The sequence below is a fragment of the Chenopodium quinoa genome, unplaced genomic scaffold (genome assembly GCF_001683475.1).
Source record: "Chenopodium quinoa cultivar QQ74 unplaced genomic scaffold, ASM168347v1, whole genome shotgun sequence".
In the NCBI taxonomy this organism is placed as follows: domain Eukaryota; kingdom Viridiplantae; phylum Streptophyta; class Magnoliopsida; order Caryophyllales; family Amaranthaceae; genus Chenopodium; species Chenopodium quinoa.
The window spans coordinates 1,394,135-1,466,223 of NW_018743389.1; the positions used below are offsets into that span (position 1 = coordinate 1,394,135).

General features: G+C 35.0%; 3 protein-coding genes and 1 long non-coding RNA gene across 4 annotated transcripts; 3 read left to right on the forward strand and 1 right to left on the reverse strand.

Moving 5' to 3' along the window:
- Positions 1-16,321: 16,321 nt before the first annotated feature.
- Positions 16,322-20,273, reverse strand: LOC110738408 (thioredoxin-like protein CITRX, chloroplastic). Its single transcript, XM_021918798.1, has 4 exons — positions 19,895-20,273; positions 19,611-19,733; positions 18,833-18,913; positions 16,322-16,718 (listed from the first exon to the last, which is right to left on the reverse strand). The coding sequence occupies exons 1-4, from the start codon at positions 20,123-20,125 to the stop codon at positions 16,602-16,604; spliced, it is 552 nt and encodes a 183-aa protein (XP_021774490.1). The 5' UTR covers positions 20,126-20,273; the 3' UTR covers positions 16,322-16,601.
- A 10,618-nt stretch (positions 20,274-30,891) lies between these two features.
- LOC110738286 lies at positions 30,892-31,539 on the forward strand. Its single transcript, XM_021918656.1, has 2 exons — positions 30,892-31,409; positions 31,502-31,539. Exon 1 carries the CDS (start codon positions 30,949-30,951, stop codon positions 31,381-31,383), a length of 435 nt encoding a protein of 144 aa, XP_021774348.1. The 5' UTR covers positions 30,892-30,948; the 3' UTR covers positions 31,384-31,409; positions 31,502-31,539.
- Positions 31,540-31,583: 44 nt separating this feature from the next.
- Positions 31,584-32,898, forward strand: LOC110738287. Its single transcript, XM_021918657.1, has 4 exons — positions 31,584-31,762; positions 31,853-32,125; positions 32,223-32,600; positions 32,695-32,898. Exons 2-4 carry the CDS (start codon positions 32,111-32,113, stop codon positions 32,896-32,898), a joined length of 597 nt encoding a protein of 198 aa, XP_021774349.1. The 5' UTR covers positions 31,584-31,762; positions 31,853-32,110.
- A 27,202-nt stretch (positions 32,899-60,100) lies between these two features.
- Positions 60,101-62,229, forward strand: LOC110738288. The gene is made up of 3 exons (XR_002514597.1): positions 60,101-60,160; positions 60,261-60,362; positions 62,210-62,229. It is a non-coding gene; the product is annotated as an uncharacterized LOC110738288 (long non-coding RNA).
- Positions 62,230-72,089: the final 9,860 nt, after the last annotated feature.

Consider the following 72,089-nt stretch of genomic DNA (forward strand, 5'->3'; position numbering starts at 1 on the left):
TTGAATTGGTCTAACTTGATGCATGAAATTATACAAGCACCTCATCAACCTAAAAGGACATAAGACCATAAATAAGAGCCACACACCTCTAAAGATGAGGAAACCTTGATGCAACCCACGCACCCTTATGATAAGAGTCCTAACTCCCGAGTCACGAATCATCAACTTGAAATGGAGGCTATATGGTACATGTTAGACGCATCCAAAAGACTATCCTAAAATTGGGTCAGTTCAATGTAGATTATACACTTTGAACCAACCCAATTTTAGGGTGATGAGTTTCATGTAGTACGTACATTGTACAATGTGTGTGATCAAATCTATAAATAATACTATGATAGTATATGTTGACATAATCCTATCTTAAAATTAGACACTTATTATGTTGTCATTAAAAATTTTCTCTCCAAAAGTATATATGATATCATTATTTTTTTTTTATTTATTAAAATTCTGGTCAACTATGTTAATATTTGTATGATTGTATCAATTTCCAAAACCATTCATTCTCTTTAACAATTACGAAGTATAATTTAATTTTCTTCCTCACGTACCTCTTTAACAATTATAAGCTCTAAATTTTTGTTTTTAAATTTTATATTAAAAAATAAACAAAGTTAGAAAATTTAATAGATTCAAATCGTACTCGCATGAGATTAATCTAGTAAAGTAAATAAAAAAAAGAAAAAGAAAAAGGCCGGCATAATATAAGTTGTGTCATGTCAAGTCAATTCGTGCAAAACAAGACTAAGAGAAAGATACTCATATGTCACAACATGCAAATTGCGTATGTGTTCATAATGCATTACGTTACACATTAAGAATATCACATACCCATTTTAGCAAATCAAAAATTGATTATTATCAATACATGAGTATTAATTAAGAATCATGTGATGTTATATTGTTAACCAGTAACCAGCACTAGAAAAATAGGGAGAAAATATTCATACTCAGGACCAATATTATATGTTTATATTTATTATTTCAAAATATCCTTAAACAAAGGGATTAATCAACTCTAGTGAGCCAAACCTCCATATATACTTAGGTAGTCACAAAACCAGACAATATGCATGAAGTTAATTAGAAAATCAATATAGTTTCCATAACATACCCTAAAGTCATAGGTAATGTTAGGAAAACGAGGCTAATAAAACGGTAAATAAAGCGAATAAAGAGAAAGAAAAGAATTCAAATACATTGCATGTAAACATTGAAAATCTCTTGACCCAAGTTGCAAAGTAACAGTACAAAGATACTGTCCACCCTATAACCACGAGTCCACGAATACAAGATAAGAAGCATCCAAATTAAAAGACCATACCATACCATATCATCGTAATCCTTCTTGGTTTTGCTTATTATCACTTTTTTTTTTTTTAATAATTTATATATCATATGATATGATATGATCATATCATATAATTCATTGTGATTGAATTTATGTACTTTGAACCAAGTCATTTTTCTTGTTTCTTTATTCGATCTCTTTAGTTCTTTATTCCCATATTTTTGAGTTTGAGGCTTATATAGGTCCAATAAGCAAGGCATGCAATCCGTGGTTTCTGACCCCTTGATTTTCCAGCATTCTTGAATTGGTTTCTATAATATCTTTTGGCTTATGGTCTCTAAAATTATCTTCTGCCTAGGATGTTCATTATCGGGTCCCCTCGCTTATGTATGATGATACCAATTGAGCATTAATAATGATTGAATATCAATTATAAGAAATATGCCTTGAATTGGTGACGGAGTAGGTACACGATCATGTAGTTCACTGTACGCGATCGTGTAGTCGGTGTTACTATGTACTCTTCAATATACACCACCATGTGGTTCATGATACATGGTCGTGTAGTTCCGCTACTACAAAACATGTCACACGGTCGTGTGGTTCAAGGTACATGACCGTGTGATTATCATTTGGGCTTTGACTCAATTTCAGTCTCTCTTTTGGAGAGTCCTATGTATACCCTTTAGGGTTACTCCTAGCCGAATCAGTTGAGTGATTATTCAGAAATTTGAGAATCTTTTATGTATTTCTCATCTGTGAGATGAGAATCAATCTGTTTTCTGTGATTGGTCTCAAATCTATTCTGAATATGTAATCTGATTTCCTCAAAATTAATAAAATTATTACTCTCGTCTGCCCATGGACGTAGCCAACGTTGGAAAAATACCTGCTGATTCCATGAAAAACATTAGCCAAATTAAGAACTTCCCTGAACAAATTTGCCATACTTGAAACCAAATACCTGTCCTCCTTCAATTGTGTCGTGGTTTGAAACCCACTGCCTTAGAAGCGAAATACGCCAACACCGGTACAAATATCCCAGTGACGCATGCCCCCAAGTTTTACACAAAAACCCTCGTAACCTGTGTACCCGAACTCGAAGGTTGGAATTGCTCAAGAACTGTTCAGATCTCAAACGATAGGTTTGTACTATGTTTTTGTATTTAGGTTTTATACCAGGTCTCTCCTCAACAATAATGAGAAGATTAGTATTTATATGGATGGAAAACAAAAGCTCAAAACACACAAATAGTTGCCTCGTAACCCTAGTGGGCCTACACATAAAAACATGTGCTTGACGGGCTACGCGCACACCAAAAGCTGCGGGCACTGCAGATTCAAAACTTAACGAAAGCCACGTATAGCTGTGGGCGCAGTGCGGGCACACTCGTCTTTGGTTCGAATTGCATTACACCCAACAAGTATACATACCAAAAAGCATATTAATCCGCCCGATTGGGCGCAACTCGCCCGATCAGGCACGAGTGAGGATCGTAACGGTAACCAATCTATCATTCAATTGCATTATCATTTCCAACCACTAATGCATTGTTAGTGAACCACGTAAATCTCTTTGTGTTTTTTCTTGTTCATTTTACATTCAATATTTGTTCTTTCTTACATCCATTATAACACCAATAAAGTTCATTTTGACTAGAGATGTGTATTTTGTAGAAGATTCTTTTCCTTTTAAGGATATGAATGAAGATCAGGGATCTCAGATTTCACATAAGGATTTGGTGAATCATGTTCTGGACATAAATCCAGTAGTCCAAGATATTGCTTTTATTGATCACTCTCCTCCACATACTCCCCCTTCTATTTCATCTCAATCTTCTATTCCTTCTCTCTCCTATTTCACATGGTATTCCCATTTATTCTTCTTCTAAACAAAGTTCTAGTGATAATTCATCTTCACATTTTATTAATTCTCATACACCTGTTCCCAGAGTTTCTCACAGAATTAGAAATATTCCTAAAAAATTTGACAATTTTGAAGTTAACATTCCTTGTATTCATCATACACAAGATGTATGCTAGTCAGATCTCAGTTCATCTTTCAATATTTTTGCTACTCCTCCTTATATTTATGTCTTGGATCATAATTTGCAAATCAGTCTTGCAAATGTTCTGACTGCTTTTGAGCCTAGTACCTATAATCAGGGTAAAGATCATGAAGAATGGGTTGAAGCTATGGATAAAGAGCTTGAAGCCATGGAAAGGACAAACACTTGGGAGGTTACTGACTTACCACCTCGAAAGAAAGCAATTGGTTCCAAATGGGTTTATAAGACCAAATTTAACCCAGATGGAACTGTTGAGAGATAATGTAAAGCTAGGATAGTAGCTAGAGGAGACAAGCAGGTTAAAGGCAAGGATTACAAACATACCTTCATCCCTGTAGCAAAATTTTCTACTGTCAGGATTATTATAGCTCTGGCAGCTACTCATAATTGGGATATACAACAGGTTGATATTAATAATGCTTTCCTTCATTGCTATCTTGATGAGGAAGTATATATGACACCTCCTTAAGGCTACAAAAAGGCTATGTCTGGTCAAGTTTATTTGCAAGCTTAAGAGATCGATTTATTGTCTAAAACAGGCTTCTAGGTGCTGGAATAAGGAGTTAAGTGAGTTCTAAATTGACTTTGGATTTACAAAGTCAAAGCAGGATTATTCTATGTCTGTCAGGCAGCAAGACAGTCCTTTACTGTAGTAGTTGCTTATGTTGATGATTTTCTAATTACTAGGAATGATGGTGTCGTTACTGATTCTTTGAAGACAACTTTGCATAAAGCTTTTACTATCAAAGACTTAGGGCAACTCAAGTATTTTCGGGGAATTGAAGTGACAAGATCAGATTCTGGTATTCTTTTGAATCAGAGGAAGTATATTCTGGATATGCTCAGAGATGCTCATATGGAGTCTTGTTCTCCTGCTCAGTTTCCTTTTCTTAAAGGATTAAAATTGAGTAATTTTGAAGGAGAAGCTTTAGCAGATCCTGAGATGTTTAGAAAGATAACTGGGAAGTTGCTCTATCTTAATCTTACAAGACCTGACATTAGCAATGTTGTTCAACAGCTAAGTCAGTTCTTGCATCAACCAAGATAACCTCATATGTCTACTGTTAATCATGTTCTGAAGTACTTGAAGGGTACACTGAATATGGGATTGTTCTATCCTGCAGCCAATGATTTGACTCTTACTGCATACTGTGATGCAGATTATGATTCTGGAAGATCATTATTAGGATATTGTGTTTTCTTGGGTAAATCCTTGATTTCATGGAAAACAAAGAAGCAAAAAGTAGTGTCTAAAAGATCCACAGAAGCAGAATATAGAAGTATGAGCTACATTGCAAATGAGGTGATTTGGTTGGAAGGACTGTTGGATGATTTGAGAGTGCATGTTCCTACTCCTATCACTTTGTTTTGTGATAATGTTTCTGCCATGCACATTGCAGAAAACCCAGTTTCCATGAGAAAACTAAGCATCTAAGAAGCAAACATCAGAAGTTGGATGTGCATTTTGTTCGAGAGAATGTTCAATCTGCCTTCATAAACACTGTTCATGTAAAATCAGCTATGCAACTAGCTGACATCATGACAAAACCACTTGGTGCAGATCAACATAGGTTCTTGAGCTGCAAAATTGGGTTGATTTCTCAAATACCTTTTCAAGAATGGCCCTAATCTTCTCAGACAGTTCCATCTTGAGGGGGGGGGGTGTAAAGTTGATATAAGGTTATTACATCAAATATCTACTTTAGATATTTGATTAGTGGTTTCACTAGTAGAAAAACATAAATGGGCACCGAGAAATAAGCACCGGTTATTAAAAACCGGTGCAAAAAAAAACAAGGCGGGAGTTAATTAAAGAGTAATCACATTGGTTCAAACCGAACTGGTGCGAACTTGAGTTAATCGCACCGGTTCGGCCGATGCGAATGTAAAAAAAAAACCTGCCCCTCTATTTTCTTTCTCTTTCCCCTCTTCTTTCTTTCTCTTTCCTCGATCTCTCGTTCTCTTCTCTCTCTTTCCTCTCTCCACCGTACCGCCGTCCATTCCACCCCGCCGGCGCACTCTCCTCCCAGCTCTCTATCTTTTATCCATTCCACCTCGCATTCACTCTCCTCTCAGCTCTCTATCTTTTTATCTCTTTCATTTACCCTCGCACTAACCATCGCGACGGCGATGGTGACGGGTCTATTTCTTCACCGGCGCCAGATCTTTGCAGTGGTGGTTGATCTCTTCACGAAGGTATGTGCTCTTCGATTTGAAATCTAGGGTTTCTGATTTGTAAACACTTTTTATGTGATTAATGATAAACAATTGAAATTTTGATTGAATTTAATGGTGATATGATAGGGTTTTTGATTTTTGATTTTTATTTTTTTGTGATTATGGTGACGGTGATCGATGCTTGGATTTCTCCTCTTCTTCACTGCGTCCCGCCGCCTCATCGCCAGGCGTCTCCAAATCCCCTCTTTCTCGTGATGAACATGAGTCCAGATCTACCCCTTGTTTGATTTGAAGAGATTAATTTTTTTATTTGGTTGAGATTTGGTTGTTTTGATTTGAAATTAGGGTACTGTTTGATTGTGGTTATAGTGATGAAGATGCGATTTTTTATTGTTTTGGTTGTATTGATGATTTTGCTGCTCGGATTAGTCGTGGTTATGACGTGATTAGCTCGATGAATGTGGTGAACATGTTGTTAATTGATTGATTCTTTTTTTTTGCTTAATTTTATTAACTCCCAATATTTTAACATCCGCTACTACCATATATGGAGTCTCAACCAGTATTTGATGGTTGATCAGCTTGTGTGTATGGTTGCAGAGTGTATGAATGTTATATGTTCTCTGATAAATAGTTAGTCATGTCAAAACGATGCTACTAAAACATTGACTTATGAAGGAAGATAATAGTCTTTTCAACATTTCTTAGGTTGCTCTAGCTGAGGCGGGGCCGGGGGCTTAGGGAGAGCTTTGGAGGAGATCTCTGTAAAGCATATAAGCTGAATTATCTATAGTTTTCTCTTGTTTCATCCTTTGATTTGTATCTAGTATAACCCACATAATTTGGAAGTTTTGTTTGAGATGGTTTCCTTGATTGTAAATATGTACCTAAGCTCAAACACCCCCACTCCATGGATCCTGGTCAGTATCTCTCTTTTGATATAGCATGTATGTAAAAAACTATTATACTATATATAGAATAGCTGTAAATTTAAAATATGTGTCATCATGGTTAAATTGTAACTTTAGTGAAGTGGCAGTGGCACTACCACAAGGGATGAAAGTGCCCTGTTTTGATGCTGATGCTATCTTTGAAATGGGTGTAGCCTTTACTGAAATTACTTGTTTTATGTTTGGCCTGTCTAATAATATTTCTTGGATTATGATAGTTCAAAAAAAGAAAACTAATTTTGTAACAACAACACATTAAATTTGAAACCATCGAACATACCATACTCATAAGAGTTTGATATCAAAGATAGCCCAACTAATCTGTCAAGTTAGTTAAGCCAATGTTAGCTCTCTGTTTGTGTTAAACTAATTTCATACATGGTGAAATTAATTTGATTATATAGAGTTGGTGGATTGATTGGTATAATAATTGATTGCTCTTTGTTCTTGGTGTGTTAATTGAGGTTATGTGTATTATTTTTAGAGTTGCTCTTTGTTTCCTTTGCTTTAGTTCCTATTTTAGTCTTCTTTATATAGAGTTGGTTTTATTGTGAATTTGATTATTGTTTATGCTATTTATATGATTAGAATGTGAATGATTAGAAGGGGCAATGGGTAATTAATCACTTCCTAAATTGTCCCATTAGAATGTGAATGATTAAAAGGGACAATGAGTAATTAATCACTTCCTATTTTAATCTTCACAGACTTGTCATATGTATCTCAGAATAAATGGTTGAAACTTTGGTACAATTGTCTATACCTTTATCCTTATGAATTAGTTAGTTTGTGTGATACTTTAGGGGTGGATTGATTTTAATAAATAAATAAATAAATAAACAGCACAAGCATGTCTAGCTTTGGGGTTTTTGGCTCAACTAATTCTTGATCCTTATTGTCATTGTTTCATTTCAGATTATACTGATTATTGTCTTTGCATTGGGTTTTTAAGCTTAGTAAATTGTGAAATTTGTGTGGATTTCATATCAGCAAGAATCTAGTTTCGTCAAGGAAAGTACTGACTTGTTAGTGTTGGAATAAAGTGTAGGGATTTCTACAATAATCTTCGAGATATTTCAAAGATTTTCTTGATTTTGTTTGGTTTAGATTAATCAACTAACTAGTTCATTGTTTTCTTTGTATAGGTATTTGTTCTGCTCTACAGCTACTGCTGCTCTGCTGTTGGGCTGCTGTTGTTCTGCTATTTTGGTCATTCTAAATTTGTAATTTTTCATTTTTTTTTTGGATGAAAAGTGTAAAACTACAAGTTATTAATAAAAAGATATGTGTTTTAGGTATGATATGATTATATACAACCGTGTGTTGTCATATAGGTGAAAAAATGCAAAAAACAAAACTTTTTTTTTTTTTTTTAATTTTTTTGGGCATTATTCGCACCGGTTAACCGGTGCGAATAACTTTATTTAAAAAAATTGTAGGCATTATACGCACCGGTTAACCGGTGCTAATAACTATTATTCCCACCGGTTCTGAACCGGTGCACATTTTTCTTTTTCTACTAGTGTTTATTAGTGCTTTCTCGATATTAGGACAAAGTTTGTTTTGGGTTTGTTACCCACTTTTGTCTTATGCTATGTATATATACTCCCATACTAAGATTAATGAATTAGAATTTCATTTGCACAAATATTTCTTCCTCTTAATTGCTTTCTTCTCTCTCTTTCTCTCTCTACTTTCTCTCCCTAAACCCGGGTTTGTTCAGTTGGCCTATTGATAACGAAAGAACTTGGTCGAGATTCAATAATCTCCATTAAAGACACTTTGAGGGTGGAGATCTTATTACCCTTTTTCCATTCTCATAGTGACTAGTGCATTGACGTAGACCAGATTGACCTGTCACATGTTAGTGGTTTTGGCGAGTAGGATTGTTCTTCTTACCCCTAAAAAAACAATGAGTTGAATGGCTATGCTTTATGTGCCAAATTCCCACTACACGTACATGTATAATGTATTGGCTAACTGTATTTAATTTCGAGGTCGATGGATTATTAGATTTCTTAATAATGGTAGTTGAGATTTTTATGATAAAAACATAAAGGGAATTTGATACATCTATTAAATGTTTAAATTAATATGATATTACTCCATATTTCTTAATAATAGCCTTTAGGGTGACATTTAATTGTTTTTGTTGTTTTCTCACTTTATATTCACTTATTTTAGTAAAATTAAATTTAAGTTTTAACATTTGTAGAGGTGATTCTCATAGGTTAGATAAAATAGATACCTAAGCTATAGAAAAATATACTCATCATAAAGGCTACCTTAATTCTATTCACAACTACAATAAATTCTTACACTACCATACATTATGTGTAACAATTGAATTTTTATAAGTTAAGATAATTTTTTAAAGTAATTTTTATTTTTATTAACCACTAGCTACTGGAGTAACTTTTTATTATTTTAAAATAACTTAGAGCCTAATGTACAATATTTATTATACACTCGATTGTGAAGAGGATAATCTTCATCATTTTACTAATTTTAGAATACGCGAAAGTTTGCATGATGAGGTATCATATTCCATGAAATTAAAGTTATGTTACGTGGTACATGTTACGTCCTCCTAACTGAGTTTAGTCGACCTGTTTGCAAAACACAAGTAGATGAATGAACTCTATAGTATACATTAATTATACATTATAATATTAGGGAAAATAAAATAATAATGAAGTCCAAGTATATAATATAAGAAAAAAAATGCCAGAACATAATATGGGTCCAAAAGGTGAATGTTTAGGGATTTGATCTCCATGATTCTGTCTGATTCGATACACCACACGAAGCCCAAACCCGATTCCCTTAAGTATCAATTACGGTAATTAAACAAATATTTTGTTGTGATTACAAATTATTATGGCATCCTTTTTGAAACTAGCACAACTTTTTTAAATTCGTGACTTATTTAAATATTATATCATGATTTTGCCACCTACTACTACTCACACTTCTGTTTGACCTTTAAAGGTCTAATTTGAAATTACGTTTACAACTTGTAATATACAGTACAAGTTACAACTGCTAAAAAAGATCTGTCAATTGACCTGGTAGAATTCATTGCATTTATTTTTACCAAACAAACTTTTTAACAGATTTCTTTTTACATTTTACAGGGTGTATAAAATTACATTCTCTTACATAATTACATTCTATCTTAATTTAATAAAGACCCGTAAAACATATGAGAGGGTGTAAGATTAAATATGTACATTGAATTATTTTAAGAAAACTAAAATAAAATCCATGCAATGCAAATATTAAAATATGAATAAAGGAAGATAGTTAATTAACTTTGAAGTTTTTATTTATTTATTTATATATTTTTTTTTGATAAAATAGTTTTTGAATATTTTTTAAGGGAAAATTAATTATAGTTTACACGAGTAAGAACTAATGAGAGTGAGTTTGTATGGGAATGAAAGGAAATTTTTATATCATGTTCTTGGTAAATTTCAAAGAATTTTTTTTTTTTTTTAAACTATTTTCATACTTGTCAAATTTGCATCATTTTCCATTTGTTGAGAGTCAAAAGAATATAATTAAACAAGAGACGAAAAAGTTTATATCATCTATTCTACTTTTCTATATAACTCATTTTTGTTTTTATTATTAAAAACGAAATGTTTCACACTAAGTGAATAGAAATTAAAAATTAAACACAATTGTTTAATTTTTCAAGCATTAATTAACAATATATCGTAATATATTAGTGCATCATTACTACCTATATTCAAATATATAAAAATAAATAAATACATTTGTCTTAAATTTATTTTTAAGTATAACTTATTTACTGTTAGTCTGTTACTCTTTTTCATCTATATATGTGTAAGTAATTTCATTTGCCTTAAAAGATCCGGATCAATAGAGTATTTGTTTCAATCAAGTTAACCTTGACTAAATACTTAATATTGTTATCGGTTTTCCAAACCATTGACTTCAGAATCGAGTGGATATTTTTTAAAATCGTTTTCAATCAATTTTGTGATTGGTTCCAACAAAGATGACCGGATAACCAATTATGCTCACCTTGATCGAGTCATCTCCCACTATTTTTTTTTCCCATGTGTAATTGTTTGTGCAATTGAAGCAATTGTGCATTATTAGAAAGTGACAAGAATTTTAAATATTGAAAAACATAATATAATAATTTGGGACAGACAACTCACTTTCCAACCTTAAGCTTGTTGAGGCATACCCTATAAATAGAGAGTCCTCAAATCATTGGAGACTTTATTCACCGTTCTTTCCAAAATCCTCAAAAAAATTCCCCAAAAATTCAACAATATTTTCTTTAAAACCAAAATTCTCAACACTTCACACTTGATCACTCTAGTTATATTTACCCAATAACAAAATCATTCTCATCTAAAATCCTCGCCGGCACCGGTGACCGAAATGTTCATATCTCCGGTGAAAAAACACATTTTACTACGCCGGAAAATGTCGACATTGTCTTCACCTCCAAGTGTATTTAACGTCTCTACTTTCGGTTGGATAGTCATTTTAGTCATCTTAACGGCGTCACTATTAGGACTACCATTGATTCTGCCGCCACTTCCACCACCGCCGTTAATTCTCCTCTTCTTTCCCGTCGGCATTATGGCTGCGCTCGTGTGGCTCGCGTTTCCTCCGTGCTCCGCCGTCGCTTATCGGAACGTTGCCGTTTATAGCTCCTCTGTGTAGTGTGTAGTACGGTAGAGTTGAGTTAATTTTTATTTTCTTGATTAAGATTAGCTGTAACAATATTAATACAAAAGTAGTTATTTGTAACTGATTTTTCAATGGATTTAATGAGATTCCCGCGTCAACTTGCTACAAAATTTTACTCTTTTGTCAGTACCCAAGTTTATTTAGTTTTGTTTCGATGTAATAATAATCACTACGGAATATAATACTCTCTCCGTCTCTAAATATAGTTTTTATTTAATTTAATTCGGTCAAATTTTGAAAACTTTAACCATAAATTCCCGCTAATTAGTAAGAAATTATATATTCATGTGGAATTTTGTTGGTTTCATCATACTGTACACTTTATTAATATTAAGATAATTTTTACGCATATGTAAATAGAGATATAGACGTTTTATGACACGTCTTGAAGATCGTAAGTTTAATGGGAACTATATTTAGAGACGGAGGGAGTATAATGTAAACGAGATTTGATCCAACACGACTATAAAACTGTAAGTAAGACGATTATATACGAGATAATGAGTATAAACAATATGCTAGTGGTTGAGTTGGGTAGATTTGGATAATTAATTACGAAAATAAGTTAAGAGATTATGAGTTGTCAATACAATAATGTAGAGGAATTATGTTAGTTGAACTTTGTGATCTGCAATATCTTTATTTGCAGAAATGCAGCACGGACGGATACGTTATGGATTTGGTAAAATCTAAAATGTTTATCTCAAAATTAATGGATTTTTCACCGTATATCACTAAGTTTTAACTTAATTCACCGTAAATCATCAAAAACTTTTTAATTCACCATGTACCACTGAGTTTAACATAAATGTCACAACATGTCATTTTCTGTTAGTTTTGTTAGTTATTAACGTTAACTGTGACATGTGACAGCATTTAGTGGTTCTTAGTTAAATTAATTAATTAATTAATTAAAAAAATGATTAATTAAAAAAAATATTTAAAAAAAACTAAAAAAAAAAGAAAATCCCACCACCCCAAGCCCAGCCAGTCAGCCATCCTCCCCCCCCCCCACACCGCCCCTAGCTTGCCTTCCACCCTGTTGTCGGCGCCCAAACTCCCCTTCCCTTGTGCCGGCGCCGCCCCTCACCCTAGCCACGACCTTTGAAAACCAACACCACTCCCGAAAATCCATCCACAACCCCCACCACAACAATTAAAAACCACCCACAACCTCTAAAACCAACCACCACTCTCGAAAATCTACCTACAACCCCCGAAACCCTTTCAACCACACCAAAACCCACCCACGAGAAGAATCGACCAGGTTGGAGGAGTGAAAAGTACAAAAAAATTGGGTTTTTTTGTTGGAGCTAGGGAGTGATTTCGTGGATTAGGGTTTGACTGGTGGCACGATGGGGGAAGGAAAAGGGCCGAGGTAAGGATTAAAGGTAGGGGTGGGTCGGCCGACGATGGAGGGCTGGTATGGCCGGTCGCTGGGGTGGGGAAGGCGCTGTTGGTAGGTGAGAAGGTGGTTGGGAGGTAAAATGGTGGTGGGGTTGTAGAAATTGGGGAAAGGAGAGGGTTGGGGGCGGGGGTTCGTTGTCACCGGTGGGGGAAGGGTGATGGACGCCGACCACCTAGCTTAGGCGCCGGCCAGGGCTGGGTTGGGGGGCAGCGGTGGCTAGGTTGGTGGTGGTTTATTTATTTATTTAGTTTTTTAAAAAAGTTTTTTAATTCTTTATGTAAGTAATTAATTAAATAATGTTAATAAGAGCCAATAAGTGACAGCCACGTGACACAATTAATCGTAATTACTAACGAAGTTAACGGTGTTAGTCATTAAGGGCATGTTGTGACATTTATGTTAAACTCAGTGATACATGGTGTATTATAAAGTTTTTGGTGGTATATGGTGAATTAAGTTAAAACTCAGTGGTATATGGTGAAAAAAATCCACAAAATTTATGTTCTTATTTTTATAATCAAGAATACCATGTCACCGTATCTTCGACAGCTACCAATAATAATTTGATGCTTTAACACCACTTTCCTTTAATTTGGCTGATTTTAGTTCCTACCTCTGTTTTAAATTAAATTATGTGCAACAATTGAATTTTATATCTCATACTGTATTTTTAATTGTTGCACATAATTTAAAACAGAGGTAGTATATTAGAAAAAGGATATTTAAAAAAAAAAAAAATCTATGATACATTCTCTTGAACACAATTGTGTTAGAATCAATGTAAAACACAATTGTGTTAGAATCAAGTGATACTAATCAAGCCTACTACAATTTGTACTTTATACATTCTCTTGAACAAAATGAGCAATACACATTGTATTGAGACACCACCTAGCAATCTAGAATCTTTGTATTGCTTAGCTTAGCAACTCAGGAAGTAGTCTTTGTATTGTTTTTTTTCCCCTTTCTACTTCCAATGCCTTACTTAATTCCACCAATTAATTTCCATGCTATCTCACAACCACATTCGTCTCTTGTATTTAAAAAATAGAAAATGATCCACCTTTTTACTCTATTTACTCTTTATCGTAAGGACAATGATATAAATGAGATTCAACCCAAATCTTAGATATCACCCAAATACCTTTTATTTTATATTGAAAATAGAGTGCTTACGAAGTAATGGAGCACTTATTTTGGATTCACCACTAAAATAAGACTATAACAAGAAGAAGCATAATGAATGAATGGATGCCACTTGTGGTAATAATACCAAGTTGATTCACTTCACCGGAAATTATATGTACCAGTTGTTCAATGGTCAGATCAATGTATATATGCATGTATTATTATTACGCATGAAATTAACACCTTTTTTTTATGACCTGAAAAATAATTTAAAAAATTATAACAGGATGCTGAGAACTTGGCTAGGTAGAATCTTTGGAGAAAAGATCTAGTGAGCTGTGAAATTGTGAATGTAGCTTACTACTATTGCTTTCAGTCTGTCACATTCTCAAGCCATGTCATTTTTTCTTTTGAAATCTTCACTCTTAATTCAATTATTCTTTTTAATTTATCTCAACAATTTTAACATATTTTTTTTTATCTATTTTTATTTAGTTTTGTAGATTTCTGTTTTTCATGTTTGTCATCCAATGGAAACTAGTCACTTTAGCTTTCTCATAATTATTTTAAAAAAAGGAAAAGACAATCCTCTAATTTAACAAATAAAAATTAAAAAAAAATAGCATTTTGAAAATATGTTTTAAAATGACTTTAATAAAATCCCACTCGATTATGATTTTTTACTAATAGTTTTAATTATTTGTCAATCAATGGTTCATGGAGGCGGATGTACCATGCGCACAGTACATCCGTTAAAAAAAAAAAAAAAAAAAAAAAAAAGTGGAAAGAACATTGTATAGAAATGTAATGAACATTTAGTTAAAGTGAAAAGAACATGGTATAGAATTGTAAGAGTGTAAAGAACATATCTAAAGTGAAAAGAACATATTGTTAAAATGTAACAAACGTGATAAAAGAACATAAGAGATATTAAAAAAGAACATAAAACTATTAATAACAATTAACGTGACACTATTTTATAAAGAACACACTGTTAAAAAATATTCTTTATCTCCGTGTTATTTGATTGTCAGTGTAATGTATTTTTATTTGTGACATAATATTCATTGTTTACTGTGAAATGTTCTTTAAATTTTGTCTTTAGATTACGGTGGGATAATATAAATAATGTTCATTACAAAATATTATCATATTCTTTATTAATATTATGCATGTTCTTTAGATACAAAAAGAACATAAAGCTGAATGTTCTTTGTATAACAACCATATGTTCTTTACAAAACAGGTATATGTTCTTTACAAAACAACTATATATTCATTCTGCCTTTTATCAAAAATCTAGATGTACCATGCTTGGTACATCGGCCTCCACAAAGAAAATTTCATTTGTCTGTGGCGAAGCACATGGTATGACCACATTTGTTCATAAGTGTAACCCTAATTTATTATCTAAAAAACTTCATTTATTAACGAGACATTCCTATTTTGTCCATAAGTAGAACCTCAATACATAATACAAGTAAGACCTTGTTCTCTTTATTTATTTTTGATGTTTTGAAGTTTATATTAGTGAACTGAAATTAATTTTATTGATTCTTTATTATATTTCTTTTTTTAAAGTTACCGATTTTTACTAAACTAACCTTTTTTTTTTAACTAAATTGAAATTATTTTTACTGTATTATATTAGTAGGGTGAAGAAAACAAGGGCTAACATCAATTAATTAAAAAAAAAAAACCCAATTGTTCACTCGAGTATCCCTTCTCTTTTGTTGTAACTATTAAAAGCTAGAATAATTCCACTTGCGACCCTATTGAAACTTTAACAAGTACTTATATCACTAAATTTTATCTTATATTCTTATGCATAAAGCATGAACAATAGTCAAACTAGTGTATATAAGTAGTGTATAGGTCAAACTGAAACACTAAAAAAACGAAGGAAGTTCTCATCTTATCTTATTGGACATTATTATAAGGACTTCTTAGACCGTATTGAAACTTATAGACCCTAGTCTTATTAGGGATGGCAATTGGGTGGTGCAAGTGTGAGTACCCCCTCCCCCATACCCGCACCCACCAAAACATTATATACCCACCACCTACTCGCCACCCGTGGTGGGTAAAATTTCAACACCCGCACCGTCTAAGCGGGAAACCTAAACCCACACCCGCTCCACCACCCAAGTGGATATCACCACCCGCATTTTACCCGCCAACTCAACATTCTTTTTTAATAAATTTCCTATATAACTTGTCAATATACACTTTATATTGTTGTGAATGTATAATATAATAGCATAATATTCAATGTAGTAGGCAATATGTGGGTATTTGGGCGGGTATGCGGGTAAGTAGGCAGGTAGACGGGTAATGGGTGGGTCATGCGGTTAATAGGCGGGTATAGCTCAAAATCCACCACCCACCCACCACCCACGGCGGGTACGACTTTTGTATCCATACCCGCCAAGCTTGTACCCAACTGGAGCGGGTGCGGTGCGGGACCTGCATTTTTATACCCACCTGCCATCCCTATGTCGTATCACAACTGAAGATATCACTTTTAACTTGTCAAACTTGAGAGATGAAAATAAGGTGAGGAGAACAAAACCTAGTCTTTTATATCTTGAATAAAAGCTACTTCATAATTCCATAAATTGATCTCGGGATTTTAACATTACAGCACAACTTGAAATTTTCATCTAGAAAAAATGGCAGTAAGGCATACAAAAAAGATCTCTAAGATAGCATCTCATGTAACTTAATCAAGGGGTGGTAAACCTTGGCTCAGAAACCTAACCTGAAGCTAATAACAAAACTACATGAAATACACAGGAGAGTTCAAAGAAATGGAGAGCTCTTCTGTTCTGTCTCCCTCACATATCTTTTTCAAGAATATCCCTCATCATCTGTATAAGAATGAGGCCTTCTGTTCTAATTGCGTCTTTATTTGGGTCTGGGCTGATGAAATACAATGTCGGAAGACCCCGTACCTGCAATGGATTTACCAGATAAAATTTCACCTTTACAGAGTGAACTTATATGCTATAGAACCACAGATTGAAGTGCAAAAGCGCATGCTTCATGAAATGTTATTGCATGATCTCTCAAAATGTATATCTATATAGATTACACTTGATTATTGATTATTTACTTGTTTTCAGACAACTAATAACAGTATGATAAGTTCACAACGTGTGTTATACCATGGCGCTCTTAACAGTCTTAACTCTTAACAACCTCATTGGATGACAGGATTCAAAGAAAAGCAAAGGGGAGGAGAATGATGGATCAATATCCCTTTCTTTGACTACAGATGGGTTGAAGGCAGGGGAGGATATTCATTGATGTTCAAAGGGACCCGGCCCCTGGTAATTTTTTTTTTTTTTTTTTTACCTATTAGATATTAAGAATTTATTTCCTTAATATAAATAAAAATGTTGTGTCACAATGGTTAGGTATAAGTTTTATTTTACTAGAAGATGAGGGTTTGAATCTAATTAAGAGCCTGATTTCCTTTTCTTTCTAATCAAAAAGCTAAATCCCTCTAAAGTTGGAAAGTTTTAGACTTTTGGAGGGGAAAACATAAATTATGGCTGCATTACCAAACTAATTGGTAATATGCTAATATCCAAAGTTCAAAGAATTAAATTTTCTGAAGGCTCGTTATTCAAGTGCTGAGATCAGCCATATGAGGCAATGAGCTTCTATTTTGATGAACAGATTAATCAGAAGTTATAGGGAACTCCTACTATGTAACCTGGGCTGAAAGTGTGTGGGGTAGATTGAGTATCCCTAAATGCAGGTCTGTAACATTGTTAGATATGGTCCAGAGCCTGCAGCCCAGACAGAAATTGGTAAAACTGAGACTTGAGAATGGGTGGCAGTACTGAATGCATGATCTATTGTTCTGTGGCGCAGCAGTTGAATCTCATCAAAAGCTTTCCTATAACGCATAAATAAAGCACGGAATGTCTGGAGGATATCAAGAGTTGGCTTAGAATAAGTGGCAAGCAAACAGTTTGGCCTGCCTTGATAAACCAGATCAGTAGAATAAGCAGGGCCTCAAAATTTCAGAAGGGGGTGTATCATGCACCTTGGTGCTATGGAAACTGTAGTCTACTTTGTGTGGAGAGACATTTTCTTGAAAATTAAAGGATAAGGACTGTAAAGGATACTCTGAAGGATAGGAGTTAATTTAAGTCTTTGTAAATGTGATAGAACTTCTTCTTCTTTTTTAAAGAGGCTTTACACCTTAGTGTTCTTTTCTTTCCTATGTAAGGGGTCTAATCTAGTTAGTTGGTCATACTTGGAAAGGCTAAGGCTTTGTTCTCGTCAGCTTAAATTTGCTGAACTTATATTTGTTGATAACATACTGATGAATGTAACTTATTGCTGAACTTTTGACTAGGCTCATTTTCTTGCTAAACTTGAATTGTTTTTGCTAAAGTTCCACTTATTTTTGCTGAACTCCATGTCTTTATTGAAACTTGTTTGAATAAGTTGAACAATACAAATTACTCTAATTAAAACTAAATTATTCTTGGTAAAGAATCAATGCAGAAATTTCAATCAGAATCATTGTGATTTGCGCAGCTTAGGGTGCAATATATGACAGATAACTAGGAATCAGGTGATTTGCGCAGCTTAGGATGCAATATATGACAGATAACTAGGCATCATGTGATTTTTCTAGCATTGGTTTGTTCACCTCTTTTCAGCTGTTGCTCCAACTATCCGATTAACCCAGCCTTATTCATACCAAACATGTATCCAACAGACTGACACCCTGATTAGAAATGGATACTTGACTATAATCCATGTAAACAGAAGGAGACCCAGAGAAGCTTGATAGATTCGTGTCTGATACTCGTAAACAGTTCAACAATTTCAAAGAGTTTGAGCAACATAGAATTTTTGTAATTGTTCATAACAATGCATATAATTCAGTCACACCAGGTCAAATGCATATGCACAATGACATCAACATTTACTTTGAGCCTCAATATCAAATTCATTCAACACAGCCATAATCTACGGTCTAATGGATAAGCTTGTGTTAAAGACTAAAAAGCACCAATGTAATGATATAATCTAGTACAATTACCTGCATGTCGCGAGCAAATTCATACTCGTCATCCGTGTCGACCTTTACAATCATTGCTTTACCTTCGTACTCAACAGCTAGCTGAAAACAAAGAAACACCAAACTTACATATAAATTAAAATTAACCATACATAAGTGTGAACTAATGACAAGTATTTCCACAATCAACCCTTTTCTCCCTAGTGAAAAACATAGAAGGTGCATTGTTCTACTGACAAATTGAACAACATATACAGCAAGAAAAAGGTGATACACCAAATTTATTTCTCACAGGACTAATTGATTAATCTTGAAATCATCAGAAACAAGCAAAAATAGCACAACATATAATGAATCTTAAGCAATCCATTAGAAAATCAATTAAGTTACTCAAATTAAAACCATCATATATAATCACAAACTAGTGTAGTGTTACCTAATTTGCTAATCACCCCTCCAACTACGAAATAAAACATACAAATTGGTATAGTGTAACACGTTTAGACAAATTAGGTAGCGAATTACGTTCACGTAACACTATAGGACTAGTATAACAAAATTAGGTAGCGAATTGCATTCATGTAACACTTCAGGACTAATGTAATATAATTAGGTAGCGAATTGCATTCATGTAAAAATTCAGGACTAATGTAATATAATTAGGTAGCGAATTGCATTCATGAACGATTCAGGACTAATGTAATATAATTAGGTAGCGAATTGCGTACACGTACCACAAAACCATGAAAATATGTAAACTAAAAGCACACAAAAACAATAACAATAAACAGAATCTCACCATTTCAAGCTCTTGAGCCATCAATATACAAGGGCCACACCATGTTGCATAAAAATCAATAATTAGGGGCACATCTCTTTCCCCTCTAACAAGCTCTTGAATCTCCTGAGCTGACAACTTTTTCTGCAATTCAATCCCAAAAAAGATTTCAAATTGAACAAAACACAAACATATTCAAACATTTAATGCAAATGGGTATTTTTCAAATGGGATGAAAATTATAAAAAAAAAATTGAAGAATTAATTCTTTTTAAAAAAAAGGGGGTTTGGAAAAATGAAATTACCACAAGATAATCTTCTCGAACATGTTTGCCAAAAGGGGGTTTACAGAGCAATTTTCGAGGGGGTAATAGTGTAGGAGTTGAAAGAGAAGAGGGTAAATTAAGGGAGTTTGGGAAGTTTAAGGTGGTTGTTGTTGTTGGTTTTAAGGAGGAATTAAGGTGAAATGGTGGAGAAAAGAGGAACAAATTTGAAGCAGCTGAGCTGATGCAACGAGGTACTGTCGGAATTTGCATAGCAATTGTCTTTGCAAGTTTGGAACTGATACTAAGTGAGAAGGGGAGTGGATAGCGTTTTATAAGTGCTGTTCTTGCGAAAGGAGAGTTTAACTTCCACCCTTACTTTAAGTACTACTGTACTGAAGACAGCAGTCTTCTTTTGCAACTCTGTTTTTTTTAAGTGTTATATTAGGACAGGTAAAAAAGTTTTTACCTGTTGTTGAATCTAGCTAGAACAATTTAGTACTCGACTATTATTATATATACAATCAATTGGTTATTTGATATACTCCATATTTTTCTTTAATTAAAACACGTTTATAAATATATCCATTCAAATTCCATGTCATAACTCTAAGAAACTTTTGTTATATCATTGTAACTACGCTCAAGCAAAAAACTAAACGAGCTAGGCTCAAAAAAAAAAAAAATGAGCAAAGCTTGAACAAGCAAAATTAAAGCTAGGTTGAGCTTGGCTCAAGCTCATGTGTTTCTTATCAAGCCTACCTCAAACATGCTAGTGCTCGACTCGATTCGGCTCATTTACATCCATAATTGTTGTTATTATGTTATCGAAATTGATTAATTTATTAGAAGTTTGTTGGATTAATGGTTGGAAATGCTAAAGGGGAGAGGATGAGAGGGTTAAAGGGAAAGATAATGATTAATGAGTAGCTCAAAAGTTATTAGTAAATAACATGTATAAATGAAACTACCTTAAGCGCATTTTTTTTAAATCCTAAAGAATGCCCCATGGAAAAACTTATTGAATGATTTAGAGTATAAATGACAAATATTCATATTTTTAATTAAATTGCTTAGGCTAAGGTGTTGCAATTCAATTAAACAAGCAAAAGAGTAATTTGTATCTCGGTTTAGAGAAATAATCCTCTGCCCGGTGGCGCGCCCGGCAGGGCGAGCCACCACCCTGTAGGGTGCGAAGAAAGATTAAACGATGTCACCCGCTTGACAAGACCACCGTTGCTCGACTCGCACCCAGATTTATCTGGGTTGATTGGTTTCTCTCGCCTGGTAGGGCGCAGGGTGTGGTTCTGACGTTTATCTTCGTTTTGTTTGGCTGTTTTTGCTCTTGATGTATATATTACATCTAGGATGCACGGACACTTCGTCCAACAGTCGTGTCCGTGTCCGACACCGACACTCGTTCGACACACGACGGACACACATAAAAATTGCATCCGGTTTTTTTAAATATATTTAGACACTTAGAGACGAATCGTATCCTACTATGATACGATCTGGTTTGCATTTTGATATGTCACCTCATCTTTTTAACTTTTTTAATTAGAAAGTTAAGGTAAAGTATGAGAGGAAAAGGTTAGAGTTAATACGAGCGCCTTCAAAACACATTTCATAGCACATTATTGTATGTGAATTAAGAGAATATTATTTAGCTACGATAAATGACTTGTTTTAAGGTTAATTATTTAGTGTTTTGTTGAATATGTTGTCAAAATCTTGTTTTTTTTATATATTATTTGTCTTGTTATTTGCCGTATCCGTGTCCCCTATTTTATGATTGCCGTTTTGTCGTGTCCGTATCGTACCCGTGTCCGTGTCCATATCGGTGCAACCTAGTATTACATATATGCTGAAGTTAAGGATTGAAGAGATCAGTTTCAATATCCTCTTGATGAAAACTATATTTGCAAATTATTGTTCATCATCCAAAATCACAAAATCTTATTTACATTGTATTGTAATCTATCCTACTTGTGATTATAATTAACCTTCGCTATATCTCCTGAGTAAATTTCTGTGATACCCGGTTGTAATATATAGCCGGAATTATACTTTTGGGAAAGTGATTCCGTTCACGTCTCGAAGTTTATTTTTGATTTTTCATTTCCATTTCTTCTTTGTGACCCTTATATGTTGAGGATTTTACTTGAATACAAGGTAACAAAGATGAAGTTGGAATTGAACAACAGTAAACCTTTGAGGCGTGAACGAGATCACTTTTCCAAAAGTAATATTTTGACCCTTAAACTACACAGTGAGTTTCAAAAAACTCACTTAGAAGATACGAAGAAACAATTATAATTATGTGTATAATTATGATTCAATGTAAACAAGTTTGTGTAATTTTGTAATGATGATAAATATATAAAATCTAATAAGCAAACTAAGAAAGTAAAAGAAAGTCAGGATTTTACTTGAATACAAGGGTAACAACGATAAAATTGGAATTGAACAACAATAAATCTTTTAGGCGTGAACAAGATCACTTTCCCAAAAGTAATATTTTGACCCTTAAATTACACACCGGATTACGCGAAACTCACTTAGAAGATACAACGAAGAAACAATCATATATGTAAACAAGTTTGTGTAATTTTGTAATGATGATAAATATATATAATATCAAATAAAGCAAACTAAGAAAATGAAAAGAAAGTCACGTCAAACTGTTTTTCATTTCTTGTATTTTTAAATATATATAGAGCAAAGCCAATTGTAACCAACCGTCACAATTAATTGAAGCAAAATGAATCGTGTCCGATCGGCTAGGCAACGCTTCAATTTCTTATCTTTGCTCGATCTAATCCTTTAACTCCCTTAATTAACTAACCAATGCTGATTAAGAAAATCAAATCATGATATATATCACCAATACTCTAAATATTTAACTAATGACAGAAGTTAATAAGAAGTTTTAGAAATAGAGGTAATATAATACGTAGTATCCACTATTTTGACAATCTTCCATACATGATCTTATCATATTTTTTTTTTTTTGACAACGGTCCAAAAAGGAAGCTAGCTCCCAATTGACACAAAACTACAAAGCGAAAGTTTAACTCTCTTAAGCAAGCTAATACAAGAACTAAAATGGGGATTGGGGGTACAGACGTCTTGAACTTCTTGACAATGCATATAAGAGGACTGAGGGGATCTATCGCCAGTCATAAGGTGTTCCAAACTTATTCCCTTGCGTTTCTTGATCATATAAAAATAAAAACTAGAGTACCTTTACCTTTCTTGTTCTTTGCCTTTGACCTGATTGGCCTTTCATACTTCCTCGACGCGGTAGAAAACGTGAAGGTATGTAGGGTGTGAAGGGAATGACTGTACCTGTTCAAGTTCAAAAATCATGGGGTCTTCCTCATTAGAACCTACGGATTCCACTTCAGCAATATCGGTGGTAGTTAAATATCTCGTAGGAACCTCATTCCCCTCCTCGATATTTGAACCCTCATTGCTGCTAGAAGCTAGGCCAGCATATATGATCATCTAACTTCTTAACGGCAGCGGTGTTGGGATTAGGAATTCCGACAATATGGTTGACCATGGTGGTGCTCAGAAATCGCTTAGCCTTTTTCTTTTGGCTCTTCTTGACGCGATCTCTCCTTTCCAGCCCCACCATCATAGTGGGCATGAACAAGGTTTCAGAAACTTTAGAGTCCTTAGCCTTGTGAGAATCAGGATGCCCATCTTGGGTGGTCTTTTCCTTCACTCGTACAGTCATCCATGAAGCAACAAAATATTTACAGTAACTCAAGGTTTTCCTTTGACTCAAGTTCGAGTAAGACAAATCTGAAATCTTAAGGGGCTGATCTCTTCTTAATCTGTTGATGAAAATATGGATTTTCCTTGATCCCTTGTCCTTATCATGCCTAGAATCCTGGTTGTTTGGGGAGCTGGTAGCCTCGTCGTCCCCTTTTTCCAAAGGAGGAGTTACAGTTATTATTAGGGTAAGGTTCTCTACCGCCATCTCACTAGTAGCATCCAAGTTGGGTAGCTCCGTAACATCACTCTGAGCATCACTACTAGACAACTTTTTAGATTCTAGGCTAATATCAGACTTGCTGATCTTCCCCTTTTTGTTGAAGATGTCATGTGGCATGTCAAAATCCTTAGTGTCGCCTCTCTTGCCCTTGAGCTTGCTACATTTACTTCTTAGACCCTCCACCTTCTCCATTTCACGGCGGATATCTTGGTTGTTAGGCTCTGCCTTTACTGCTTTCCTAAGGTCTTCAAAAGTCTCTTCAAGTTGGTAAAGCCTGATTTCGGCTCGTTAAATCCTTTCTGTAGAGGGCTTTAGTGTTGTTATCATCAAGCATAATGACTAGCGAGCAGAGCTCCTTAGTTTGTTCGTAATCCCGAACTTTTAAGGCGCAAACTGTGAGGTTTAACTCAGAAAGTGTTTGTTTAGAGGGATAGAAAGAGGAGGATAGAGATAAAAGGAAAGAGATTAAAATATTATCTTTTTTGTTTAGGGGGATAGGGATAACATAGGAGAGGGGGGATAGGGATAAAAATACAAGTTATCCCTCCAAAATAATAACTAGGGGGAGGTGGTATAAGGGTTGGGGACAAAACAAAGGAGGTAAAATACATTTTTACCTTAATGAAAGAAAGAATGAAGAAAGCGGAGATATTTGAGTAAGGGTAATTAAGTAACTTTCTTACTTATCCCAATATAATTCCAAATTCGTACCAAATAAAACCTCTTTTATTATCCTTATCCCACCTATAATCCTCAAAGCTTATCCCACCCTTTTATCCTCTTTATCCCTATCCCTCGTACCAAACACCCCATCAAGGGATATGACAAGATTCCTTAGAAAAACACAACCATCTTCATCTCTTGGCAATACAAAACACTGGAGTTTCAGTCCTCTATCATACTTAGCCCCAGCAAGAACGACTTCACCTTTCTGAAATGAACATTACCCTCCTCTTTCAAAAACTTTGCTTGATTGAGGATAATCTGGGGGCAATTATTCCTGGCAAAGTTGACAATGCTTTCATCATAGTCATCGTTCAAGTGAATACGCATAAGGGCATTAAGTAAATTCCTGCAGTCCATATCGAAACTTCTAAAAACAAAAGTGGAATTGACTAACAAAACATGAAGAAATACGTACAAACATTACCAAGGAAAAACACAACCCCTCAAATGGCTCAAAAACCCTCAAAGGGCATAGCACAGTTGACAGTACAACAAGAGTCAAAAGTTCAAATTAGTAGGCGGCTAGAAAGGGATCAAACAACCAAAACACCGTCGCCGAACCAAACACTAAACGGAGCCACAAAAGGTGAGAAGGATGAGAAATCGGTCAAGCGATGAATGGAGCACCACCACTACAACAAATAGAGAACTGTCGAGAAAAGGGGGCGGGCGGCGACGACACCCACGCGAAGGAATCCGTTAGATTATCACGGCAGATGGCCGATTATCGGATAGCCATGATACTTTATTGACATTAGTGTTTGCCGACTGGGTTGGAGTCTTGACAGGGGGGCGATCGAGGAGCAATCCAACTCACTCTACTCGTCGGCGGCCCAACGATATACTGCTTGAAGGGAAAACTAGTTTTAATTAAAACTATGGGTTGGTTTAATGGTTTTCACGGTTTGGGGTTTTCAAGAAGGAATGAACCGCGTTCCAAAATTTTAACGATATCCAATGACAAACAATTGCTTCATACATATCTTCAGTTCATCAAAGGAAATAGAGAGTCTTTGACAATGGAGTCACTAGTAGAAAAAAAGAAATAGGCAACCCCCCTATGGCAACGGTTCTCTTAAGTGAGCGCCATTTAAAATATCAGAGTTGGCAACGGTTAACCGTTGCCAATTTTTTTTTAAAAAAAAAAAAATATTGATTAACATTGGCAACGGTTAACCGTTGCCAACTGCGTTTTTTTTAAAAAAATAAAAATAAATAAAAGGTTCATGAATGGCAATGGTTAACCATTGCTAATTTTAAAAAAAAATTGCGGGTTTTGTTTCCAGTTGTCACTGTTCATCAACGTCTTCAATTCATTCATTCAATTGCAAAAAAAAAAAAAAGGTTCTGCGTTTTCAATTCCCTCCTTCTGCGTTTTCCCTCCTCCTTCCTCATTCAACTTGCTCCCCTCTTTCTCCATTGAAGTGGCCTGGTGCGAGGTACGAACCTCCATTGAAGAGCTAGCTGTGCGAACTTGCTCCCCTCCTTCTGCGTTTTCCCTCCTCCTTCCTCATTCCTTCAATTCTTGGTGTCTTCAACTCCCACGCAATCCCTCTTCTCTTCTCCCTCCATCTCCATTGAAGGGTTGTGCGAGCTTTCTCACCTCCATTGAAGGGTTGTGTGAGCTTTCTCACCTCCATTGAAGCAGCTTCAAGGTAAGTAGCTAGCAAATTAGGTTTTTGTGTGTATTTTATTTGGGTTTCTTGTTTTTTGAATTACTATGCTGATTTGAGCTTGTGATATTCAATAATGTTTTGGGTTATTCTTTGTTGGCTTTTGCATAGATTGTTACCACCAAGGTTGAATTTACAATTAATTAAGTTCAAGTAAGTTTAGGTTAGTTTAGATAACTGAAGAATTATAGGTTAGTTTAGATAAGTGAAGAATTATAGTTTAGTTTAGGCTAATTTACAATTAATTATAGTCCCTTATTAGTTCAATTAATGGATGTATACATACTTACTAACTTTTAATGTGTTTTTTGTCTTTGCGTTTTTATAGGTTCATATGTGAATTAAAGTTCAAGCTAGTTAAGTTTGAAGACTACACATTAATTAAGCTCAAGTGGGAAGTTAGAAAGAATACATCCATTGTGTTGGTATGAATTATAAACTTCTCTAAGCTATAAATATTTCTTTCTCTCTATTATTGTTTTAATAAAAGTTTTTTCATGCTAGATATTAGATTTGTGTATTATATAATGACAAACTAAATACAACAATAAATATATGAAATGTTTGCATTGCATCATCATATGCCTAGATACCCGTTCAAGGCTTTTTCATTAGGAGAAAGTCTTGAATAGTCCCCGGTTGGGACTGTTCTTGAACGTTTACTCTCACTTAGGCGATGAATGTATGTCTCTTTTTCGATTTTAAGGAACATCTTGGCTTACCATTTCCTCGATCACCATGTTCTCTGGGTACATATGTGGGTAAGTAATTACCTACGTCGTGTACTTGGAGAATTGGGGGGAAATGCTGTCGGATTTTCCTTAAAATTGGAAAGTTGACATACATTCACTAGTGAGAGTAAACGTTCAAGGATGGGTTAGGTTGGAGTGATAAGGACCCTTTGGAAGCATATATTCATTTGTGTATGTATATGAAAGTTATATGCATGGTGTGTGTTTGAATTTGATTTATATATATAGTAGATGTAGCAATTATACATTATCATTCGTAATATGTTGCCATGTTTAGAGACAATTTACTTAATGGAGAAGGATCGTGGATGGATGTATGGTAGATGTGATACATTGGAATTCTTTAATGGGGTTCAAGAGTTTTGCGAGACGGCTTCATCTTATCAGCGCAGAATGGGTTTCGAGTGCCTCTATTGTCCTTGTGTTGATTGTAATAATGTGAAGGTGGTCAATAGTGTTGATATCATTAGAGATCATGTAATTTGTCGTGGGTTTAGGGTTAAATATCATGTGTGGATTTGGCATGGTGAAGAAGGAGAGTACAGTGGGGATGTTATTGGGTATGATGTGCATGATGATAGAAGCAATGATATCCGTGTGGACGAGGAATACAAGAATGATGAACATATTGATGATGATGGTGCTGAGGAGGGATTTGAGGATGATCATGTGGATGAGGTTGAGGATGAAGGTGTGGATGAGATGATGCGTGGTTTTGAAGGTGACGTGTTTGAGTCATTATCGGAGGCTTCTAAAAAGCCTTTGTATCCTGGGTGCAAAAAATACTCCAAACTATCAGCCGTGCTTACTCTTTTTAACATTAAGTCGAAGCATGGGTGGACGGACAGTAGTTTTACTTCCTTGTTGAGCGTGTTAAGTGAGATGTTGCCCGATGGGAATGAAATTCCTAAGTCTTACTATTACGCTAAGAAGCTCATGTGTCCATTTGGTTTGGAGTATAAGAAGATACATGCATGTCCTAATGATTGTATTCTTTACCGAAATGAATATGAACAATTGGAGGAGTGTCCAAGATGCAAGAAGTCGCGCTACAAGCGCAAGAGTTGCAATGATGGTACGAAGGGACCTCCTGCTAAGGTGTTGTGGTATCTTCCCATAATTCCAAGGTTTAAGCGTCTGTTCTCTTTACCAAAAGACGCTAAAAACTTGAGGTGACATGCAGAGGGAAGAAAGAAAAACAGAATGCTGAAGCACCCAGCCGACTCCCCGCAATGGAAGAACCTTGATATGAAGTTTGGGGAATTTGGTGATGAAGTCAGAAATTTAAGGCTTGGTTTGTGCACGGACGGGATGAATCCATTTGGCACTCTTAGTACCCAGCATAGCACATGGCCGGTACTTTTAGTGATCTACAATTTGCCTCCTTGGCTGTGCATGAAACGGAAATATGTAATGCTTTCACTCTTGATATCGGGGCCAAGACAACCTGGAAACGACATAGATGTGTATCTTGCGCCATTGGTTGATGATTTGAGAAAGATGTGGGACGAAGGGGTTTCCGTGTTTGATGCTCATAAGAACGAGATGTTCACATTGCGTGCAGCTCTTATATGGACCGTTAATGATTTTCCTGCATATGGCAACTTGTCTGGGTATAAGAATAAAGGGAAAACGGCATGTCCAACTTGTATTGATGATACGCCAAGCAGACGCCTTGATCATTCTTTCAAACAGGTGTATTTGAGGACAAGAAGGCTGCTCAGGCGCGATCACCCGTACCATCGGCAGAAAAAGGCTTTCGATGGGACGGTGAAAGAGGGGACTTCTCCTAGGCCACTGACTGGTGAGGAGGTTTACGCTCGGGTTAAGGGTGTACAAACAGTATTTGGGAAATCTGAAAAAGCGGCGGAATCAGTTGCTCTCTTTAAAAAAGAATCAATCTTTTGGTTGCTCCTGTACTGGAAAGAACTTGACGTTAGGCACTGTCTTGATGTAATGCATATAGAGAAGAATGTGTGTGACGCTCTTGTGGGAACGCTGATGAATATCAAAACAAGACAAAGGACGGAAAGGGTGCACGTTTAGATTTGGAAAAGATGGGGGTGCGTCCAGAATTGTGGGTTCAGCTAAGGGTTAGTAAGGGAAAGGAACAGGAAAAGGAAAAAGAAATGGGTACAAAAAAGGGAAAGGGGAAGAGAAAGGGAAAGGGAAAGGCCGCGGATGCGTCAAAGAAGAAAAATGAGGGAAATGCCAAAGAGGGGAAGACCTATTTACCTCCGGCTTGCTACACATTGTCAAGGGTAGAAAAACGGAGGTTTTGTGAATGTCTGTATGGCATTAAGGTTCCATCAGGGTACGCATCTAACATGAAAAGATTTGTATCCTTAAATGGAGAATTGAAGCTGACAAGTATGAAATCCCATGATTGTCATGTTCTGATGCAAGTTTTTCTACCAATTGCAATACGTGGTATTTTGCCAAAGCACGTGAGGGAAGCTATTACAAGCCTCTGTTCGTTTTTCAATACAATATGTAGCAAAGTGCTTGATCCTTGTACCCTTGATGCTTTACAGGCGGATGTGGTTGTGACTTTGTGCAAATTTGAGATGTACTTCCCGCCCTCGTTTTTCGACATAATGGTGCATTTGATTCTTCATTTGGTGCGTGAGATTAAGTTGTGCGGTCCAGTGTTCTTGAGGTGGTGCTATCCTTTTGAAAGACACATGGGTACATTGCAAGATAAAGTTAGGAATCGGGCTCACCCGGAAGGAAGTATGATTCAAGGGACCATGGCCGAGGAGATTGGTAATTTTGTGGCTGACTATGTAGCCGTTGCTGAACCTATTGGTATTCCTACTTCTCGACATGAAGGTAGACTTGATGGTCATGGCACAATCGGGTCGAAACGAATGTCACCTGATCGAGAGAAGTTCTTACAAGCACACCTTTATGTGTTGCACCATGTTGCAGATGTTCACCCATATTTAGACGAGCACATGGCTAGTTTGCGTGATGAGTTTCCGTCGAAAGGTGAAAGGGCACTGATGCAGTTGCACAATAAGAAGTTTGTGAGTTGGTTTCGTGATCGAGTGATGGGTGGAATGGATGAGAGTGTCACAGCTACAGTAAGGTGGCTTGCTTATGGTCCTAGGGATGATGTTCGCTCATTTGAGGGATATGACATAAATGGGTACACATTTTGGACGGAGCGTCAAGATTTGAAATCGTCCTCGACCCAAAACAGTGGTGTAACGGTTGTGGCATCGTCAAGGGAGTTTGCAAGTGCTAAGGATAAATCACCCGTTGATGCAGAGTTGTCATACTATGGTCGAATTCAAGAAATATGGGAGCTTGATTATTGTGACTTCACGATTGCTCTTTTCCGGTGTAAGTGGGTTGATAATATCAGGCGTAACGTCAAATTTGATGACTTTACACTTGTAGATCTTGGCAACCTGAATGATAGTGCGGAACCATTCATCCTTGCATCTCAAGCTAAGCAGGTGTTTTACGTATCTGACCCTGCCGACTCAAAATGGTCTATTGTGCTAGCCGGCAAAAGAAGAATCCTTGGCGTTGGAGATGTCGAGGATGAGGAAGAATATGATGCCTTTGATGACTCGGCACCTTTCACTGTTCCTAGACCTGCTGTGCCAAGTGAGATAGACGACCAAGCCAATTACATGAGATCAGACCACGATGAAGGAATATTAGATTGAGGTACTGTATATTTTCTGTTAGTTTGAATTGCAGGCGTAGAAAGAATTAAAAAATCACATTTTAGGTGAAAATGAATGAAATTGTTGAATTACTTGCCCATTTTTCTTATATTCTTTTAAATGACATAAAGTAACTTGCTTCACCATTTTCTATGTTTATTTGTATTATAATTTAGCAATTTATTTGTGATTATAAGTTTACCTTACAATTCAGCAGCTAATAACGTGTTATGTTTGTAATGACAGGTTTTAACATCTAATGGCGGACGATCGATTCCGTGTTCGAGTTGAGGATGTTGAATCTAACTCAGATGATTCATCTAATGATGGGGACCAGCCGTATGATGTGAACAAGGAAACTGATTTGGGTGAGCCAGAAGATCAGGTGCAAGATGTATTGGAGAGAATGATAGATGACTTTGAAATTGCAGCTGAGCAAGCGCCTCCAATCGATAATGACATGATGGAGCCGTTTCGTGAGGATCAAAGTGGAGGGGGGGTGCAGGCACCAGCCAAGAAAAAGCAGAGGGGTCCGACGACAACTTTCAAGAAACCTGTCGGTCCTATGGTCTTGGAGTATGACAGGGTAGGGCAACCCTCAGGTAAATGGCGTCGTCAGTATGCTGGTCAAGTTGGGATTTGTGCGCGCAAAATCCCCATTACGCTTCGTAGAGCGACGTACCTACAGGCTTGATTGACACGTTTTGGAATGATACCAGGGTAAGTTTGATTTGATGTGATTATTTATAAACAATTTCAATTTATTGTTATGTTATTGGAAAACAAATAATGTTTGTTATATGTGCTTGCAGAGTCTATTTAACATTCCAAATGAGTACGCCAAGCGAAGGGTGTTTGAATCCTTACTTGCGGCAAGATTCAGAAGCTTCAAGTGTAACTTAGTTCGTCGGTTTATCACAAAGAAACTTGTGAGGAAACCAAAGAACAAGAAAGGAGGTGGCAGTGATGATGATGTCAACGATGAAGAGAAACTCCCTTGGAAAATATGGCCTAGCATATCGAAGGATGATTGGGAGGCTTTCGTTCATCAAAAATGTAAAAAAGAAGAAATTGTAAGTTTAAAGAACTCTGATGAAAATTGTGTTGTAATTTATCGTCTTTTTTATTAGTAATGAAACTAACATATATATCTTTTTATGTAGGAAATGAGGGAGCAGAATTCCAGGAATGCGTTGCAAAAGCAATACCACCATCATATGGGAGCAATGACGTATGATGAATGGAGGGATACGTGGGTGAGTGAAGGAGTATACCCCACTGCGCTTCTAGGGTCCTCCACAGCGCCGTCTGACTCCACGACCAGTACTTTGGTGAGTCGTGCTGGGGATTTCTTTTGCTCTATGCATTCGCGGGACAAGAAGACCGGAAAATGGTCCATCAAGGCTCCGGAAACCAAATAAATGACAGATAAGCTAGTAAGCAACTATGAACCAGTGAACTACTTTATTCATTTGCATGTATATCACTTTATATAAACACTTACTTTATGTTGCCATTTTGTTTTTGCTACAGCTTGAGTACACCGGAGAGCTTGTTGAAGGCAAGCTCGTCCCGACGGTAGAGAAGGATCCCTTCACCTTGGCTATGGGAAAACCCTACCATCCGGGACGGGTATTATATGCTGGGGGGAGCTTGCTAGGATGGGAGAAGGTAATGGGTCCCGAATATACCAAATCTGGAAGATCCGGAGCAAGTGTGAACTCGCCACAGAACTTCGATGCCACAGTGGCATCAATTAAAGAACAAGTGCGCAATGAGATGCGCGAAGAGTTCAATGCATGGGCGAAGCAAATGAATTTGCCGACCTTGCCTTTTTCCTCGACAACACCGGCCGACTCAAGTAGCCACCCACGAAGAGAAGGAGAACAGGAGATAAATGCACGCGAGGAGGTACGTGATTAGAATTCAACTCTATAAGTTTTGATATGTTGAGTTACGTGGGTACGGTTCTAATTAATGTTTCACTATCAATACACTATTGCAGATTGGTACTCCTTCACATGCGAACTCAAGGGGGCTTGATACTCTGACACCTCATGACTTTCCTATTCTACAGGTGATTTTTTACTTACTTGTTTGGATAATGATATTGGTTTTTGGATTGTGTTGTGAAATGGTTAAGTTGGCTGTGAAATGGTGTTTCTTCGCTGTGTTGTGTTGTTTGTGTTGCTTTAATTTGTTGATGTGATGTGTTGTTGTTGTCTGCTTCTCCTTCTCCTCATTCTCCTCCTCCTTCTCCTTCTCCTCCTCCTCTCTTTCTCCTTCTCCTTCTCCTTCTCCTCCTTCTCCTCCTTCTCTTTCTTCTCCTTCTCCTCCTCCTCCTCCTTCTCTTTCTTCTCCTTCTCCTTCTCTTTCTTCTCCTTCTCCTTCTCTCCCTTCTCCTTCTCTTTCTTCTCCTTCTCCTTCTCCTTCTCTTTCTTCTCCTTCTCCTTCTCTTTCTCCTTCTCCTCCTCCTCCTCCTCCTCCTCCTCCTTCTCTTTCTTCTCGAGGAGGCTGCAGCACAGCGAGGAGGCTGCAGCTGTGCAGCACTGTGCAGCACTGCAGCAGCTGCGCAGAAGCTGTGCAGAACTGCAGCAGCTGTGCAGCCTCCTCGCTGTGCACACGCTGCCCTTCCCGCCCGGTTTTCGGTTTTTTTTTTTTTTTTGCACTCATTTTGGTCTTTTTTTCTTTTTTTTTTGCGCCTAAGATACTTAGTTATGAATATTTGTGGCTTGAAAAAACCTAAAAAAAGCAATTTCACAAGTTTTAGGTTCATTTAGAGTGTTTACGGCTCGAAATGGCCTAAATGAGTTCTAACTTGCCCATTTTCCATGTTTTTTGCTCAATTCTTGATTTAACTCCTATATTACACCTAAGATGCTTAGTTATGGATATTTGTGGCTTGAAACAACCTTAAAAAAGCAATTTCACAAGTTAGGTTCATTTAGAGTGTTTACGACTCGAAATGGCCTAAATGAGTTCTAACTTGCCCATTTTCCATGTTTTTTTGCTCAATTCTTGATTTAACTGCTATATTACACCTAATATGCTTAGTTATGAATATTTGTGGCTTGAAACAACCTAAAAAAAGCAATTTCACAAGTTAGGTTCATTTAGAGTGTTTACGGCTCGAAATGGCCTAAATGAGTTCTAACTTGCCCATTTTCCATGTTTTTTGCTCAATTCTTGATTTAACTCCTATATTACACCTAAGATGCTTAGTTATGAATATTTGTGGCTTGAAACAACCTTAAAAAAGCAATTTCACAAGTTTTAGGTTCATTTAGAGTGTTTACGACTCGAAATGGCCTAAATGAGTTCTAACTTGCCCATTTTCCATGTTTTTTAATCAATTCTTGATTTAACTGCTATATTACACCTAATATGCTTAGTTATGAATATTTGTGGCTTGAAAAAACCTACAAAAAGCAATTTCACAAGTTAGGTTCATTTAGAGTGTTTACGGCTCGAAATGGCCTAAATGAGTTCTAACTTGCCCATTTTCCATGTTTTTTGCTCAGTTCTTGATTTAACTCCTATATTACACCTAAGATGCTTAGTTATGAATATTTGTGGCTTGAAACAACCTAAAAAAGCAATTTCACAAGTTTTAGGTTCATTTAGAGTGTTTACGACTCGAAATGGCCTAAATGAGTTCTAACTTGCCCATTTTCCATGTTTTTTGCTCAATTCTTGATTTAACTGCTATATTACACCTAATATGCTTAGTTATGAATATTTGTGGCTTGAAACAACCTTAAAAAAGCAATTTCACAAGTTTTAGGTTTATTTAGAGTGTTTACGGCTCGAAATGACCTAAATGAGTTCTAACTTGCCCATTTTCCATGTTTTTTGCTCAATTCTTGATTTAACTGCTATATTACACCTAAGATGCTTAGTTATGAATATTTGTGGCTTGAAACAACCTTAAAAAAGCAATTTCACAAGTTTAAGGTTCATTTAGAGTGTTTACGGCTCGAAATGGCCTAAATGAGTTCTAACTTGCCCATTTTCCATGTTTTTTGCTCAATTCTTGATTTAACTGCTATATTACACCTAATATGCTTAGTTATGAATATTTGTGGCTTGAAACAACCTTAAAAAAGCAATTTCACAAGTTTTAGGTTCATTTAGAGTGTTTACGGCTCGAAATGGCCTAAATGAGTTCTAACTTGCCCATTTTCCATGTTTTTTGCTCAATTCTTGATTTAACTCCTATATTACACCTAAGATGCTTAGTTATGAATATTTGTGGCTTGAAAAAACCTTAAAAAAGCAATTTCACAAGTTAGGTTCATTTAGAGTGTTTACGACTCGAAATGGCCTAAATGAGTTCTAACTTGCCCATTTTCCATGTTTTTTGCTCAATTCTTGGTTTAACTCCTATATTACACCTAAGATGCTTAGTTATGAATATTTGTGGCTTGAAACAACCTTAAAAAAGCAATTTCACAAGTTAGGTTCATTTAGAGTGTTTACGACTCGAAATGGCCTAAATGAGTTCTAACTTGCCCATTTTCCATGTTTTTTTGCTCAATTCTTGATTTAACTGCTATATTACACCTAATATGCTTAGTTATGAATATTTGTGGCTTGAAACAACCTAAAAAAAGCAATTTCACAAGTTTAGGTTCATTTAGAGTGTTTACGGCTCGAAATGGCCTAAATGAGTTCTAACTTGCCCATTTTCCATGTTTTTTGCTCAATTCTTGATTTAACTCCTATATTACACCTAAGATGCTTAGTTATGAATATTTGTGGCTTGAAACAACCTAAAAAAAGCAATTTCACAAGTTTTAGGTTCATTTAGAGTGTTTACGGCTCGAAATGGCCTAAATGAGTTCTAACTTGCCCATTTTCCATGTTTTTTGCTCAATTCTTGATTTAACTCCTATATTACACCTAATATGCTTAGTTATGAATATTTGTGGCTTGAAAAAACCTAAAAAAAGCAATTTCACAAGTTTTAGGTTCATTTAGAGTGTTTACGGCTCGAAATGGCCTAAATGAGTTCTAACTTGCCCATTTTCCATGTTTTTTGCTCAATTCTTGATTTAACTCCTATATTACACCTAATATGCTTAGTTATGAATATTTGTGGCTTGAAACAACCTAAAAAAAGCAATTTCACAAGTTTTAGGTTCATTTAGAGTGTTTACGACTCGAAATGGCCTAAATGAGTTCTAACTTGCCCATTTTCCATGTTTTTTGCTCAATTCTTGATTTAACTGCTATATTACACCTAATATGCTTAGTTATGAATATTTGTGGCTTGAAACAACCTTAAAAAAGCAATTTCACAAGTTTTAGGTTTATTTAGAGTGTTTTACGGCTCGAAATGACCTAAATGAGTTCTAACTTGCCCATTTTCCATGTTTTTTGCTCAATTCTTGATTTAACTGCTATATTACACCTAAGATGCTTAGTTATGAATATTTGTGGCTTGAAACAACCTTTAAAAAGCAATTTCACAAGTTTAAGGTTCATTTAGAGTGTTTACGGCTCGAAATGGCCTAAATGAGTTCTAACTTGCCCATTTTCCATGTTTTTTTGCTCAATTCTTGATTTAACTGCTATATTACACCTAATATGCTTAGTTATGAATATTTGTGGCTTGAAACAACCTTAAAAAAGCAATTTCACAACTTTTAGGTTCATTAGAGTGTTTACGGCTCGAAATGGCCTAAATGAGTTCTAACTTGCCCATTTTCCATGTTTTTTGCTCAATTCTTGATTTAACTCCTATATTACACCTAAGATGCTTAGTTATGAATATTTGTGGCTTGAAAAAACCTTAAAAAAGCAATTTCACAAGTTAGGTTCATTTAGAGTGTTTACGACTCGAAATGGCCTAAATGAGTTCTAACTTGCCCATTTTCCATGTTTTTTGCTCAATTCTTGGTTTAACTCCTATATTACACCTAAGATGCTTAGTTATGAATATTTGTGGCTTGAAACAACCTTAAAAAAGCAATTTCACAAGTTTTAGGTTCATTTAGAGTGTTTACGACTCGAAATGGCCTAAATGAGTTCTAACTTGCCCATTTTCCATGTTTTTTTGCTCAATTCTTGATTTAACTGCTATATTACACCTAATATGCTTAGTTATGAATATTTGTGGCTTGAAACAACCTAAAAAAAGCAATTTCACAAGTTAGGTTCATTTAGAGTGTTTTACGGCTCGAAATGGCCTAAATGAGTTCTAACTTGCCCATTTTCCATGTTTTTTGCTCAATTCTTGATTTAACTCCTATATTACACCTAAGATGCTTAGTTATGAATATTTGTGGCTTGAAACAACCTTAAAAAAGCAATTTCACAAGTTTTAGGTTCATTTAGAGTGTTTACGACTCGAAATGGCCTAAATGAGTTCTAACTTGCCCATTTTCCATGTTTTTTGCTCAATTCTTGATTTAACTGCTATATTACACCTAATATGCTTAGTTATGAATATTTGTGGCTTGAAACAACCTAAAAAAAGCAATTTCACAAGTTTTAGGTTCATTTAGAGTGTTTACGGCTCGAAATGACCTAAATGAGTTCTAACTTGCCCATTTTCCATGTTTTTTGCTCAATTCTTGATTTAACTCCTATATTACACCTAAGATGCTTAGTTATGAATATTTGTGGCTTGAAACAACCTTAAAAAAAGCAATTTCACAAGTTTTAGGTTCATTTAGAGTGTTTTACGGCTCGAAATGGCCTAAATGAGTTCTAACTTGCCCATTTTCCATGTTTTTTTGCTCAATTCTTGATTTAACTGCTATATTACACCTAATATGCTTAGTTATGAATATTTGTGGCTTGAAACAACCTAAAAAAAGCAATTTCACAAGTTTTAGGTTCATTTAGAGTGTTTTACGGCTCGAAATGGCCTAAATGAGTTCTAACTTGCCCATTTTCCATGTTTTTTGCTCAATTCTTGATTTAACTCCTATATTACACCTAAATGCTTAGTTATGAATATTTGTGGCTTGAAAACAACCTTAAAAAGCAATTTCACAAGTTTAGGTTCATTTAGAGTGTTTACGGCTCGAAATGGCCTAAATGAGTTCTAACTTGCCCATTTTCCATGTTTTTTGCTCAATTCTTGATTTAACTCTATATTACACCTAATATGCTTAGTTATGAATATTTGTGGCTTGAAACAACCTTAAAAAAGCAATTTCACAAGTTTTAGTTCATTTAGAGTGTTTACGGCTCGGAAATGGCCTAAATGAGTTCTAACTTGCCCATTTTCCATGTTTTTTTGCTCAATTCTTGATTTAACTCCTATATTACACCTAATATGCTTAGTTATGAATATTTGTGGCTTGAAACAACCTAAAAAAGCAATTTTCACAAGTTAGGTTCATTTAGAGTGTTTTACGCTCGAAATGGCCTAAATGAGTTTCTAACTTGCCCATTTTCCATGTTTTTTGCTCAATTCTTGATTTAACTTCCTATATTTACACCTAAATGCTTAGTTATGAATATTTGTGGCTTGAAACAACCTAAAAAAAGCAATTTCACAAGTTTTAGGTTCATTTAGGAGTGTTTTCGACTCGAAATGGCCTAAATGAGTTCTAACTTGCCCATTTTCCATGTTTTTTTGCTCAATTCTTGATTTAACTCCTATATTACACCTAATATTGCTTAGTTATGAATATTTGTGGCTTGAAACACCTAAAAAAGCAATTTCACAAGTTTAGGTTCATTTAGAGTGTTTTACGGCTCGAAATGGCCTAAATGAGTTCTAACTTGCCCATTTTCCATGTTTTTTGCTCAATTCTTGATTTAACTCCTATATTACACCTAATATGCTTAGTTATGATATTTGTGCTTGAAACAACCTTAAAAAAAAGCAATTTCACAAGTTTTAGGTTCATTTAGAGTGTTTACGGACTCGAAATGGCCTAAATGAGTTCTAACTTGCCCATTTTCCATGTTTTTTTGCTCAATTCTTGATTTAACTGCTATATTACACCTAATATGCTTAGTATGAATATTTGTGGCTTGAAACAACCTAAAAAAAGCAATTTCACAAGTATTTAGGTTCATTAGAGTGTTTTCGGCTCGAAATGGCCTAAATGAGTTCTAACTTGCCCATTTTCCATGTTTTTTTGCTCAATTCTTGATTTAACTCCTATATTACACCTAATATGCTTAGTTATGAATATTTGTGGCTTGAAACAACCTAAAAAAAAGCAATTTCACAAGTTTAAGGTTCATTTAGAGTGTTTTCGGCTCGAAATGGCCTAAATGAGTTCTAACTTGCCCATTTTCCATGTTTTTTGCTCAATTCTTGATTTAACTCCTATATTACACCTAATATGCTTAGTTATGAATATTTGTGGCTTGAAACAACCTAAAAAAAGCAATTTCACAAGTTTTAGGTTCAATTTAGAGTGTTTTACGAGCTCGAAATATGGCCTAAATGAGTTCTAACTTGCCCATTTTCCAATGTTTTTTTTGCTCAATTCTTGATTTAATCCTATATTACACCTAATATGCTTATTATGAATATTTGTGGCTTGAAACAACCTAAAAAAAAGCAATTTCACAAGTTTTAGGTTTCATTTAGAGTGTTTACGGCTCGAAATGGCCTAAATGAGTTCTAACTTGCCCATTTTCCATGTTTTTTGCTCAATTTTGATTTAACTCCTATATTACACCTAATATGCTTAGTTATGATATTTGTGGCTTGAAACAACCTAAAAAAACAATTTCACAAGTTTTAGGTTCATTTAGAGTGTTTTCGCTCGAAATGGCCTAAATGAGTTCTAACTTGCCCATTTTCCATGTTTTTTGCTCAATTCTTGATTAACTCCTATATTACACCTAATATGCTTAGTTATGAATATTTGTGGCTTGAAAAAACCTAAAAAAAAAGCAATTTCACAAGTTTTAGGTTCATTTAGAGTGTTTTCGGCTCAAAATGGCCTAAATGAGTTCTAACTTGCCCATTTTCCATGTTTTTTGCTCATTCTTGATTTTAACTCCTATATTACACCTAATATTCTTAGTTATGAATATTTGTGGCTTGAAACAACCTAAAAAAAGCAATTTCACAAGTTTTAGGTTCATTTAGAGTGTTTTCGGCTCGAAATGGCCTAAATGAGTTCTAACTTGCCCATTTTCCATGTTTTTTGCTCAATTCTTGATTTAACTCCTATATTACACCTAATATGCTTAGTTATGAATATTTGTGGCTTGAAACAACCTAAAAAAGCAATTTCACAAGTTTTAGGTTCATTTAGAGTGTTTTCGGCTCGAAATGGCCTAAATGAGTTCTAACTTGCCCATTTTCCATGTTTTTTGCTCAATTCTTGATTTAACTCCTATATTACACCTAATATTCTTAGTTATGAATATTTGTGGCTTGAAAAAACCTAAAAAAAGCAATTTCACAAGTTTTAGGTTCATTTAGAGTTTTTCGGCTCGAAATGGCCTAAATGAGTTCTAACTTGCCCATTTTCCATGTTTTTTGCTCAATTCTTGATTTAACTCCTATATTACACCTAATATGCTTAGATTATGAATATTTGTGGCTTAAAAACAACCTAAAAAAAGCAATTTCACAAGTTTTAGGTTCAATTAGAGTGTTTTACGGCTCGAAATGGCCTAAATGAGTTCTAACTTGCCCATTTTCCATGTTTTTTGCTCAAGTCTTGATTTAACTCCTATATTACACCTAATATGCTTAGTTTATGAATATTTGTGGCTTGAAACAACCTAAAAAAAGCAATTTCACAAGTTTTAGGTTCATTTAGAGTGTTTTCGGCTCGAAATGGCCTAAATGAGTTCTAACTTGCCCATTTTCCATGTTTTTTGCTCAATTCTTTGATTTAACTCTATATTACACCTAATATGCTTAGTTATGAATATTTGTGGCTTGAAACAAACCTAAAAAAAGCAATTTCACAAGTTTTAGGGTTCAATTTAGAGTGTTTACGGCTCGAAATGGCCTAAATGAGTTCTAACTTGCCCATTTTCCATGTTTTTTGCTCAATTCTTGATTTAACTCCTATATTACACCTAATATGCTTATTATGAATATTTGTGGCTTGAAACAACCTAAAAAAAGCAATTTCACAAGTTTTAGGTTCATTTAGAGTGTTTTCGGCTCGAAATGGCCTAAATGAGTTCTAACTTGCCCATTTTCCATGTTTTTTGCTCAAGTCTTGATTAACTCCTATATTACACCTAATATGCTTAGTTATGAATATTTGTGGCTTGTAACAACCATAAAAAAATCAATTTCACAAGTTTTAGGTTCAATTTAGAGTGTTTTCAGCTCGAAATGGCCTAAATGAGTTCTAACTTGCCCATTTTCCATGTTTTTTGCTCAATTCTTGATTTAACTCCTATATTACACCTAATATGCTTATTTATGAATATTTGTGGCTTGAAACAACCTAAAAAAAGCAATTTCACAAGTTTTAGGTTCATTTAGAGTGTTTTCGGCTCGAAATGGCCTAAATGAGTTCTAACTTGCCCATTTTCCATGTTTTTTTGTGCAGTTCTTTATTTAACTCCTATATTACACCTAATATTCTTAGTTATGAATATTTGTGGCTTGAAACAACCTAAAAAAAGCAATTTTACAAGTTTTAGGTTCATTAGAAGTGTTTACGGCTCGAAATGGCCTAAATGAGTTATAACATGCCCATTTTCCATGTTTTTTGCTCAAGTCTTGATTGAACTCCTATATTACACCTTATATGCTTAGATATGAATATTTGTGGCTTGAAACAACCTAAAAAAAGCAATTTCACAAGTTTTAGGTTCATTTAGAGTGTTTTCAGCTCGAAATGGCCTAAATGAGTTCTAACTTGCCCATTTTCCATGTTTTTTGCTCAATTTCTAGATTTAACTCCTATATTACACCTAATATGCTTAGTTATGAGTATTTGTGGCTTGAAACAACCTAAAAAAATCAATTTCACAAGTTTAAGGTTCATTTAGAGTGTTTTCGGCTCGAAATGGCCTAAATGAGTTCTAACTTGACCATTTTCCATGTTTTTTGCTCAATTCTTGATTTAACTCCTATATTACACCTAATATGCTTAGTTATGAATATTTGTGGCTTGAAACAACCTAAAAAAAGCAATTTCACAAGTTTTAGGTTCATTTAGAGTGTTTTACGGCTCGAAATGGCCTAAATGAGTTCTAACTTGCCCATTTTCCATGTTTTTTGCTCAATTCTTGATTTAACTCCTATATTACACCTAATATGCTTAGTTATGAATATTTGTGGCTTGAAACAACCTAAAAAAAGCAATTTCACAAGTTTTAGTTCATTTGGAGTGTTTTCGGCTCGAAATGGCCTAAATGAGTTCTAACTTGCCCATTTTCCATGTTTTTTGCTCAATTCTTGATTTAACTCCTATATTACACCTAATATTCTTATTTATGAATATTTGTGGCTTGAAACAACCTAAAAAAAAGCAATTTCATAAGTTTTAGGTTCATTTAGAGTGTTTTCGGCTCGAAATGGCACTAAATGAGTTCTAACTTGCCCATTTTCCATGTTTTTGCTCAAGTCTTGATTTAACTCCTATATTACACCTAATATGCTTAGTTATGAATATTTTGTGGCTTGAAACAACCTAAAAAAGCAATTTCACAAGTTTTAGGTTCATTAGAGTGTTTTCGGCTCGAAATGGCCTAAATGAGTTCTAACTTGCCCATTTTCCATGTTTTTTGCTCAATTCTTATTTAACTCCTATATTACACCTAATATGCTTAGTTATGAATATTTGTGGCTTGAAACAACCTAAAAAAAGCAATTTCACAAGTTTTAGGTTCATTTAGAGTGTTTTCGGCTCGAAATGGCCTAAATGAGTTCTAACTTGCCCATTTTTCCATGTTTTTTGCTCAAGTCTTGATTTAACTCCTATATTACACCTAATATGCTTATATATGAATATTTGTGGCTTGAAACAACCTAAAAAAAGCAATTTCACAAGTTTTAGGTTCAATTAAGAGTGTTTACGGCTCGAAATGGCCTAAATGAGTTCTAACTTGCCCATTTTCCATGTTTTTTGCTCAAGTCTTGATTTAACTCTATATTACACCTAATATGCTTAGTTATGAATATTTGTGGCTTGAAAAAACCTAAAAAAAGCAATTTCACAAGTTTTAGGTTCATTTAGAGTGTTTTCGGCTCGAAATGGCCTAAATGAGTTCTAACTTGCCCATTTTCCATGTTTTTTTGCTCAATTCTTGATTTAACTCCTATATTTACACCTAATATGCTTAGTTATGAATATTTGTGGCTTGAAACAACCTAAAAAAAGCAATTTCACAAGTTTTAGGTTCAATTAGAGTGTTTTACGGCTCGAAATGGCCTAAATGAGTTCTAACTTGCCCATTTTCCATGTTTTTTGCTCAATTCTTGATTTAACTCCTATATTACAACCTAATATGCTTAGTTATGAATATTTGTGGCTTGAAACAACCTAAAAAAAGCAATTTCACAAGTTTTAGGTTCATTTAGAGTGTTTTCGGCTCGAAATGGCCTAAATGAGTTCTAACTTGCCCATTTTCCATGTTTTTTGCTCAAGGCTTGATTTAACTCCTATATTACACCTAATATGCTTAGTTATGAATATTTGTGGCTTGAAACAACCTAAAAAAAATCAATTTCACAAGTTTTAGGTTCATTTAGAGTGTTTTCAGCTCGAAATGGCCTAAATGAGTTCTAACTTGCCCATTTTCCATGTTTTTTTGCTCAATCTTGATTTAACTCCTATATTACACCTAATATGCTTATTTATGAATATTTTTGGCTTGAAAAAACCTAAAAAAAGCAATTTCACAAGTTTTAGGTTCATTTAGAGTGTTTTCGGCTCGAAATGGCCTAAATGAGTTCTAACTTGCCCATTTTCCATGTTTTTTTGTGCAGTTCTTTATTTAACTCCTATATTACACCTAATATTCTTAGTTATGAATATTTGTGGCTTGAAACAACCTAAAAAAAAGCAATTTACAAGTTTTAGGTTCATTTGAAAGTGTTTTCGGCTCGAAATGGCCTAAATGAGTTATAACATGCCCATTTTTCCATGTTTTTTGCTCAAGTCTTGATTTGAACTCCTATATTACACCTTATATGCTTAGATATGAATATTTGTGGCTTGAAACAACCTAAAAAAAGCAATTTTACAAGTTTTAGGTTCATTTAGAGTGTTTTCAGCTCGAAATGGCCTAAATGAGTTCTAACTTGCCCATTTTCCATGTTTTTTTGCTCAATTCTTGATTTAACTCCTATATTACACCTAATATGCTTAGTTATGAAGTATTTGTGGCTTGAAACAACCTAAAAAAATCAATTTTCCAAGTTTAGGTTCATTTAAAGTGTTTTCGGCTCGAAATGCCTAAATGAGTTCTAACTTGACCATTTTCCATGTTTTTTGCTCAATTCTTGATTTAACTCCTATATTACACCTAATATGCTTAGATATGAATATTTTGGCTTGAAACAACCTAAAAAAAAGCAATTTCACAAGTTTTAGGTTCAATTAGAGTGTTTATCGGCTCGAAATGGCCTAAATGAGTTCTAACTTGCCCATTTTCCATGTTTTTGCTCAATTCTTGATTTAACTCCTATATTACACCTAATATGCTTAGTTATGAATATTTGTGGCTTGAAACAACCTAAAAAAAGCAATTTCACAAGTTTTAGGTTCATTAGAGTGTTTTCGGCTCGAAATGGCCTAAATGAGTTCTAACTTGCCCATTTTCCATGTTTTTTGCTCAATTCTTGATTTAACTCCTATATTACACCTAATATGCTTAGTTATGAATATTTGTGGCTTGAAACAACCTAAAAAAAGCAATTTTCACAAGTTTTAGGTTCAATTAGAGTGTTTACGGCTCGAAATGGCCTAAATGAGTTCTAACTTGCCCATTTTCCCATGTTTTTTGCTCAATTCTTGATTTAACTCCTATATTACACCTAATATGCTTATTTATGAATATTTGTGGCTTGAAAACAACCTAAAAAAAGAATTTTCACAAGTTTTAGGTTCATTTAGAGTGTTTTCGGCTCGAAATGGCCTAAATGAGTTCTAACTTGCCCATTTTCCATGTTTTTTGCTCAAGGCTTGATTTAACTCCTATATTTACACCTAATATGCTTAGTTATGAATATTTGTGGCTTGTAACAACCTAAAAAAATCAATTTCACAAGTTTTAGGTTCATTTAGAGTGGTTTTCAGCTCGAAATGGCCTAAATGAGTTCTAACTTGCCCATTTTCCATGTTTTTTGCTCAATTCTTGATTTAACTCCTATATTACACCTAATATTCTTAGTTATGAGTATTTTTGGCTTGAAAAAACCTAAAAAAGCAATTTCACAAGTTTTAGGTTCATTTAGAGTGTTTTCGGCTCGAAATGGCCTAAATGAGTTCTAACTTGCCCATTTTCCATGTTTTTTGTGCAGTTCTTTATTTAACTCCTATATTACACCTAATATTCTTAGTTATGAATATTTGTGGCTTGAAACAACCTAAAAAAATCAATTTCACAAGTTTTTAGGTTCATTTGAAGTGTTTTCGGCTCGAAATGGCCTAAATGAGTTACTAACTTGCCCATTTTCCATGTTTTTTGCTCAAGTCTTGATTTGAACTCCTATATTACACCTTAATATGCTTAGATATGAATATTTGTGGCTTGAAACAACCTAAAAAAAGCAATTTCCAACAAGTTTTTAGTTCAATTAGAGTGTTTACGGCTCGAAATGGCCTAAATGAGTTCTAACTTGCCCATTTTCCCATGTTTTTTGCTCAAGTTCTTGATTTAACTCCTATGTTACACCTAATATGCTTAGTTATGAATATTTGTGGCTTGAAAGAACCTAAAAAAAGCAATTTCACAAGTTTTTAGGTTCATTTAGAGTGTTTTCGGCTCGAAATGGCCTAAATGAGTTCTAACTTGCCCATTTTCCATGTTTTTTGCTCAAGTTCTTGATTTAACTCCTATATTACACCTAATATGCTTAGTTATGAATATTTATGGCTTGAAACAACCTAAAAAAAGCAATTTTACAAGTTTTAGGTTCATTTAGAGTGTTTTCAGCTCGAAATGGCCTAAATGAGTTCTAACTTGCCCATTTTCCATGTTTTTTGCTCAATTCTAGATTTAACTCCTATATTACACCTAATATGCTTAGTTATGAGTATTTGTGGCTTGAAACAAACCTAAAAAAATCAATTTTCCAAGTTTAAGGTTCATTTAAAGTGTTTTCGGCTCGAAATGGCCTAAATGAGTTCTAACTTGCCCATTTTCCATGTTTTTGCGCAGTTCTTTATTTAACTCCTATATTACACCTTATATCTTAGTTATGAATATTTGTGGCTTGAAAGAACCTAAAAAAAGCAATTTTCACAAGTTTTAGGTTCATTTGGAGTGTTTTCGGCTCGAAATGCCTAAATGAGTTATAACTTGCCCATTTTTCCATGATTTTTGCTCAAGTTCTTGATAGAACTCCTATATTACACCTAATATGCTTAGATATGAATAATTTTGGGTTGAAAAACCTAAAAAAGCAATTTCACAAGTTTTAGGTTCATTTAGAGTGTTTTCGGCTCGAAATGGCCTATATGAGTTCTAACTTGCCCATTTTCCATGTTTTTTGCTCAATTCTTGATTTAACTCCTATATTACACCTAATATGATTATTTATGAAATATTTGTGGCTTGAAACAACCTAAAAAAAGCAATTTCACAAGTTTTAGGTTCATTTAGAGTGTTTTCGGCTTCGAAATGGCCTAAATGAGTTCTAACTTGACCATTTTCCATGTTTTTTGCTCAAGGCTTGATTTAACTCCTATATTACACCTAATATGCTTAGTTATGAATATTTGTGGCTTGGAAACAACCTAAAAAAAGCAATTTCACAAGTTTTACGTTCATTTAGAGTGTTTTCAGCTCGAAATGGCCTAAATGAGTTCTAACTTGCCCATTTTCCATGTTTTTTCTCAATTTCTTGATTTAACTCCTATATTACACCTAATATGCTTAGTTATGAATATTTGTGGCTTGAAACAACGTAAAAAAAGCAATTTCTCAAGTTTTAGGTTCATTTAGAGTGTTTTTCGGCTCGAAATGGCCTAAATGAGTTCTAACTTGCCCATTTTCCATGTTTTTTTGCTCTATTTCTTGATTTAAACTCCTATGTTACACCTAATATGCTTAGTTAATGAGATATTTGTGGCTTGAAACAACCTAAAAAAATCAATTTTCCAAGTTTAAGGTTCATTTAAGTGTTTTCGGCTCGAAATGGCCTAAATGAGTTCTAACTTGCCCATTTTCCATGTTTTTTGCTCTATTCTTGATTTAACTCCTATGTTACTCCTAATATTCTTTTGTTATGAATATTTGTGGCTTGAAACAACCTAAAAAAAGCAATTTCATAAGTTTTAGGTTCATTTAGAGTGTTTTCGGCTCGAAATGGCCTAAATGAGTTCCTAACTTGCCCATTTTCCATGTTTTTGCTCAAGTCTTGATTTAAACTCCTATATTACACCTAATATGCTTAGTTATGAGTATTTTGTGGCTTAAACAACCTAAAAAAAAGCAATTTCACAAGTTTTAGGTTAACTTAGAGTGTTTTCGGCTCGAAATGGCCTAAATGAGTTCTAACTTGCCCATTTTCCATGTTTTTTGCTCAATCTTGATTTAACTCCTATATTACACCTAATATGCTTAGTTTATGAGTATTTTTGGCTTGAAACAACCTAAAAAAAGCAATTTCACAAGTTTTAGGTTCATTTAGAGTGTTTTCGGCTCGAAATGGCCTAAATGAGTTTCTAACTTGCCCATTTTCCATGTTTTTGCTGCAGTTCTTGATTTAACTCCTATATTACACCTAATATGCTTAGTTATGAATATTTTTGGCTTGAAACAACCTAAAAAAAAAGCAATTTCACAAGTTTTAGGTTCATTTGGAGTGTTTTCGGCTCGAAATGGCCTAAATGAGTTCTAACTTGCCCATTTTCCTTGTTTTTTTTGCTCAAGTCTTGATTGAACTCCTATATTACACCTTATATTCTTAGATATGAATATTTGTGGCTTGAAACAACCTAAAAAAAGCAATTTCACAAGTTTTAGGTTCATTTAGAGTGTTTTCCGGCTCGAAATGGCCTAAATGAGTTCTAACTTGCCCATTTTCCATGTTTTTTGCTCAATTCTTGATTTAACTCCTATATTACACCTAATATGCTTATTTATGATATATTTGTGGCTTGAAACAACCTAAAAAAAGCAATTTTCCAAGTTTAAGGTTCATTTAAAGTGTTTTCGGCTCGAAATGGCCTAAATGAGTTCTAACTTGCCCATTTTCCATTTTTTTTGCGTCATTCTTGATTTAACTCCTATATTACACCTTAATATGCTTAGTTATGAATATTTGTGGCTTGAAAACAACCTAAAAAAAGCAATTTCACAAGTTTTAGGTTCATTTGAAGTGTTTTCGGCTCGAAATGGCCTAAATGAGTTATAACTTGCCCATTTTCCATGTTTTTTGCTCAAGTTCTTTAATAGAACTCCTATATTACACCTAATATCTTAGATATGAATATTTGTGGCTTGAAACAACCTAAAAAAGCAATTTCACAAGTTTTTAGGTTCATTTAGAGTGTTTTCGGCTCGAAATGGCCTAAATGAGTTCTAACTTGCCCATTTTCCATGTTTTTTTGCTCAATTCTTGATTTAACTCCTATATTACACCTAATATGCTTATATATGAATAATTTTGGCTTGAAAAAACCTAAAAAAGCAATTTCACAAGTTTTAGGTTCATTTAGAGTGTTTTCGGCTTGAAATGGCCTAAATGAGTTCTAACTTGCCATTTTCCATGTTTTTTGCTCAAGTCTTGATTTAACTCCTATATTACACCTAATATGCTTAGTTATGAATATTTGTGGCTTGAAACAACCTAAAAAAAGCAATTCACAAGTTTTACGTTCATTTAGAGTGTTTTCAGCTCGAAATGGCCTAAATGAGTTCTAACTTGCCCATTTTCCATGTTTTTTGCTCAATTCTTGATTTAACTCCTATATTACACCTAATATGCTTAGTTATGAATATTTGTGGCTTGAAACAACGTAAAAAAAGCAATTTCACAAGTTTTAGGTTCATTTAGAGTGTTTTCGGCTCAAAATGGCCTAAATGAGTTCTAACTTGCCCATTTTCCATGTTTTTTTCCTATTCTTGATTTAACTCCTATTTACACCTAATATTCTTAGTTATGAATATTTGTGGCTTGAAACAACCTAAAAAAAGCAATTTCACAAGTTTTAGGTTCATTTGGAGTGTTTTCGGCTCGAAATGGCCTAAATGAGTTCTAACTTGCCCATTTTCCATGTTTTTTGCTCATCTTGATTTAACTCCTATATTACACCTAATATGCTTAGTTATGAATATTTGTGGCTTGAAACAACCTAAAAAAAGCAATTTCACAAGTTTTTAGGTTCATTTAGAGTGTTTTCGGCTCGAAATGGCCTAAATGAGTCCTAACTTGCCCATTTTCCATGTTTTTTGCTCAAGTCTTGATTTAACTCCTATATTACACCTAATATGCTTAGTTATGAGTATTTGTGGCTTTAAACAACCTAAAAAAAAGCAATTTCACAAGTTTTAGGTTCACTTAGAGTGTTTTCGGCTCGAAATGGCCTAAATGAGTTCTAAACTTGCCCACTTTCCATGTTTTTTGCTCAATTCTTGATTTAACTCCTATATTACACCTAATATGCTTAGTTATGAATATTTGTGGCTTGAAACAACCTAAAAAAAGCAATTTCCACAAGTTTTAAGGTTCATTTAGAGTGTTTTCGGCTCGAAATGGCCTAAATGAGTTCTAACTTGCCCATTTTCCATGTTTTTTGTGCAGTTCTTTATTTAACTCCTATATTACAACTTAATATTCTTAGTTATGAATATTTGTGGCTTGAAACAACCTAAAAAAAGCAATTCACAAGTTTTAGGTTCATTTGGAGTGTTTTCGGCTCGAAATGGCCTATAATGAGTTATAACTTGCCCATTTTCCTGTTTTTTGCTCAATTCTTGATATAACTCCTATATTACACCTAATATGCTTAGATTATGAATAATTTGTGGTTGAAAAAACCTAAAAAAGCAATTTCACAAGTTTTAGGTTCATTTAGAGTGTTTTCGGCTCGAAATGGCCTAAATGAGTTCTAACTTGCCCATTTTCCATGTTTTTTTGCTCAATTCTTGATTTAACTCCTATATTACACCTAATATGCTTATTTATGAATATTTGTGGCTTGAAACAACCTAAAAAAAGCAATTTCACAAGTTTTAGGTTCAATTAAGAGTGTTTCGGCTCGAAATGGCCTAAATGAGTTCTAAACTTGCCCATTTTCCATTTTTTTTGCTCAATTCTTGATTTAACTCCTATATTACACCTTATATTCTTAGTTATGATATATTTGTGGCTTGAAACAACCTAAAAAAAGCAATTTCACAAGTTTTAGGTTCATTTGGAGTGTTTTCGGCTCGAAATGGCCTAAATGAGTTATAACTTGCCCATTTTCCATGTTTTTTGCTCAATTCTTTGATTTAACTCCTATATTACACCTAATATGATTATTTATGAATATTTGTGGCTTGAAACAACCTAAAAAAAGCAATTTCACAAGTTTTAGGTTCATTTAGAGTGTTTTCGGCTTGAAATGGCCTAAATGAGTTCTAACTTGACCATTTTCCATGTTTTTTGCTCAAGCTTGATTTAACTCCTATATTACACCTAATATGCTTAGTTATGAATATTTGTGGCTTGAAACAACCTAAAAAAAGCAATTTCACAAGTTTTAGTTTATTTAGAGTGTTTTCAGGCTCGAAATGGCCTAAATGAGTTCTAACTTGCCCATTTTCCTGTTTTTTCCTCAATCTTGATTAACTCCTATATTACACCTAATATGCTTAGTTATGAATATTTGTGGCTTGAAACAACCTAAAAAAAGCAATTTCACAAGTTTTAGGTTCATTTGGAGTGTTTTCGGCTCCAAATGGCCTAAATGAGTTCTAACTTGCCCATTTTCCATGTTTTTTGCTCTATTCTTGATTTAACTCCTATGTTACACCTAATATCTTTGTTATGAATATTTGTGGCTTGAAAACAACCTAAAAAAAGCAATTTCATAAGTTTTAGGTTCATTTAGAGTGTTTTCGGCTCGAAATGGCCTAAATGAGTTCTAACTTGCCCATTTTCCATGTTTTTTGTCATTCTTTATTTAACTCCTATATTACACTTAATATTCTTAGTTATGAATATTTGTGGCTTGAAACAACCTAAAAAAAAGCAATTTCACAAGTTTTAGGTTCATTTAGAGTGTTTTCGGCTCGAAATGGCCTAAATGAGTTATAACTTGCCCATTTTCCTTGTTTTTTGCTCAAGTCTTGATATAACTCCTATATTACACCTAATATGCTTAGATATGAATAATTTTGGGTTGAAAAAACCTAAAAAAGCAATTTCACAAGTTTTAGTTCATTTAGAGTGTTTTCGGCTTGAAATGGCCTAAATGAGTTATAACTTGACCATTTTCCATGTTTTTTGCTCAAGCTTGATTTAACTCCTATATTACACCTAATATGCTTAGTTATGAATATTTTGTGGCTTGGAACAACCTAAAAAAAGCAATTTCACAAGTTTTACGTTCATTTAGAGTGTTTTCAGCTCGAAATGGCCTAAATGAGTTCTAACTTGCCCATTTTCCATGTTTTTTTCCTCAATTCTTGATTTAACTCCTATATTACACCTAATATGCTTAGTTATGAAAATTTGTGGCTTGAAACAACGTAAAAAAAGCAATTTCACAAGTTTTAGGTTCATTTAGAGTGTTTTCGGCTCGAAATGGCCTAAATGAGTTCTAACTTGCCCATTTTCCATGTTTTTTGCTCTATTCTTGATTTAACTCCTATGTTACACCTAATATTCTTTGTTATGAATATTTGTGGCTTGAAACAACCTAAAAAAAGCAATTTCATAAGTTTTAGGTTCATTTAGAGTGTTTTCGGCTCGAAATGGCCTAAATGAGTTCTAACTTGCCCATTTTCCATGTTTTTGCTCAAGTCTTGATTTAACTCCTATATTACACCTAATATGCTTAGTTATGAGTATTTGTGGCTTTAAACAACCTAAAAAAAGCAATTTCACAAGTTTTAGGTTCACTTAGAGTGTTTTCGGCTCGAAATGGCCTAAATGAGTTCTAACTTGCCCATTTTCCATGTTTTTTGCTCAATTCTTGATTAAACTCCTATATTACACCTAATATGCTTATTTATGAATATTTTGGCTTGAAACAACCTAAAAAAAGCAATTTCACAAGTTTTTAGGTTCATTTAGAGTGTTTTCGGCTCGAAATGGCCTAAATGAGTTCTAACTTGCCCATTTTCCATGTTTTTTGCTCAATTCTTGATTTAACTCCTATGTTACACCTAATATGCTTATTTATTAATATTTGTGGCTTGAAAACAACCTAAAAAAGTAATTTCACAAGTTTTAGGTTCATTTAGAGTGTTTTCGGCTCGAAATGGCCTATATGAGTTCTAACTTGCCCATTTTCCATGTTTTTTGCTCAATTCTTGATTTAACTCCTATATTACACCTAATATGAATATTTATGAATATTTGTGGCTTGAAACAACCTAAAAAAAGCAATTTCACAAGTTTTAGGTTCATTTAGAGTGTTTTCGGCTTGAAATGGCCTAAATGAGTTCTAACTTGACCATTTTCCATGTTTTTTGCTCAAGGCTTGATTTAACTCCTATATTACACCTAATATGCTTAGTTATGAATATTTGTGGCTTGGAACAACCTAAAAAAAGCAATTTCACAAGTTTTACGTTCATTTAGAGTGTTTTTAGCTCGAAATGGCCTAAATGAGTTCTAACTTGCCCATTTTCCATGTTTTTTCCTCAATTCTTGATTTAACTCCTATATTACACCTAATATGCTTAGTTATGAATGTTTGTGGCTTGAAACAACGTAAAAAAAGCAATTTCACAAGTTTTAGGTTCATTTGGAGTGTTTTCGGCTCCAAATGGCCTAAATGAGTTCTAACTTGCCCATTTTCCATGTTTTTTGCTCTATTCTTGATTTAACTCCTATGTTACACCTAATATTCTTTGTTATGAATATTTGTGGCTTGAAACAACCTAAAAAAAGCAATTTCATAAGTTTTAGGTTCATTTAGAGTGTTTTCGGCTCGAAATGGCCTAAATGAGTCCTAACTTGCCCATTTTCCATGTTTTTTGCTCAAGTCTTGATTTAACTCCTATATTACACCTAATATGCTTAGTTATGAGTATTTGTGGCTTTAAACAACCTAAAAAAAGCAATTTCACAAGTTTTAGGTTCACTTAGAGTGTTTTCGGCTCGAAATGGCCTAAATGAGTTCTAACTTGCCCATTTTCCATGTTTTTTGCTCAATTCTTGATTTAACTCCTATATTACACCTAATATGCTTAGTTATGAGTATTTTTGCTTGAAACAACCTAAAAAAAGCAATTTCACAAGTTTTAGGTTCATTTAGAGTGTTTTCGGCTCGAAATGGCCTAAACGAGTTCTAACTTGCCCATTTTCCATGTTTTTTGTGCAGTTCTTTTTTAACTCCTATATTACACCTAATATTCTTAGTTATGAATATTTGTGGCTTGAAACAACCTAAAAAAAGCAATTTCACAAGTTTTAGGTTCATTTAGAGTGTTTTCGGCTCGAAATGGCCTAAATGAGTTATAACTTGCCCATTTTCCATGTTTTTTGCTCAAGTCTTGATTAAACTCCTATATTACACCTTATATGCTTAGATATGAATATTTGTGGCTTGAAACAACCTAAAAAAAGCACTTTCACAAGTTTTAGGTTCAATTAGAGTGTTTACGGCTCGAAATGGCCTAAATGAGTTCTAACTTGCCCATTTTCCATGTTTTTTGCTCAAGTCTTTATTTAACTCCTATGTTACACCTAATATGCTTAGTTATGAATATTTGTGGCTTGAAACAACCTAAAAAAGCAATTTCACAAGTTTTAGGTTCATTTAGAGTGTTTTCGGCTCGAAATGGCCTAAATGAGTTCTAACTTGCCCATTTTCCATGTTTTTTGCTCAAGTCTTGATTTAACTCATATATTACACCTAATATGCTTAGTTATGAATATTTATGGCTTGAAACAACCTAAAAAAAGCAATTTTACAAGTTTTAGGTTCATTTAGAGTGTTTTCGGCTCGAAATGGCCTAAATGAGTTCTAACTTGCCCATTTTCCATGTTTTTTGCTCAATTCTAGATTTAACTCCTATATTACACCTAATATGCTTAGTTATGAGTATTTGTGGCTTGAAACAACTTAAAAAAAGCAATTTCACAAGTTTTAGGTTCATTTAGAGTGTTTTCGGCTCGAAATGGCCTAAACGAGTTCTAACTTGCCCATTTTCCATGTTTTTTGTGCAGTTCTTTTTTTAACTCCTATATTACACCTAATATTCTTAGTTATGAATATTTGTGGCTTGAAACGACCTAAAAAAAGCAATTTCACAAGTTTTAGGTTCATTTGAGTGTTTTCGGCTCGAAATGGCCTAAATGAGTTATAACTTGCCCATTTTCCATGTTTTTTGCTCAAGTCTTGATAGAACTCCTATATTACACCTAATATGCTTAGATATGAATATTTTGGCTTGAAAAAACCTAAAAAAGCAATTTCACAAGTTTTAGGTTCATTTAGAGTGTTTTCGGCTCGAAATGGCCTAAATGAGTTCTAACTTGCCCATTTTCCATGTTTTTTGCTAAATTCTTGATTTAACTCCTATATTACACCTAATATGCTTAGTTATGAATATTTGTGGCTTGAAAAAACCTAAAAAAAGCAATTTCACAAGTTTTAGGTTCAATTAGAGTGTTTTCGGCACGAAATGGCCTAAATGAGTTCTAACTTGCCCATTTTCCATGTTTTTTGCTCAATTCTTTATTTAACTCCTATGTTACACCTAATATTCTTTGTTATGAATATTTGTGGCTTGAAACAACCTAAAAAAGCAATTTCACAAGTTTTAGGTTCATTTGGAGTGTTTTCGGCTCCAAATGGCCTAAATGAGTTCTAACTTGCCCATTTTCCATGTTTTTTGCTCTATTCTTGATTTAACTCCTATGTTACACCTAATATTCTTTGTTATGAATATTTGTGGCTTGAAACAACCTAAAAAAAGCAATTTCATAAGTTTTAGGTTCATTTAGAGTGTTTTCGGCTCGAAATGGCCTAAATGAGTCCTAACTTGCCCATTTTCCATGTTTTTGCTCAAGTCTTGATTTAACTCCTATATTACACCTAATATGCTTAGTTATGAGTATTTGTGGCTTTAAAAAACCTAAAAAAAGCAATTTCACAAGTTTTAGGTTCACTTAGAGTGTTTTCGGCTCGAAATGGCCTAAATGAGTTCTAACTTGCCCATTTTCCATGTTTTTTGCTCAATTCTTGATTTAACTCCTATATTACACCTAATATGCTTAGTTATGAATATTTGTGGCTTGAAACAACCTAAAAAAAGCAATTTCACAAGTTTTAGGTTCATTTAGAGTGTTTTCGGCTCGAAATGGCCTAAATGATTTCTAACTTGCCCATTTTCCATGTTTTTTGCTCAAGTCTTGATTTAACTCCTATATTACACCTAATATGCTTAGTTATGAATATTTGTGGCTTGAAATAACCTAAAAAAAATCAATTTCACAAGTTTTAGGTTCATTTAGAGTGTTTCAGCTCGAAATGGCCTAAATGAGTTCTAACTTGCCCATTTTCCTTGTTTTTTGCTCAATTCTTGATATAACTCCTATATTACACCTAATATGTTTAGTTATGAATATTTGTGGCTTGAAAAAACCTAAAAAAAGCCATTTCACAAGTTTTAGGTTCATTTAGAGTGTTTTCGGCTCGAAATGGCCTAAATGAGTTCTAACTTGCCCATTTTCCATGTTTTTTGCTCAAGTCTTGATTTAACTCCTATATTACACCTTATATGCTTAGTTATGAATATTTGTGGCTTGAAACAACCTAAAAAAGCAATTTAACAAGTTTTAGGTTCATTTAGAGTGTTTTCGGCTCGAAATGGCCTAAATGAGTTCTAACTTGCCCATTTTCCATGTTTTTTGCTCAATTCTTGATTTAACTCCTATATTACACCTAATATGCTTAGTTATGAATATTTGTGGCTTGAAACTACCTAAAAAAAGCAATTTCACAAGTTTTAGGTTCATTTAGAGTGTTTTCGGCTCGAAATGGCCTAAATGAGTTCTAACTTGCCCATTTTCCATGTTTTTTGCTCAATTCTTGATTTAACTTCTATATTACACCTAATATGCTTAGTTATGAATATTTATGGCTTGAAACAACCTAAAAAAAGCAATTTCACAAGTTTTAGGTTCATTTAGAGTGTTTTCGGCTCGAAATGGCCTAAATGAGTTCTAACTTGCCCATTTTCCATGTTTTTTGCTCAAGTCTTGATTTAACTCCTATATTACACCTAATATGCTTATTTATGAATATTTGTGGCTTGAAACAACCTAAAAAAAGCAATTTCACAAGTTTTAGGTTCATTTAGAGTGTTTTCGGCTCGAAATGGCCTAAATGAGTTCTAACTTGCCCATTTTCCATTTTTTTGCTCAAGGCTTGATTTAACTCCTATATTACACCTAATATGCTTAGTTATGAATATTTGTGGCTTGAAACAACCTAAAAAAATCAATTTCACAAGTTTTAGGTTCATTTAGAGTGTTTTCAGCTCGAAATGGCCTAAATGAGTTCTAACTTGCCCATTTTCCATGTTTTTTGCTCAATTCTTGATATAACTCCTATATTACACCTAATATCTTTATTTATGAATATTTGTGGCTTGAAACAACCTAAAAAAAGCAATTTCACAAGTTTTAGGTTCATTTAGAGTGTTTTCGGCTCGAAATGGCCTAAATGAGTCCTAACTTGCCCATTTTCCTTGTTTTTTGCTCAATTCTATATTTAACTCCTATATTACACCTTATATGCTTAGTTATGAATATTTGTGGCTTGAAACAACCTAAAAAAGCAATTTAACAAGTTTTAGGTTCATTTAGAGTGTTTTCGGCTCGAAATGGCCTAAATGAGTTCTAACTTGCCCATTTTCCATGTTTTTTGCTCAATTCTTGATTTAACTCCTATATTACACCTAATATGCTTAGTTATGAATATTTGTGGCTTGAAACTACCTAAAAAAAGCAAGTTCACAAGTTTTAGGTTCATTTAGAGTGTTTTCGGCTCGAAATGGCCTAAATGAGTTCTAACTTGCCCATTTTCCATGTTTTTTGCTCAATTCTTGATTTAACTCCTATATTACACCTAATATGCTTATTTATGAATATTTGTGGCTTGAAACAACCTAAAAAAAGCAATTTCACAAGTTTTAGGTTCATTTAGAGTGTTTTCGGCTCGAAATGGCCTAAATGAGTTCTAACTTGCCCATTTTCCATGTTTTTTGCTCAATTCTTGATTTAACTCCTATATTACACCTAATATGCTTATTTATGAATATTTGTGGCTTGAAACAACCTAAAAAAAGCAATTTCACAAGTTTTAGGTTCATTTAGAGTGTTTTCGGCTCGAAATGGCCTAAATGAGTTCTAACTTGCCCATTTTCCATGTTTTTTTGCTCAAGTCTTGATTTAACTCCTATATTACACTTAATATGCTTATTTATGAATATTTGTGGCTTGAAACTACCTAAAAAAAGCAATTTCACAAGTTTTAGGTTCATTTAGAGTGTTTTCGGCTCGAAATGGCCTAAATGAGTTCTAACTTGCCCATTTTCCATTTTTTTGCTCAAGGCTTGATTTAACTCCTATATTACACCTAATATGCTTAGTTATGAATATTTGTGGCTTGAAACAACCTAAAAAAATCAATTTCACAAGTTTTAGGTTCATTTAGAGTGTTTTCAGCTCGAAATGGCCTAAATGAGTTCTAACTTGCCCATTTTCCATGTTTTTTGCTCAATTCTTGATATAACTCCTATATTACACCTAATATGTTTAGTTATGAATATTTGTGGCTTGAAACAACCTAAAAAAAGCAATTTCACAAGTTTTAGGTTCATTTAGAGTGTTTTCGGCTCGAAATGGCCTAAATGAGTCCTAACTTGCCCATTTTCCATGTTTTTTGCTCAATTCTTGATTTAACTCCTATGTTACACCTAATACGCTTAGTTATGAATATTTTTGGCTTGAAACAACCTAAAAAAAGCAATTTAACAAGTTTTAGGTTCATTTAGAGTGTTTTCGGCTCGAAATGGCCTAAATGAGTTCTAACTTGCCCATTTTCCATGTTTTTTGCTCAAGTCTTGATGTAACTCCTATATTACAGCTAATATGCTTAGTTTTGAATATTTGTGGCTTGAAACAACCTAAAAAAGCAATTTAACAAGTTTTAGGTTCATTTAGAGTGTTTTCGGCTCGAAATGGCCTAAATGAGTTCTAACTTGCCCATTTTTTATGTTTTTTGCTCAAGTCTTGATTTAACTCCTATATTACACCTAATATGCTTAGTTATGAATATTTGTGGCTTGAAACTACCTAAAAAAAGCAATTTCATAAGTTTTAGGTTCATTTAGAGTGTTTTCGGCTCGAAATGGCCTAAATGAGTTCTAACTTGCCCATTTTCCATGTTTTTTGCTCAATTATTGATTTAACTCCTATATTACACCTAATATTCTTAGTTATGAATATTTGTGGCTTGAAACAACCTAAAAAAAGCAATTTCACAAGTTTTAGGTTCATTTAGAGTGTTTTCGGCTCGAAATGGCCTAAATGAGTTCTAACTTGCCCATTTTCCATGTTTTTTGCTCAATTCTTGTTTTAACTCCTATATTACACCTAATATTCTTAGTTATGAATATTTGTGGCTTGAAACAACCTAAAAAAAGCAATTTCACAAGTTTTAGGTTCATTTAGAGTGTTTTCGGCTCGAAATGGCCTAAATGAGTTCTAACTTGCCCATTTTCCATGTTTTTTGCTCAATTCTTGATTTAACTCCTATATTACACCTAATATGCTTAGTTATGAATATTTAAATGAATTATCTTCCTAATTGGTGCAGGAAGAGACCCGTTGTGAACTTCTTCACCCGGGGGAATCATATGACGGACCTTTTAAAGTTGTTGCCTATGGTAGTGCACAACCGGCCGAACAAGGCACGGTCCCTCTTCGAGCTCTTCTGCCTGAGCATTATTCTGTCGGGATCCATTCTGTGGTTCCCGGGTTCGAGGAGATCTTAATACCTGTGGCTGTGGAGGAGGATGAGTTCACTACACTCTGGGCAACAAAAGGTAGTTTTGTGCAATGGCCATATACTTGGATACGGTTGATGAACCAGGTAATTAAGATTTAGATTTCACGCTTTCATCTTTTCTTCCCAAGAGTTGGATGGAAATCTTTTCTAACCATTTGTGTGATCTGTCTTATTAGCCATCGAGGAAAAGCCAAACGCCAAAGAAGAGGGTGGAGGGGCCAAAGAACAAGAGTGAACATGGCTCGGTGAGTGGAAAGGCGTCGATGAAGAGCCCTTCACGAGGTTCAGCTACGCAAGCTACTCCATTAGTTGAAGACACGGTGCTTCAATCGCTATCTCAGGAGTTAGCTTATTTGCACAACCGTGTTTGCGTGTTGCCTAATGACAGCCCCATCCAAATCCAACTTCCTAAGGAAATGTTCCACTACGATGATGATGCAACAGCATGGCTATTCAAAGAAGATGTGAAGGAATTTCTAAGTGGTGCAATGCTTAACATTTCCCTCATTCAAATATCCATGAGTTAATTCAACTGATACTCAATTTATATTATTCAGTTTAGTGGTGTTTGTCGTTTGGTTTTCGATTAACGTTGTGATATCATGCATGCAGAGCACTCCAGGAGCAAATATGGGAGCTTGAATCTCCTTGTCAAGTTGGGTGGTTGTGCCTTGAGCAGATGTCCACTGCTGGAATCTTAGGCAACTCCGCTAACGTGTTGTACTATGCTGAACGGGGTATCAGGCAATCAGTGAGTGAGGGAGAAAAGTTCATATTCGTCCCATACTATGAGGAGTACGTTTGATTATGCTAGTCAAGTTCATTTGTTTTCCCAGTTTATTTGTTGTAATAGGCTAACTATTGATTTGTTTGTCTCGTGTATAGTTATCATTGGACCCTACTTGTGATATGTGTTTCCAGTAACACAATATTATACTTTGATTCTGCTCGGTTACCTCAAGTAAGAAAGCGCTTCGTGAGGTCCATACTGCAAAAGTAAGCATCTAGTTTGTTTCACTTCTGATTATTCATTTTTCATATCTTAACTCATATGTATTGATTATACTAGTCAAAGTTGAACTTATTACTTTGATTTTTTGTAGTACCATGAAGAAGATAAATCCTCGATCTCCTCGAGGTCCTACATGGAAAGCACCCAAGGTAATTCACCCATGATGTTGTGATTTTCTTACTTTACAATGCTTAAGATGTTGCTTATTTGCTATGCATTTTGATTCAAGTGCTTTGTTCCTCATGATAGTGCGCACAACAGGAAAACGGAGTTGACTGTGGCCTATACGTGATGAGATTCATGTATGACATAGTGATGAGTCATTGTACAGACACACGTCAGCTTGAAGAGGTATGCCATTTTGGTTGAAATTGCGTCCCAAAACCACTTACTTGCTCTTTTCTTGTAATCTCAAGCATTAGTCACCTATAACTAAGTGATAATGACAAGTTTTAACTAGTTATGAGTTCAATAGACATGAATTGTAGAAAATAGGCATCCTAGTAGCCAAAATGGCCTTACTTAAGCCATTTTTGTTGAAATTGCGTCCCATAACCTCTTACTTGCTCTTTTCTTGTAATCTCAAGCTTTAGTCACCTATAACTAAGTGATAATGACATGTTTTAACTAGTTATGAGTTCAATAGACAAGAAATATAGAAAATAGGCATCCTAGTAGCCAAAATGACCTTACTTGAGCCATTTTGCTTGAAATTGCGTCCCAAAACCACTTATTTGCTCTTTTCTTGTAATCTCAAGCATTAGTCACCTATACCTAAGTAATAATGACATGTTTTAACTAGTTATGAGTTCAATAGACATGAATTGTAGAAAATAGGCATGCTAGTAGCCAAAATGGCCTTACTTGAGCCATTTTGGTTGAAATTGCGTCCCAAAACCTCTTACTTGCTCTTTTCTTGTAATCTCAAGCATTAGCCACCTATAACTAAGTGATAATGACTTGTTTTAACTAATTATGAGTTCAATAGACAAGAAATATAGAAAATAGGCATCCTAGTAGCCAAAATGGCCTTACTTGAGCCATTTTGCTTGAAATTGCATCCCAAAACCACTTACTTGCTCTTTTCTTGTAATCTCAAGCATTAGTCACCTATAAATAAGTGATAATGACATGTTTTAACTAATTATGAGTTCAATAGACAAGAAATATAGAAAATAGGCCTCCTAGTAGCCAAAATGACCTTACTTGAGCCATTTTGCTTGAAATTGCGTCCCAAAACCACTTACTTGCTCTTTTCTTGTAATCTCAAGCATTAGCCACCTATAACTAATTTATAATGACATGTTTTAACTAGTTATGAGTTCAATAGACAAGAATTGTAGAAAATAGGCATCCTAGTAGCCTAAATGGTCTTACTTGAGCCATTTTGCTTGAAATTGCGTCCCAAAACCACTTACTTGCTCTTTTCTTGTAATCTCAAGCATTAGTCACCTATAACTAAGTGGTAATAACATGGTTTAACTAGTTATGAGTTCAATAGACATGAATTGTAGAAAATAGGCATCCTAGTAGCCAAAATGGCCTTACTTGAGCCATTTTGGTTGAAATTGCGTCCCATAACCTCTTACTTGCTCTTTTCTTGTAATCTCAAGAATTAGTCACCTATAACTAAGTTATAATGACATGTTTTAACTAGTTATGAGTTCAATAGACATGAATTGTAGAAAATAGGCATCCTAGTAGCCAAAATGGCCTTACTTGAGCCATTTTGGTTGAAATTGCGTCCCATAACCTCTTACTTGCTCTTTTCTTGTAATCTCAAGCATTAGTCACCTATAACTAAGTGATAATGACATGTTTTAACTAGTTATGAGTTCAATAGACAAGAAATATAGAAAATAGGCATCCTAGTAGCCAAAATGGCCTTACTTGAGCCATTTTGCTTGAAATTGCGTCCCAAAACCACTTACTTGCTCTTTTCTTGTAATCTCAAGCATTAGTCACCTATAACTAAGTAATAATGACATGTTTTAACTAGTTATGAGTTCAATAGACAAGAAATATAGAAAATAGGCATCCTAGTAGCCAAAATGGCCTTACTTGAGCCATTTTGGTTGAAATTGCGTCCCAAAACCTCTTACTTGCTCTTTTCTTATAATCTCAAGCATTAGTCACCTATAACTAACCCCAATTATTATTATTTCACTTCTACTAACTCACGTTTTGTGTATTCTAAGTTTTGCAAGGGGCAAACGGGAATTTCATACACGAGCGAGGAACTCCATGTAATTCGGGAGATGTTGGCGACCTGCATCACATTTAATTTGTAAATATCGTCATACATTTTTGTACTATATCATCTCTTCATCAATCCTAGGCTTAGCTTATTAATTATGTACTATACATGAAACATTTTTCTAATTTATATCATCTCTTGCGATTGTTATTATTAATTATTTATGTTTTGTTATTAATGTTACTAATTATTGTTACTATTATCATACATAATAATAATAAGTATTATTATTATTATTACTATTATAATATTAATAATAATTATTATTATTATTATTAATATAATAATAATAATAATAATAATAATAATTATTATTATTATTATTATTATTATTATTATTGCAGCAAAAAAAAAAAAAAAGGTCAATATTAATGCAGCCAAAAAAAACAAAAATACAAAAAACAGGTCAATATTAGTGCAGCAAAAAAAAAAAAAAAAACCAATACAGGTCATTGGCAACGATTAACCGTTGCCAATGTTTAAAAAAAAAAAAAAAAAAAAAAAGCGCGCCATTGGCTTTGTTAACGGTTAACCGTTCCCAACTCAAGCAATTGGCAACGGTTAACCGTTGCCAATTACTTTTAAAAACAAAAAAAAAAAAGGAGGCATGGTTAATGGCAACGGTTAACCGTTGCCAATTGGTTGGATTGGCAACGGTTTTGAACCGTTGCCAATTTATTTGGGATTTGGCAACCGTCAAATACTCAACGGTTCAAAACCGTTGCCTTTGGGGGGGTTTGAACCGTTGCCAATTTCCTTTTTTCGTTTAGTCTTAGGTCTTTCTTTATGCTTAAAATAAAATGAGCTATGTCCATAATTAATCTTGCCAATATGCAAATTAATAATGGATTTGACAAAGGGGAGTTGGAAAAATAAACTAATCATCTAATGAAAAAAATTTCCAAATTTCATACTTGTGTAAAATACCAAGATTACATCTTCCAATATGAAGATTAGTCAAATTTTACTCACAAGTATTTGAACTTGATGGATTTTAATCAACCAAACATGAAAAATCCATACTTTGTTCAATATGGAATCTAGGGTTAGGGTTCCAATCATTTAAACCTTTAAAGATTAGAACTTTAACATTTTAGGAACTTAAAATTACAAGTTCTCAACAAGCTTTCACATTTTATTGCAATTTATTTGCAAAATTTGTGAAAAAACAAGTTAATGTGAAAAATGGTATATCAACTTAACCACTAATAAAAACTCCATTATTATGCTTAAGAATATTTTTAAAACCAGTAGATTAGTGATGAAAATGTGCATTTAATCTAACCTTGTAATGCTTGCATTAATCAAGGCTTAAAAAGAATTAAAATTTTTGTTGAAAAACGAAAAACCCCAGAAAAAATGGGTTTCTGGTTCGAATTTGCCTCTAGACAATCCTTGGAAAGAGATGAAACTGTTTCACAAGGTCGATTCCACCCAAAATTCACTATTTTTGAGCCAAAATCTGGGTTCGACAGCCCAATCGAGAATAAAACCGAGTTTTAAAATTAATTAAAACGAGCTTCTAATCTAATTAGGAGAACATGAACCAGAAAAATAAACTCTATTAAAACACCTTAATTAATAAGTAATTGCAAAAATTAAAAGGAGCATGGCTCCAGTACCGCTGTAGGGTTTCGCAGTGACCCGACACTACGCGGAAGGAAACCCCCCAAGACCCGCCTCTTAATTAAAGCAATTAACAAGCATAATAAACATAATTAAGCAAGAGTAAGAACAAGAATTATACCTTTGTTGCGTGCTTCGCTTCCGAAGAGCTCTTACTTCAAAATCCCGAAACTACGAGAGCTCCGACGGATCGTACCCTCGACCCGACTCGAGCGTCCCAAGTCTTGAAGGTTAGTCAAGACCCGGACAAACAAAACTATGAGTTTTACGAATCAAAGGTTTATTCAAATTACAAGAGTTGCCTTTTTAATTCCACTCAAGGTTGGACCTTCCCAATACCCATGCCTTTGGTATTTATAGGGAAGAGCACCCTTGATTTCCAACCTCCCATCAATGTGGGAGATTTGGTAAAATCAACAATTTATTTAATTCCAAATTAAATAAATAATCAACTTAATCACATTGCGACAAGTGGCACAATCACATGCTAGTGAGTGATGGCCAAGGCTAGGTGGGGGGACCATTTGCCTTGCTCCCAAGGCCCTTGATTGGTCCCCATAAGCAAGCACAAAACCGGCTCAAGGAAGGCTGGCTGGCTACCAACTAGCGTGCTAGCTAGCACCAGCCAGCAGCCTTGCATCCCCAGCCAGGCAGTGCGTGTTGGTGCTGGGCGATGCTTGGCACTGCTGCGTGCTAGTGCTGGGTTGTGCTAGCGTGCTGGCGCTTTCCCAGCACTCCCACACATTGCCTCGCACACACTCGCATCCCTCGCACAGGCTCTACGCATAGCCATGCCTTCCATCCCCTCACGCACGCAAGGCTTAGCATGCGTGCTGCTAGCGAGCCACGCATGCTGGGCTTGGTGTTGCTTGCTAGCTTGCTGTGCTTGGTGCTTCCATGCGAAGGCACGCACGCAATCACATAGCTATGCAAATGCTTGGTGCTGCATTGCGATGCCCTCCACGACCACGCACACACGCACTAGCCTAGCCATGCGATAGTGCTATGCTTGTGCGAGGGGCCTGCGATGGTGCCTAGCACCTATCCACGCATGATGCGGTGCAGTGCCATGCGAAAGCATGCATATGCACGGCCATGTTGCTACGATGTTGAGAATTGATGTTGCAAGCACATCCTTAGCAAGGATTAGATCCTTAATAAGGAAGTCCTTTATAAGCACGAGCTAGAATGCGTCGTGGCTTTAGAATGGTAACATGGACACGGATCCATGTATAATGTGCGGAGATTTAAGGAAAATTTCCATAATCACAAGTGATTAGGGCCTCCCAAATCTTTGTGAGTCGTTTGGAATAAAATCCGAGCAAAGCAACGTCAGAATGTCTACTAAAATATACGTTGAGAATATTGTTGCCTGGAAGGCAATAAAAGGAAAGTGTTCAATGGAAAGTTCGTTTTCGAACGTTGATTGTAGGTTTTCAAGTTGAAAGATCTCAAGTCATGAAAATGAGTGGGATCCATCACTTGGACAATAAATCCTAAATCACATATGATCCATAACACTCTCAAAATCTTGTTATCTTATTATGAAATTGTTCGATAATGAAGATGCTAAGATTTCCAAAGTAATAGTGGCTAAACCTATGCAATAAGTGAACGACAACATTTGCAATTGCATGAAAGAAATCAAGCATATTAGATATGGGTGTGATTTCTATAAATGTTTAATGAAGAGTATTACTCTTGAAACATTTGAAGAAAGCCATTTATCATAAGAAGAAACGTTTGGAAGTTTCATAGTGGAATAAAATTTTACTTATAAAATTCCACGAACTATTTAATTGTGGTTTAAAATTAAATAATAAGTCCATTCGATTTATGGAAATATTCAAAACAGGGTATCAAGACCATGTCTTGGATAAAGAAACACCTGTTAAGTGAACATTGAATATTTAAATCGAAAATTATCCCTAATCGAGGTCATCTAACTGATGGATGATTGATGACCACTAGAGATTAGTGTGTAGTATGATTTACAGCACCGTTTCTTGTGCTGTAAGGACATGATGGTCATAAATCATTTGCACAGGTGCCAGTTTGGAACTGCACTGGATCGACCTATAAGAGTACTTTAAGAGATTCAAAATTGTCATAAGTACATTTCTCATTATAGCTATCGGAACTCGTTTCCTCGACCATGAATATTGTGAAGTTTTCTTGTTTGAGTACTAGTCTCTTTGATGTTGCCTAACGTTTGCCGTAACAGAGGATCATAACGGGAATACTCAGGAGATTAGGTCCTCTTAGTAAGAGAATCTTACAATGGAAGACTGGGAATGTCCCCCTATTAACAATAGGGAACATGTCTTTGTTGTTTACAAGGCCGCTCGATGAGCTAGACTGTGAAAATGCATGGCCGTGCTTAGATGGATTTTAGAAATCATCTGCTTATTGACAGTCGAACTCGGAGATCAAGAAAGACTTATGAACGTAATAAGGATGACGATGAATCTTACCTTATAGTTCACGAAGAGACATTAAGCGACATAGGAAATGGGCTATACACTATATGCACACTTGTCCGGTAGGACAAGTGGGAGATTAAAAGGAATGGTGTCCTTCCAACAAGTTTATTATTCCGATAGAGGGTTCATAATTATCGGAAAGCTAATTCTTTAGTAAGGTCAAGTGATCGGAATTTCTAGGTGGAGGCCGCTTCCGATTAGTAATATTAATGTACAATTAATATTACAACTTAATCTTGACTGAACCATTCGGGTCGAACCCAATCGAACAACCGATCCGAGACGACGAATCAATCCGAAGGATTTTGATGAGTCGTCGGAGTTTTACGAACAAAGACAACGGATATCGAGCTTAGAGCGTCGAGATCGAGCGTCACAAGTCAAGTTGAATTTAAACTTTGACGAGACGCAAAATCAATCGAGTTACAAGTACGAGCCTAGCCGTAGCCTTGCATTAGCCTAGCCATGTGAGTGCTAGGCTAGGCGAGATCCAACGCAAGCCTAGCATGCTAGGCGTGGTAAGACATGCGCGCTAGGCAAGGCCTACCACTGCCTAAGCACCATCGCACCATCGCAGGATCGCATGTGCGTGTGGATGTGCTGGGCGCTGGCAGTAGGCAAGGTGTAGCACTGCACAACATCATCGCTGCATGTCCGTGTACGTGCATATGCGTTGCTAGCACAACACCATCACTACATTTGCGTGTGCTTGTGCATCGCTAGCACAAGACCAAGCAACAATACGCTTGTGTGTGTGCGCGTAGCAATGCAACGCCAAGCATCCGTGGCTCGCTAGCAGCACGCATGCTGGCAGTGGATGGGATGCTCGTTGGCTTGGTGCGCTATGTGTGCTTCTTGCTAGCACAGCCTAGGCACCAGGCGCCAGCAAGGCTGCCTTGGCAGCCAAGGCTGGTTGGTAGCCAGCTGTCCCAGCAGCATGTGGGATCCAGTTTGTGTGTGTGGGGACCAAGGGTGGTGGCCATTTCCTTGGGCACCAAGGCTATGGTCCCCCTCTCTTGGAATGGTCCTCACCCCAAACAGGTGTCGTTGCTAAAACTCTTTGGCAACAACTTTCATGCATAAGGCAATAATTATTTTAAATTGTTGTTGTATATAATTATGGCAACGCTTTTCTTTGGTAGCGTTTTTTAACTTATACCAACACTTATTCATCAACATTAGGCAACATTTCCAAAGTTTAAGCAATAATTTATGGTACTTTTAACCAAAACATCTTAGCTTGCTACTAGTTGACCTTTAAAATTAAGGCAACACTTTATTTAGTTTATGGTAATGCTTCCAATTGAAACTAAGGGGACACTTTTTAATCTATCAAGACACTTTTAATTGGCTCTAAAGCAATAGATTGATAACGTAGATATAAGAAACATGCTTAAAGTGCATATAATCAATAAACTTTCATTTAGAAATAAGCTTTCCAAAAAGTTGTACATAGTTAACAATTTATTACAACTTGATAGCAAAAACTTTTAATCTAAATATTTCATCCATCAAACTAATAAAAATTCCAAAACCAAATTCTACAAAATTTATCTTCATCTTCAAAATTTATCTTCTAATATTTTTGCACAAAATCCAATCGATCTCTAGAACTTTGATGGAGTACTTCATACTTGGATATATAGTTTCCTACACAAAAATAAAAAAAATAAAAAAAATTAGTTAATAAGACTCTTATGAAAGATCAATAATTTAATAAAATAGTATTCAATATAAAACAAATATATCTCAAATGAAATATTGAATTATATAACCACTAAAAATGAGCAACAGGAACACTTTGTTCGATACCTCACATATACTTTAGACAAAGCATGACACATAAGTTTTCTAAAAATTTCGGTATAATTACCTTAAAAACTAACCAATATATAAGATATGATCTTTAATCTCCTAGATCCTCTCTATTTAGCCGACATATATTTTCTCTAACTGCCACCAAATTAAATATCCTACACTTGCAGCAGCAGGCCCTGCACCAGAAGCAGCAGGCCCTGCATCAAGAACATCAGACCTTGCACTAGCAACAATTCCTGGACAGCAGACCCCATGCTACAATGCTTTAAGTAGCAGTCTACACAAAGGCAGCCCCTGTATTGCCACGAGCAGCTGTAGCACCTCCCGTAGCAGAAACTCGCCTCGAATACTAGTAATATATATTTATTATATCCCAAAACAAAATCATAAACACTTTCAATCTCTTAAGCACCTCCCACATATTGGCCATATACCACCAGTGACTCAAATCTGACCTTAATACAATGGTAGCCTAGAAGAGCAAGTTCAGCTCCAAGTTCATAGTTTGCAATTATATTAGGAAAGGTGATAATTTTTGGAACATGATAATGACGTATATGTGAATATGTGATTATTAATTACTGATAGAAGGAAAATTAAAGAGCATTGTCAAAAAATCAAGACAAGTCCAATGCTGAATCTAAGAGTATGAAAGTGAATCTTTGTTTAGCAAATTTGTTCCAGACTTCATTCTTGATTCAAGATATTCAGAGGTTTGATTTTATAATTGTACTTAGCTTACATTTAGTTCATTGCTTACTACTAATCACATATAATAATAGAAGAGGCTTATTATAGAAGCATCAGTTTTTCTTCGTGTTGTTGTGCATGACTACTGTAAGGTTGTTATGTATGTGTTGTTGTTGTGGGGGCAATAGAATGTAACACAATTGAAAGAAATGGTGTCCTTCCAACAAGTGTATTATTCTGATAGAGGGTTCGGAATTATTAGAAAGTTAATTATTCAGTGAGGTCAAGTGATTGGAATGCCTAGGTGGAGGCCGCTTCCAATCTGTAATATTAATTTATAATTAATATTACAGCTTAATCTTGACTGAAACCTTCGGGTTGCACCCCAATCGAGTAACCGATCCAAGACAACGAATAAATCCGAAGGATCAGATGAGTCATGAGAGTATTAAGAACAAATACGTCGGATATCGAGCTTAGAGCATCGAAACCGAGCGTCATAAATCGATTCAAATTTAGAATTCGACGAGACAAGAAATCAAGCAAACGACAAGTATGAGCAAAGTCGTAGCCTCGCATTGGCCTAGCCATGCGAGTGCTAGGCAAGCCTAGGCCACCAACCGCACCGCAAGGCTATGGCGCAAGCCAAGCATGCATGTGCGTGCTAGGCATGCTGGCCGAGCATGCTGGCGGGGCTGGTGCACCTGGCCGCACGCATGCTAGCAGCTGGCGCGCCATGCGTGCTAGCGTGCTAGTGTGCTGGGCCTCGCACCATGCCGAGCTTGCTAGCAGCGCTGGCTAGCTAGCTGGTGCGACATGGCCAGCATTGTTGGCACGTTAGGCGTGCTAGCATGCTAATGCCTCGCACATAGCAGCACTGGCCACGCTAACGCTAGGCTAGCTAGTGCTTGCTGGGCCTTGCTTTCACAAGCAACGCAGCAGCAGCAGCATCCTGCATTGCGTGCGTGGCTTGCTTGCTGTGCGCATGCGTGTGCGGGCTAGCTAACTAGCCCAGACTTGGTGCTAGGCGCCATCTAGGCAGGCTACAAGCCAGCTGTGCGTGGGTCAACATCCGGTCAAAGTGGGGAACGATCTTGGTGGCTTGCTTGGGGAGAAAGTGGTGTTTGCCCTCCTCCCTTAGTGGTCCTCACCTAACCCTCTAGCTCACTATTTGCCACTTGGCGCTCGTTGATTGATTTTCACTATAATTTGTTTTAAAATTAAAATAAATTGAGCAAAGTGCATTTTCATCAATTCTTCCACATTGATGGGAGATTGGAAATCAAGGATCCCTTCCCTATAAATACCCATCTTTTAGGAATTGGAAGGGACACTTGCGTTGAGAATTTCAAGGGATCTCCTTGAAGAGAATTCCTTAATTCTGATACTCTAGTTCTTGGTCCAGCCCCGACTAACCTTCGGGGTAGGGACCGTTCGGGTTGGGTCACGAGGGTGCGAACCGTCGGAGGCTTACGCACTTGCGAAGCTAGAGCTTTCAAGTATGACCTCCTAGAGAGAGTGAAGCACACATTAAGGGTAAGATCGTCTTATCCTCTTTCTCTCTCTTTGTTAATTATGTGATTGCATGTTTAGTTACATTAATTTGTGTGCGGGTCTTGGGCGGGTTCCATTCTGCGTAGTGTCAGATACTATGAAACCCAACAACAATACCAAAAGCAGATTATATAATAGAAGGAAAAATAAATAATGACAAAGTTGTGAGAGTCCGTACAAATAAGACGGAGGGAATTAGTAGAGCTAACAGAAAAGTTGTCTGATCTTTGATTGAATAACAAGAAAAGTTTACTAACCATAAGATTTTTTTAAAAGGGTGGAGTATTAAAGACAAACCTTGTGCGGAAACAGATTCTCCTTGGCTTGTTAGTTGGAGCAATGGTCTAAAGAAGACGCTTAAATCTTCGTCTACTATCCATCTTGTTGTATTTGTCGTGCTTTAACTGGATCCATTTGATGTTGAGCGACAAGGAAATCTTCCATTGTCATAGATGGGCACAATGGCTACTTCTTATTCTTTCTAGGTGGTTGCTTTCTAGTTCTTACCTTCTAGCATAAGAACATCAAGGTAATCAGTATAAAATAAACGTTAGCCAGAGCGGGAAAATCATGAAAAAAAGAAAATCGAAACCTTCTTACATGTAGAGTTTGTTGCTTCAATTAAAACCCCTCTCTCGAGACATCTCAAACTCCTCAACGTCACAGAAATCTTCATCAGGCACATAGTCTTGATCATCTTCGTCAGAATTCACATTCTCCTTTCCTTTTGCATGGTTTTTAATTTTTTACAACAATGTTTGAGCAATCTTGTCGAGCCCTTATTCTCATAACTCTTGCACATACTATAAACCATCTAATAAATTTAGTATATTAGAAATTGATTTAGCTTTTGTGATGTACTTAAATCATATAATAATTCAGCTGATAAACCATCGAATAAAAGCTTTTAGATCAATTCACTCTCGTACTCCTAATATATGATAATCTTTTTTATATGTGCACCAATCACGAATATTTGGTAATTGACAATGTAGTAATATTTAATGTGAGTTTATGCTTAATGCTTACAAGGATAGCCATTACTCCACCAGGAGATTGAAATAACATTATCTTGCCTCATTTAAGATTATTTCAAATGATCAAGAGAGGGAAAAAATTGTACAACGCCTGACAAAACTCTAGCAATTGCCAGATATCTACCTCTCAAATACGATTACGAATAAGCAGTAGATACCACCTCCTCAACCTTGTGTTTTATTCTCTCTACGGCTAATAGTTAAACACTACCCTTGCAAGGGATTAAATTATAAATCAAACAAAGAAAAATCTTGGAATAGGCTTAATTCTCATCCTACACATGATCCTGCTATATTCTTGACATTTATATCATACGAATTGCCCATATGATAAAATTATATCATGCAAAAATTATATCAAACGAATTGCCCATATGATAAGTAATATCATCAAGATTTCCTAATTATATCACAACAATTGCCCATTTGATAAAACTTAAATCATGCGAACTCCTTAATTTTTATATATCTAGAGAACCCAATTTTTCCTTATCATTTCAAATCATATAAATTTCCTAATTTTTGTATCAAAAAACCCCATTTTCCCTAATCAACACTAATATACCCCATTAAATACTTTAGAATTGTGATAATAATATCATATTGAAAAATT

What these genes read in the sequence shown, in the direction of transcription:
- LOC110738408 (XM_021918798.1), bottom strand. Translation starts at nt 20,125, where the DNA reads ATGCAAATTCCGACAGTACCTCGTTGCATCAGCTCAGCTGCTTCAAAT. An exon ending in TTCGAGAAGATTATCTTGTG is followed by an intron (nt 19,734 to 19,894) that starts GTAATTTCATTT and finishes ATTGAATTGCAG; the next exon opens with AAAAAGTTGTCAGCTCAGGA. An exon ending in TGGCTCAAGAGCTTGAAATG is followed by an intron (nt 18,914 to 19,610) that starts GTGAGATTCTGT and finishes CTTTGTTTTCAG; the next exon opens with CTAGCTGTTGAGTACGAAGG.
- LOC110738286 (XM_021918656.1), top strand. Translation starts at nt 30,949, where the DNA reads ATGGCGGACGATCGATTCCGTGTTCGAGTTGAGGATGTTGAATCTAAC.
- LOC110738287 (XM_021918657.1), top strand. An exon ending in AGATAAATGCACGCGAGGAG is followed by an intron (nt 32,601 to 32,694) that starts GTACGTGATTAG and finishes ACACTATTGCAG; the next exon opens with ATTGGTACTCCTTCACATGC.